Source organism: Dermacentor albipictus, chromosome 2 (assembly GCF_038994185.2).
Source record: "Dermacentor albipictus isolate Rhodes 1998 colony chromosome 2, USDA_Dalb.pri_finalv2, whole genome shotgun sequence".
NCBI lineage: Eukaryota > Metazoa > Arthropoda > Arachnida > Ixodida > Ixodidae > Dermacentor > Dermacentor albipictus.
This window is the reverse complement of record NC_091822.1, coordinates 178,810,942-178,883,030: the sequence shown is the minus strand read 5'-3', so window position 1 is coordinate 178,883,030 and position 72,089 is coordinate 178,810,942. Positions and strand designations below refer to the sequence as shown.

At 46.9% G+C, this 72,089-nt stretch overlaps 1 protein-coding gene across 1 annotated transcript; it reads left to right on the top strand.

Annotated features, from left to right (window-relative positions):
* Positions 1–16,195: 16,195 nt before the first annotated feature.
* LOC139056340 (uncharacterized) lies at positions 16,196–58,325 on the top strand. The gene is made up of 5 exons (XM_070534499.1): positions 16,196–16,265; positions 35,277–35,371; positions 35,826–36,007; positions 48,425–48,474; positions 57,169–58,325. The coding sequence occupies exons 2-5, from the start codon at positions 35,279–35,281 to the stop codon at positions 57,330–57,332; spliced, it is 489 nt and encodes a 162-aa protein (XP_070390600.1). The 5' UTR covers positions 16,196–16,265; positions 35,277–35,278; the 3' UTR covers positions 57,333–58,325.
* Positions 58,326–72,089: the final 13,764 nt, after the last annotated feature.

Below are 72,089 nucleotides of genomic sequence, written 5' to 3'. Positions count from 1 at the left end.
CAAAACATTAGGTGGAGCGATGAAATTAGGAAATTCGTGGGCGCTAGTTGGAATCGGTTGGCGCACTACAGGGGTAATTGGAAATCGCAGGAAGAGGCCTTCGTCCTGCAGTGGACATAAAACAGGCTGATCTTGATGATGATGATGATGATGATGATGATGATGATGATGATGGAGGTGGTGGGCCCCCCCCGAAAAAAAATCCTGGGTACGTGCCTGCATCTAGTAACAACAGCATTATGTTATGATACCATTTTACATGCCATCACAAGCCATGTCATGTGATGGCTTTCATGACATGCGCTGTATGTCTTGCCATGCATGAAATGACGCACATTACATGTCATGAAATCTATCGTTCATATCGTGATATATATGTGATGTCATCCATGTCAGGTCATTGCATGCATTTCATTCATATCCTGATATCTATTGTGTTTAACAACCACGACAGCATCATGTCTTTCATAACATGAATACAGTTGAGGAGAAATAGACAGGGATAGACAGATGCAAAACGCCCGAAGTTCGCAAGAGACGCTTCGCATTAAAAAGCTAACTCGCAGAAGCCCTACGACACTTTGATGCGTAGCAGCCGGTCGCCAAATGGCACACGACACCCGTTTGATGTCGATGATAGTGCGGGCAAGAGGCTGATGCCGGTGCTGCTGCATGCACCGGCGTCTGCAAGATTGAGATTCCGGCTGTCACGACAGTTTTTAGTGGCTAGAAGCTTGTATCGTGCTGGGAAACTTGATTTGAACAGGTAAGAGTTGAACTTGTATAAATATGCTGTAAATAATTTTTCACTTATACGCTCTATGGACTCAAGAGGGCGTACGACAAGTCCTTATGATTTCAGAGAACGAACGCGTGCACCCCTGACTCAAAGCTCCTTCCGACTATGCCTCCTTTGATGCACTCGTGTGACAGCGCGAGTAAACCCCTTAAGTAGAGCGTCTTTGACTCAAATGACTTTGAAAATGCCGTTGTGACAGTGGTATAAGTTGTTTTGTGTGGCAAAAAATTTAGTATGAGTAACCTGTAATACAGTTGCTCGTCAAGAGTATTGTGTTATCTGTTTCGTAAGTGATTTTTCGACGCTTGACTTTAAATAGTTGTTCGTCCTCGGCAGCCTGATCAAACTGAAAAAATTACACCTCCGATTTTAACTCAGCGTAATCCGAGTCTCGTCATGTCTCTCTCTTTCTTACTCTCTATCTCGTGTTTGACCAGGGCCATTTCCGCAGTAGCGAGTTGCAAGCAGTCGAGTGCTTTAGCACAGGCGTATGCTTAGGTAACGGATTTCTAAAAAGAATGCGGACCCTACTGTGTGGCATCTGGACTCCACGTGTTGTGTTGCGAGAATAGGGCAGCGGTGGTTTGAATCGCCCTGTCTCTCGGGCGCTTTTGTTAGCCGTGAAACACAGACCCTTCAAATCGCAATCAAGCCTGATGCGGATACATTTTTTGAGGTCGCGATCAAGAATAATAGCTGCTGCACGGTCCAACAATTTGTATCGAGTTGTTTGAGCTCACTCAGCATTACGGTGCTGGCAGCCAGCCTACGATCGCTGTCTACTGGATCCCGGATTCAGAAGACAGTAGATAAGTGTCCATGTAAAAAGCACCCAATGCAGATTAGACTCAGCATTGCAGCAAGATGCCCGAGTCACAGGGGTACAAAGTAACCGTGGGTTTAAACACCCCAGGGACGTCACAGTCGGTTGTTGAGTCGCGCGAAGCGAGGGTAAAGCCGTCCCTTTTTATACTTGGGAGGCAGCTTCGCGCGCGAGTTTCATCACACCTGTTCTTTTTAGTCTTTAACGATTCCTTTGCCTATTTCTTCGTTTTTCTTTTTGACGTGCAATGATATCGTATCACATAAAGCCACTCGCTGCACCAACGCGAAGCTGCCAGTCCTGCCGACACCCAGCGGGAGCCCCCAGCGGAGGCTACGAGCCCCGGTGTCCCGTTCGACATTCGAACCAACTTTTATGCAAAAGCCCACATGACTAACTGCGTGTCACGTATGGTAATTTCGTATGCGAGAACGTTGCACTGGCATGCAAAAGCAAACAAGCGCCACTGTGCTAACAGCAGTCGTGACGCTTGTCTTTTTTTCGCACTCCATCATCATCATCATAGCAGCAGCAGCAGCGGCAACCTATTTTATGTCCACTGCAGCACGATGACCTCTCCCCGCGATCTGCAATTATCCCTGTCCTGAGCCAACCGGCTCCAACCAGCACCCACAAATTTCCTAATTTCGTCGCACCACCGAGTCTTGTGTCGTCCTCTACTGCGCTTCTCTCCTCTTGGTACAAATTCTGCCACCTTAATGGTACAACGGTTATCTACTCTACACATTACATGATCTGCCCAGCGCCATTTTTTCTGCCTCTGCCCCATATGTTGGCAACGATAAAGTGCACTAATTGTATACCTTCCTTTTGAATGATAACGGTAAGCTTCCCGTAACGAGCTCACGATGTCTGCCGTATGCGATCCACACCTTTTTATTCGGTGAATGTCCTTCTGATGGTCAGAGTCCCTTTAGTTAGTTGACCTAGGTAAACCTACTCCTTCACAGATTTAAGAGGCTGACTGGCGATCCTGAATTATTGTTCCTTTGCCCGGTTATTCATCATTATCTTTGTCTTCTGCATATTAATCTTCAGCCCCACTCTTACACTCTGTCTGTTAAAGTCCTCAATAATTTTTTGTAACTCGTCTGCAGTGTAGCTGAATAGAACAGTGTCATCGGCAAACCGAAGGTTGCTGAGGTATTCGCCGTCGATCCTTACAACTAAACCGCACTTCGGCTCCGCTGCACTTCGGCCCTTCTTGTTTTCGAGGCTCTTTTGAACTGAACGCGGGCTAGTGTGGACAGATGTGCGGGAGAGGCAGTTTCCCAGCCTGTGCCCCTGTGCACAACACGTCTTCGCAACCGCGCTACCTGACGACTGGTTCATTTGCTCCCGGGAGCCGTGCTGCTCAGCAGCATCTGTAGCGCCATCTAGCCCCTGATTGGCAAGTGCATAGAATAGCTCTCTGCCTGCACCATTCGAGCCTTCCTTCCTTGCGTGAAGATTCCACCGCGCCAAGCCACCCTCGCATGCTTTCCCTCGCACCTACAGCATGCGGCAAGCAGCAGCGATCTTGTCGCACGTCGACTTTATTATGCAAACGACACGGCGGCAGTGGGGACAGAATTTCGCTTGGAGTGTCGGTAATAACAAAAAAGTCGCAGTTTTGCCTGAAAAACGAAACATCGATTGTGATAGCAAGTTAGTAGATAGCTATAAAAACTAAGGATAGTAGTCTTACCGGTCGTATAAACTTGTAAACATTCGCTTACTAACCACATAAACAAGCACGGTGTCACGCATGCGCAGTTAAACATGAACACATCTCTCTCCATGGCTGCGGAAACGCGCTGTCGAAACGGCGAAGTGAGGACTCGCGGCAGAATTGGCCTTCGCGAACCTCTCGTTTCAACGCGAATGAAACGTCGAAACCACAGCGCACACGATGCTACTGGCACTACCTGCACTCCGCAACGATCGAAGACCGCTTTGAAGATCGCGCCCGCGCGGGCGCGCAATTTGGCACGTCGCAGATCGCTTTCAAGATAGGGCGCCAGCATGGCCGCACCGTAAGCCGCAGCCGTCGGAGAAGAACGACCCCTCTCCCCTGCTTCACCCTCGTGCCTCCCGCGCAACAACAGAGGGAGCGCTTGCCAGCTGCCCCTTTGTACGCCTTCACTCGCACGCACAGCACACGGCGCGCGGGGACGACATTATCGCCCTAGGACTTTATATGGAAGTTAACGGCGACAACGACCGCAGTTGTGTGCCTGGAGTGTCCGCTTAATTGCTTGAGCAATTGCTCGAGTACAAGTAGACGTACAACGGGTGGGGGTCCATTAGCATGCCATGGCCGAAGCTGCTCGCAGTATTACGTCACATTTACTGACCACCGGGCCAGGTACACCTTTGGGTATGGCATACATAGTACTTGCAGTTAGTTCCCAAAGTATTCTCCTGCCATAGTAATCCACATGCGTGAAGGAAGACAGGTATCTAAAAGTATGTGGGATTTGTCTGTTCTCCATATTGTCTACCATGTCGCCGTTCCTCCTCTGTAATATAGCCGCAATGTAGACTAGCAAGTATCGAACGCCATAAAAGCTACCCACGTACTCAAAGACCTCGCACAAAACTCCTGACACTTACTTCTATTCAAGAGTTACAGGGCCTCGCAAGAGCTCTGTAATCTAAGGCATCACCTCCGTTTCCGTAAACACAGCACAAATTCACTTTAATTATGGATACACAAATTATACAATGGAATGTCAGAGGTCTTCTGAGAAACCTTGATGATGTCCAAGAACTCATCTACCAACACAATCCAAAAGTGCTGTGTTTACAGGAAACGCATTAAAATCAAAACACACAAACTTTCTCCGACAGTATATATCTTTTCGCAAAGATCGCGATGATGGTGTCGCAACATCGGGCGGCGTTGCCATTATCATCCATAAAAGCATTGCGTGTCAACCTTTACAGCTACAATGCCTCTTGAAGCAGTGGCGGTTCGAGCTGTTCTTCTAAACAAACTTATCACTATTAGCTCCCTTTACATCCCCCCACATCACAAATTAACGAAACATGAATTTCAATCATTTATAGATCAACTGCCAGAACCTTATGTTGTCCTGGGTGATTTCAATGCACACAGCAGCTTGTGGGGTGACTCTCGTATCGATGCGCGAGGTCGTCTCGTTGAACAATTCCTTTTTTCGTTGGGTGCGTGTCTGCTGAATAAGAAGGAACCCACTTATTACTATCTCGCAAACAGAACCTTTTCTTCAATTTATCTTAGCCTAGTTTCCCCGTCATTACTGTCTGAACTCGAATGGCAAGTTAACAACAATCCTTACGGAAGCGACCACTTCCCAATACTGCTTAGAACACCTGAAGAAAAGGAATATCCACCACAGGCTCCTCGGTGGAAAATTGACACTGCCGACTGGGAAAAATTTCGAACTCTATCTTGTATTTCGTGGGATGACATGTCCTCGCTAGAAATTGACGCTGCTGTCGAATATTTTACAGCCTTCATAATAGATGCCGCATTTAAATGTGTATCACAAGTAAATGGTCTGTCCTGCAAACGGCGTGTCCCGTGGTGGAACGACGATTGTAGGATCGCACGTAAAAATCAAAACAAAGCGTGGGGGATGCTACGCGCCTCCTCCACTGCGGAGAATCTTATTAACTTTAAAAAAGTAAAATCACAAGGCAGGCGAACCCGCCGACAGGCCAGAAGAGGAAGCTGGCAAAAGTTTTTATCGGGCATCAACTCTTATACAGAGGAATCGAAAGTCTGGAACAGGGTTAACAGGATAAGAGGACGACAAACTTATTCACTCCCCCTGGTAAACCCACAAGGCGATACCCTGCTTGAACAAGCAGACTCACTTGGGGAGCACTTTGAGAGTGTATCAAGCTCCAACCATTATTCGCAATCATTCCTGAAATATAAACAAATAGAAGAATGCAACCCACTCATCAATAAATGCCGACAGAATGAACCCTATAATTGCCCATTTAGTGCTGCCGAGTTGAAAGCGGCCTTGAGCGCATGCAAGAGTTCCGCACCAGGATCTGATAGAATCATGTATGAAATGCTCAAAAACTTACACAATGACACGCAACTTACACTACTTACACTTTTTAATACTATCTGGGACGCAGGGTACCTCCCGACCGCATGGAAAGAAGCCATTGTGGTCCCTGTTTTGAAACAAGGGAAAGACCCTTCTTCAGTGGCAAGTTTTTCTCTTTATGTCAATTGGAATGTAGTCTATACCCGTTTGCTCTGATCCAAACCGCTCTCTTTCTGCCTCTTAAAGTTATGCCTAGTATTCTTCGTTCCACAGCTCTTTGCGCAGTCCTAAACTTGCTCTCAAGTTTCTCTGTCAGTTTCCAAGCCTCTGCCCCATATGTTGGCAGCGATAAAGTGCACTAATTGTATACCTTCCTTTTGGATGATAACGGTAACCTTCCCGTAACGAGCTCACGATGTCTGCCGTATGCAATCCAACCCATATTTATTCGGTGAATGTTCTTCTGATGGTCAGAGTCCCTTTAGTTAGTTGACGTAGGTAAACCTACTCCTTCACAGATTTAAGAGGCTGACTGGCGATCCTGAATTATTGTTCCTTTGCCCGGTTATTCATCATTATCTTTGTCTTCTGCATATTAATCTTCAGCCCCACTCTTACACTCTGTCTGTTAAAGTCCTCAATAATTTTTTGTAACTCGTCTGCAGTGTAGCTGAATAGAACAGTGTCATCGGCAAACCGAAGGTTGCTGAGGTATTCGCCGTCGATCCTTACAACTAAACCGCACTTCGGCTCCACTGCACTTCGGCCCTTCTTGTTTTCGAGGCTCTTTTGAACTGAACGCGGGCTAGTGTGAACAGATGTGCGGGAGAGGCAGTTTCCCAGCCTGTGCCTCTGTGCACAACACGTCTTCGCAACCGCGCTACCTGACGACTGGTTCATTTGCTCCCGGGAACCGTGCTGCTCAGCAGCATCTGTAGCGCCATCTAGCCCCTGATTGGCAAGTGCATAGAATAGCTCTCTGCGTGCACCATTCGAGCCTTCCTTCCTTGCGTGAAGATTCCACCGCGCCAAGCCACCCTCGCATGCTTTCCCTCGCACCTACAGCATGCGGCAAGCAGCAGCGATCTTGTCGCACGTCGACTTTATGCAAACGACACGGCGGCAGTGAGGACAGAATTTCGCTTGGAGTGTCGGTAATAACAAAAAAGTCGCAGTTTTGCCTGAAAAACGAAACATCGATTGTGATAACAAGTTAGCAGATAGCTATAAAAACTAAGGATAGTAGTCTTACCGGTCGTATAAACTTGTAAACATTCGCTTACTAACTACATAAACAAGCACGGTGTCACGCATGCGCAGTTAAACATGAACACATCTCTCTCCATGGCTGCGGAAACTCGCTGTCGAAACGGCGAAGTGAGGACTCGCGGCAGAATTGGCCTTCGCGAACCTCTCGTTTCAACGCGAATGAAACGTCGAAACCACAGCGCACACGATGCTACTGGCACTACCTGCACTCCGCAACGATCGAAGACCGCTTTGAAGATCGCGCCCGCGCGGGCGCGCAATTTGGCACGTCGCAGATCGCTTTCAAGATAGGGCGCCAGCATGGCCGCGCCGTAAGCCGCAGCCGTCGGAGAAGAACGACCCCTCTCCCCTGCTTCACCCTCGTGCCTCCCGCGCAACAAAAGAGGGAGCGCTTGCCAGCTGCCCCTTGTACGCCTTCACTCGCACGCACAGCACACGGCGCGCGGGGACGACATTATCGCCCTAGGACTTTATATGGAAGTTAACGGCGACAACGACCGCAGTTGTGTGCCTGGAGTGTCCGCTTAATTGCTTGAGCAATTGCTCGAGTACAAGTAGACGTAGAACGGGTGGGCGTCCATTAGCATGCCATGGCCGAAGCTGCTCGCAGTATTACGTCACATTTACTGACCACCGGGCCAGGTACACCTTTGGGTATGGCATACATAGTACTTGCAGTTAGTTCCCAAAGTATTCTCCTGCCATAGTAATCCACATGCGTGAAGGAAGACAGGTATCTAAAAGTATGTGGGATTTGTCTGTTCTCCATATTGTCTACCATGTTGCCGTTCCTCCTCTGTAATATAGCCGCAATGTAGACTAGCAAGTATCGAACGCCATAAAAGCTACCCACGTACTCAAAGACCTCGCACGAAACTCCTGACACTTACTTCTATTCAAGAGTTGTGCGGCTGCCAAGGACATCCTTAACGAATGTTACGTAATAAATTATAGGCTTTTAATTGCCAAAACCACGATCGCAGGTGGCACGCTGTAGTGGGGAACTCCGGAATAATTTGTACCACTTGGGGTTCTTTAACGTCCACGTAAACCTAAGTACACGGGTGTTTTCGCATTTCACACCGGTCTAAGTACGGCTCCCGTGGCTCGTATTCGATCCCGCGACATAGCGCTTAGCAGCCGAACCCCATAACAACTAAGCAAATACGGCGAGTAAGGAATGTTGGCAGTTCGAGGAAGGTGACAGTCGGCGCGTAAAACAATTTGTTCCCATCCTCATTCTGCGAGAATCGGTACAAGTCGTCGAAGAATGACACCGTAGAGTGCACTGCACTTAATGTGATCGCGTCCGCGTCCAAAATTTCAGACCCCAATCACCCTGTAACGACTGACGACCAGGCATGTCACTTATACGTGCAGTCTCCTGACAGCTGCCGGTCGCTGACGTCGTCCACAGGACCTACGTGACCTCTCTTCAACACTTGCCGACATTCTCGATTTATTTCGCACCACCGCGTTTCAGATGAACTGCTTGCACGGCCAATTTATTTTTGGCAGAATTTGGCCACCTTGTCAACGTGATAGTTTTTTGATATTCAGGTCATCTTTTATATTTAATATTGTCTTGAGGTTTCAAGCGGTTTCACCTTTCCGCAAATGCCCGCATTTTTATCGGCCTCTGTTTATATTTATGGAGATTTTTAATAGACGTAGATGTAGATGAGAGAGAGTAGATGTGCAAACGCACACGCAAGAAATGTCCCAGTACATTTCCCAGTATTCACTCAATGAATATATAGAACGTCTGCACTGCCAAGTTGTAGTGATGTGAAAAAGAAAACTGTTCCAAACGAGTGAGTCACGAATTTAACTCATTTTAATGCGGGCTTGCGCTGGAAAAGAAAACAAAGCCCAACGATGGCTGCTCGCAGAGTAGTGGTTCCTCTGAATCTGATCTATGGATCAAGGCATCGGTTCATCAGATTGGAATGCTCGTACATTGCAGCGCAATCTCTGGTCCCCAAGTTTGATGGAGAATGTACGCGAGTATTCACTTCACGCGCGCAATCTGATAAGAAAAACATCTTTCGCAAATGAATTCGTGACAACATACTGGATATCAGAAACACATGCGGGCGCACCTTGAGCTAACCGATAACTTTGGAACAGCGGTTAGACGCTAAAGAAAACTCGCCCCCCCCCCCTTCCGCCCGCACGCACGCACACACACACAAAAATAGAGTACAGTTGCTTTGAATATCAGCTGAAACACAGTGCTCATGTTAAAAAGGGCCCGCAAGACTGCAAAGCGGCGCCAACATGCAAAAATTACCCGCCGTGGTTGCTCAGTGGCTATGGTGTTGGGCTGCTGAGCACGAGGTCCCGAGGTCACGGCGGCAACATTTCGATGGGGACGAAATGCGAAAACGCCCGTGGTGCTTGGATTTAAGCGTTGAAGAACCCCAGGTGGTCGAAATTTCCGGAGTCCTCCACTACGGCGTGCCTCATAATGAGAAAGTGGTTCTGGCACGTGAAACTCCGTAATTTGAATTAATTAATGCCAAAAATTCAAAAGCTCAACACTTTTCAATTACTGGTATTAATCAAACCAGCATTTCGTAGTTCAATGTAGCGCTGTAGTCCAGGGGCCAGTTGCACCACGGGTACTGTTTCGTAGCTCATATTTCACGTGACTGTACATATGTCAGCATTAATTGTCGCAAAATCAGTGTTTTCTTTTTATATCTTAACATTAGACAGCCAAAATATATTGACACGTGTACTTGTCTTTATCGGGCGACAAGTTTTGCCACCTAACAAATGTTATCGCATAGCGCGGTACGCGCCTGCATGTATCGGAAGTTTCTGGAAAGTTATCGATGCTTCTATCCGCTGTCTGTTGTCGCCGAACCTTATGTTATCTGATTTCATCACCTGACGCGAATGGTTTAGAACTTTGTGGAAGGCACGCGGGCCCGAACGATTAGTCTGGAACATTCGATGACTGCTCTATAAAAGCCGACGCGCTTGACCCGCAGATCAAATTTTCGATGATCGCCGACTGTGTTCGCCGCTATCGTTGTGCGTTAAGTGTAGCCTGTTTTGTGGGCACAGGTTTGCCCAATAAAAGCTAGTTTTGTCTTTCACAGTACTGCTACTTGTTCTTTGACGTCACGACCACGTGACAATATGTAGCAAAACCCTCATTATAATATTTCAGTACTTTTTGTTCAAACGTACATGTCCGTGCTGATCCATATGTTAGAAAGTACTGAAAATTTATCCAATGCTTTATCCCAAGCAGCTGTTTTTATTCCTGATGATGCCAGGAAACCGAGCCTGATGTCAGCAACGCTCAGAAATCTAATCGGGAGCACGCACAATGTTCTCGCACACCTTGTGTGATGTACCGTAGCGCTGAGGTGCTTCTTGTGTAGTGTTCACTAGTCCGTTGTTAAGACAGAAGTGCACGGTTGGGCACTTGTGCTCAAGCTCATGAACTTGATTTGCGCCAAGAAAACCTGTCCAAGCTTTTATACTTGCTTCATAAGAACCCTACAGCAGCATCAATAGGCTGACTGCCATTATTTGGACCAAACAGAACCATTAAACCAATGCAAATATTGGCGACATAATTCTATCATACGAGTGTTCAAATTTGTAGCCTCTGAATGGGAAGTAAGTGGAGAATTTGTGTGCGTAATTAACAAAGCTACGTTAATTAACTTTTCGGTAATGAATCTTAGGTGGGTAAAGAAAATTAGCACTTTGGAGTCGGTCCTCGAGATTATCTAGCCGAGCAAAGAAATTTTGATTAAACATGCTTCTGTAAGTGATTCTCCAAGTGAACACTCATGGAAAGCGTAACTGACGCAGAAAGAGAGCGTCTGTAAATTCACAGAAAGAACAGCGCTTCAAGGCGGGACGCAAAGTAGGAACCCCGCACACACTGCGCTAACAACTTGAAGCGCTGTTCTTTCTGTGATTATGAACCAACTACCCAATCTGCCCATCCTTACAAACCTGTAAAGTCAACCTGACCGCACCAAGCCTTTTGTGATGCTATCAATGGATGACCCCGTGAGCATGTACCTTGTAGCCAGTCCTCTTTCGTTTATGCGCGCTGTTTTTCAAAGGCAAGCAGTTTATTGTTTTAGAGTAAATATAGCAGCGAACGTGTGCCGCCGAAAGCTTGATTGGTCGCAGAAAGGATGCATGACGCAATGATGGTGGAGATTTATTGCGTCGCTGGCGTCAAGACAATGCGCTGCCGCCGAGGGAAGGAAGATGATTAAAGTGAACAGCTTGGTAGCTGCTCACGGAGCCGTGCCGATGGTGACGGTGCCATCGTGACGAAATCTGGGGCGGCAATATTGACGGCTGAGGCGTTCTTGTCTTAATTTTTTTTTCACAGCGAATCCGTTAAGAGGAAGGTTTAGCTCATGTGCTAATATCTAAATACATGTAAAAGGAGAATTCGTTTTTCTCGGCAACCACAGCACGAAACTGGACGAGATTTGTTGCATTTAAAAGAAAAACTTTGAAATGTTTTGAAAACGAAACTATCAAGTTTACAACTCGATAACTCAACAATAATGAACGATATCGCAATTCTGTGAATTGCAACTCATAGTACACTTAAAGCTGACAAAAATGATCTCTTATTTATGAATCTAAAACAATGTAGAAATTTGTAAATACAGCTTTTCCGAAACCCTTGTACACAACGTAACAATTTCACGTGATATATAAGTTGACATATCGCATTTGTCCGCTTTTAACCCTTTGAGGGTCAATGACGTAAATATACGACGCCGCGAATGAACTCCAAAGCGTCCGATGCCGTATATTTACGGCGCCATCTGTACACTTAAAAAGCGCGCCAATTTCCTGACTTTTTATTTTTCTATCATGTGCTGCCACTATGTGGGAATACAGGGAGTTTTTTTCGCGCGCCTCCCTCTCGCACTTTTTGTTGCATGGTTTCTTTTAGCGCTAGTTTGCTCCCGCCCGTCTACATTGTACCGTTGGCGCATTGGCGCCCACGCGGGCTGGCGGCGGCTTGGGTTTTGTTGCGCGGGCGCTTTCGGCTTGTTGAGCTTGCGAAACTGATGGCGATGTCGTTACTAATCGCTCAAAGGGCGACCGCTTGTTTCTCGTTCGTTTAGTGCTCACAGGGGTGCGCATAGGAAGGATGCCGCCGTGCATCACTCTATCAGAAAAGTTTACAGCCTTTGGAGTGCCCCTACTGCCACACAACTATAATCGTCATCTGCCTTGATGCGTTTCCTTTCTTGAAAACGCCGTGACCACTACTTTCCTATCGGGAATGCTATCATGCTGATAACGCGCTTGCCGTTCGTTACTGGAAAGTAGCGGGCTCGCAACGTTAGAAGAAAGGAGGAAACGCATCAAGACATACGACGATTATTGTTGTGTGGCAGAAGGGGCACTCCAAAGGGTGTACACATTTCTTAGAGTGAGGCATTTCCGTTGTTTTTTTTTTGAAACTCGCGAAACCTAACTGCCTCTGGGTGGCGATAAGATGAAGGTTAGTGGAAGTTTGTCACATGTTTTGCTTTCTTGACGGGCATACAATCACACAGTTTTTTTTAGTGCACGCACCTACACAGTTCGATTACGCCATGGATGTACATATTAGCGTAAGAGCAGGAACCTTTGGGTCTTGCGAAATGTTCTAGTATGCGCATTTTCAAAGCCTTGAAGTGTAACAATGGATACAATTTTCAATACTTAAAGGTTTGTTTCCTTTTATTGCTGGTATTCATGAATGAATAGTACATATACACCAACGCACAATATTTTTTTCTCACTTTACGGTCACCCTAGAAAATTTACGGTCAATTTTTTCGAAATAAGTCCCTAAGAAGACCGTCCGTGCCCATTGCCTCACCGCGCTGGCAGCCAGCGGCGGAGCGAACTAGGGGACAAACGCATGCAACACGCGCTAAAAAAACTGGCTGTGGCTTAGCTAAGGTTAAGCCCAGGATGCGAAGCATACTAGCCTTTATTTTAACGCGACAGCGTTAAGGAGCTCGTGTCGCAGAAAAGCCGGTGTCGTCGGCGTCGGCTCAGGTGTACAGCGCTTGCTCAGGCGCACATTTCGTTGTCGCGCCGAACGCTGCGTTGCTCGACGCTCACCGCGTCCGATGCGGGGCGCGTAGTCGCTGCGCCGTAGCAAAGCCACCTAGAAACAGTCTCTGTAGCACGCCGCAACCTTCGCTTCTCATTCCATACGAGCAGCTCTGTCTCCAGGAGGCATCTGACCTCGTGAGTGTCTAGCAGAGGCAAGCGCAGCTGCTTATATACCGCCGCGACGCCGCGAGTTGGAGCCCCGTTTCTCCTTTGTCGTGACGTCACGGTGTCACATGGTCAGCCTTGAAGACGACGCCCCGAGCGACGGCGCGAGTTGGAGCCCCGTTTCTCCTCTGTCGTGACGTCACGGTGTCACGTGGTATTGAAGGCGACACCGCCGCGCCTAACGAGCTGGGTTGAGCTCTAGTAATATGCTTCGCATAAAAACCTTCCCCGTAGTGCCTAGGCAGAGTCATATGTTCAAGGAGCTGGTACTGGGTCAGTCGTTGTCACCGGCGGCCTTTCAGCCACTTGCGTTAAACCGCGGTTGCTAAGGCGCTCTGCCTTCTAGATTTTCAATATTTGCGGCCCGGGCTCCATTATGGTCGTTACTGCTCCCACAGAAACATCTCTGCTGTTATTTATAAGGTACATCACCGTAACGCGCGAGAAAGCTACGATCCGCCACGACTTTGCCCGCTGCTTCACCTTCTTTACCGCGCCGGCAGCCAGCGTCTGACCGTAAACAAACTCGACTCCACTCCGCAATGATGGCATGCCGGCACGTCTAGGGACACACGCCTAGAACACGCGATAAGAAACCTCCCCCGTAGTGCAAGGCAGGGTCACATATTCAAGGAGGAAAAGCCCCCAGATTTTCTGTCTCTTGCCCACTCTTACTCGCGCCTGCATGCAAATGACTGGCGATTCCTGAAATGAACGTCTCGTGTGGTCCTTGGCTTCCGCGGCGCGCGTTTTGCGCCGCCTCCTTCGAGAGATGGCGCCACGCTTTGCGACTATGCCGGCAGCGTCCGGCGCGTCGCCGATAGTTGTGGTGGTCGTGAAATGGTTGTGGGTAATCGTCGTAATTACTCCAACTAATCTGCTTTGCCGGTAGCCATTCCGTGCTTACATCTGCTCTCGGAGACAGAAGAGCCCGCATATTTTTTTATATCCGACAGTGCATTTGGAACAACCCTGAAGGCAATACATAGACGCGCCCTCCATAGGTAGGTCCGTTTTCTTTTTTTTTTCTACCCTGTTTTTTCAAAGCACAGATATTTAACGAAGGGGGGAAATAAATGCCGGAAGCATCAGCTCGCAAGCCAAGAGCGCGGCTAGCAGACGACGAATGAGACTCTACAGTGACGTGTTCGCACGCCGAAAAGACAGTCTCACCATGCGTGTACTGCGCATGTGCAATGCTTCCAGCGATTGCCGTTACGCAGCGTTGACTGTGCCCGTGGTCTAAACGGTTTAAAGACCTTACGGCGGACACGCCCGTCACATACTCGCTTGATCAGCCGAGCTCAGTGCATCGGTGTACCAACTAACCAGTCCGCTCTCGTGAACGGCAGTGCTTGCGGCAGATACGGTCAGTGAAGGCATTTTATATTCTTATTCCTGACGCCGTCTTACAGTGCTCTCTTTAAGAAGTGTTGCTGTTTGTGTTGTAGTACGTGTATTGTGGCCGTGCTAGAGGTGTTTTACGTCTCGAGGTAGCGCGCTGCTTATGTTGTAGCCGCCGTGGTTGTTAGTGGCTGTGGTGTCACGGGATGGAATCCCGGCCACGGCTGCACGTGGACGCAATAGCGAACGGCCTGACCTAAACGTCCAGCGATTCTAGGCCGACACCACTCCAATTTCGGGCTGCCCAATTTCGTGTAGTTCAGTTATGGCCATGGCGATATAATATCAACGACTTTTCACTTCGTATGGTGCGCACTCAAGCGAGGTTATGGCACGAAAAGCAAGAACTCCCTATCAGTCTGCCGAACAGCTGTTTCCAAAGACCGGCCGCTTATATTCACTCTTCCACGTGTAATGCGACGCTACTCATTTGCGCAAATCTGTCTGGCAGCAATTTGCTGCGATTTCATGTGAGCACTACATGGTTTATACCGTACTTGAAGCGAGCGACCAATGGTGGTCCTATACCTGCAGATCGAAAAAAAAACGCAGGAAGTTACGCTCTGTCGGAGGTTACTTCCAGAATATTTACGATTTTTTCAAATGTTTTTGAGAATGGGTAAAGATAAAAAAAAAAGCGAGCACCCGTGCAGAAATGAGCAAACATTCTGCGGCAGGCACGGTGCTAGGGTGGCCGTCTCTTGAAGAAACTGGTGTGACATCTGCAGAGACTTCAGCCCCTGCCGAAGCGCCGCTTGCGAATAATGTGCAGGCTATTGGCGTCGCACAGTATGATAGGGCCACTGAAATTTTGGGCAGCTGTCGCAGTGAGTTGGTAGAAAAAAATGGTGTACTGTCGGCGTTGTGTGACTCCGCCGTTATGGAGTGCGTGGTCGCAAGTCCCTGTCTACCGGGGGCCGAACTCTGGTTGGGTTGACATATTAATGCCTGTATGTTTTTGAATTTAGGTGCGCTATAAAAGAACATGTGGGCGCAGTTGTCAGCTTACCTCTGCATCCCATATGCTCCGTTTGGGCGTTCAACCAGGTTTTTTTACTTGAACGACTTGCAGTTAAAGCGGCAAATGGCAACTTCATTCGAAACAGAGGCCTCTTCCTCATATGCAATTCATTCAAAAGTCTACACTTATGCATTTGAAGGAGAAAAAATTTTTATGCTCGAGATGTTGGAAATACAAAGGATTGTGCTGGAACGAATTGTACGTCATCGTCAGCCTGGTTACGCCCACTGCAGGGCAAGGGCCTATCCCATACTTCTCCCACTACCCCGGTCATGTGCTAATTGTGGCCATGTTATCCCTGCAAACTTCTTACCCTTATCCGCCCACCTTTCTGGCGCCCCGTGCTACGATTCCCTTCCCTTGGAATCCAGTCGGTAACCCTTAATGACCATCGGTTATCTTCCCTCCTCATTACAGGTCCTGCACATGCCCATTTCTTCTTGATTTCAACTAAGATGTCATTACCTCGCGTTTGTTCCCTCATCCAATCTGCTCTTCTCTTATCCCTTAACGTTACTCCCATCATTCGTTTTTCCATAGCTCGTTGCGTCGTCCTCCATTCAAGTAGAACCCTTTTCGTAAGCCTCCTGGTTTCTGCCCCGTACGTGAGTACTGGTAAGACACAGCTGTTATACACTTTTCTCTTGAGGAATAGTGGCAACCTGCTGTTCACGGTCTGAGAGTGCCTGCCAAACGCACCCCAGCTCATTCTTATTCTGATTATTTCAGTCTCATGATCCCGATCCGCGGTGACTACCTATAATAAGTAGATTATTTCTCTTACCACGTCCAGTGCATCGCTGCCTACCGTGAACTGCTGGTCTCTTCTGAGCCTATTAAACATTTTAGTTTTCTGATTAAATTTTAGACTCGCCCTTCTGATTCGCCTGTCCAGGTCAGTGAGCATGCATTGCCATTGGTCCCTTGAGTTACAAAGCAAGGCAATATCAGCGAATCGCAATTTACTAAGGTATTCTTATACCCAATTCTTCCCAATCCAGGTCTCTGAATACCTCCTGTAAACACGCTGTGAATAGCATTGCAGAGATCGTACCTTCCTGTCTAACACCCTTCTTTATTGGGATTTTGTTGCTTTCTTTGTGGAGGACTACGGTGGCTGTGGAGCCACTATACATATCTTTGAGTATTTTAACACACCGCTCATCTACACCCCGTGTCCGTAATGGCGCCATGATAGCTGAGGTTTCGACTGAATCACTTTCTCGTAATCAATGAAAGCTATATGTAAGGGTTGGTTATATTCCTCACATTTCTCTCACTTGACTGACAGTCTGAGTGCGGTCTATTCTTGTGTAGCCTTTACGAAATCCTGCCTGGTTCTTTGGTTGACAGAAGTCTAAGGTGCTCCTGATTCTATTTGCGCTTACCTTAGTAAATACTTTGTAGGCAACGGACAGTAAGGTGATCGGTCTATAATTTTTAAAGTCTTTGGCGTTCCCCTTTCTTATGAATTAGGATTATGTTAGCGTTCTTAAAATTCCGGTACGCTCGAGGTCATGAGGCATTGCGTATACAGGGTCGCCAATTTTTCTAGAACAATATGCCCTCCATGCTTCAAAAAATCTGCCGTTACCCTATCCTTGTACGTCAGACCTGCCCAATTCGTCAGTAGACTATTCGGTATTGTGACCATTCTGACTCTGGGAACTATACGTAATGTTATGGCTTTGTTGGTAGCATAGTTGGTCACATTTGTCTAGCGCGCTTAATCGATGCACTGCGGTGCAAAGAAAGGAGTTTCTGGCCGGTTTGGGACATGTTTGCACCTAGACGGAGCCCCAAAGTGCTCTCGAGCAATGGAGTGTTAACCAAGCACCTTGGCAATAGCACTGCTGCTGCTTTGCTCGTGTTTTGCTTGCAGTCATGCGCTCCAGAGAAATGGGTTGATATGCCGCCTATTAAACACCAGGTGGTAGCTTGTGGCTCGTCCTTTGGTGCACCTCGCCAATGACGCGGACGCGTGGCCTACTTGCAGTCGTGTGGTTTTTGATAGGAAACAGGATAGCGCATGACTCTTAATCGATGCGCGGCCTAACCACGACACGTTCCGCTGCGCATGTGCACCGTTCTGAACGCGGAAGCCCTGCCTATACTCGCGGACAACATTCTGTGGCAATGAAGGGACAGCTACTCGCGCGTGCAAGCTGCGCCTGTTTTACCGCACCATTTGCTGTGCTTTTGGTTTCTCGCAATAGAGGCTGAATCGCCGCTGCTTCCGCGTGGACCGTTTCGCGTTCGTTCTGACGCAGGAGAAAGTAGCAAAAGTGGTCCTTTGACACTTGGCGGTGTGCTTTGTTTTAAAAGGTGCTTCTCCCTTCCCCAGCTTAACCTAAAACGGGGATGAAAATGTCAAGCGCACGGACTAGAGCATGGTTTGCCTTCGTGCTTATCTACATCGACAAAAAGTGGTGCGCGAGTAGATACGTATATGTACTGTGGTGAGCAAAAACAAGACCACTGCTAGCGCTAGCCGAATTGCAACATTGCGCCGCCCAGCGACTTGGCGCTTGGCCTGGAGTCAAGACCCGCTCGTGTTCATCCAAAAGTATAGTGCACAGTGGTATATCTGCTGGTGGTGCCCGACGCGCCCCGCTATTATGGGCGAGTTTTGCGTGAGTCATCGCTTCACAACGAGCACGGCTCAGCGTATCTCGGCCATATTACGTCGCAGCTAGCGCCATTGGTGACGGTGCGCCAACTGGACGTTACCAGCGTTACTTTACGTGGTGCCGCTACTGTGAAATCTTGTCGAGCAGTGCACGTGTCCGGCGGGGAGACGCCTTACGCGACAGTGACAGCTGTAGGGGAGGAAATCGTGAAATGAAAGGAACGTTTAGGCAAGCGAGAACGCGCCTGCGTGATTTCTCGACGTTAGGTGACGCCGGCGCCCATGTTCTAGTTGATGGGATGGTACAATTCGGGACACGCTCGCCATCAAAGTGTAAGCACTCATGGTAGCGATGCTGCCACAGCGCATGCGCCCTGCAATGTTCGCTTGTGGAGGCACGGTAGCGTCAGCTGCATCTCGCGGGGTTAACCTTATCGGTGGAAAAAAAAATCTTCAATATTGCGTGATTTGTTGTGAGGTGGCAAGCCCTCTGCTACGCCAAATCGTGTGCTCTGTGTATATATGATTGTGTATATAGAACAAATGAAGCGAAAGGAAGAATACCTTATGCACATGAGACGAGTATAAACTCGCGAGACTCATGTGAAGCGTCCATCATTTGACTTCCTGATGCTCCTTTGGAATTTTCTGATGTCTTTCTGTTGAACACTTTTTTTGCAAGCATGAGATGTCTTCCTAATGTGCACTCCAGAACAGTTTCCTTGTGGCTGTCTCATGCCTTCCTAACGAACTTCTAATTAGCCAGCACGTATGGTAACATATTCTGATGTATCTCGATGTCAGTCGGATCTTATTTACAGATGTTGCATGTGCCTGACCGTCTCTGGTGGATTCCGGTGTGCTCGGGGTCATGAGGTTCATACGTATATATATATATAATGAACGAAAAGATAGGGGATTAACCGAGGTGCCCGATTTTAATTAATCGTATCATAAGAAGCAAACAAACATACACATAAGAGAAATTACTTGCACCTACTAATTGTGTTAAATATGTTACAAACAATGGAATTGAACATCGCTGAAAAAAACTTGCCGCAGGTGGGGAAGGGTCCTGCGTCTCAGCATTACGCGTGCGATGCTCTGCACATTCAGCTACCGCGGCGCCGTCTTCCCATCCACTTTCTTGGCAATTTCTGTGTTAGCCAGGACCACCTCTCGCAAACCTCGGCGGCGGATGTATGCCTTTTTCGCTACGTCCACCACTTTCCACGACAGCCTCACACAAAGGGACTCACTCGATGGCACGAACATCGTTGGTCCACATTTGGCTGGCTCGCCACGCATACCGCGAATTTTCAGAAAGACCAGATGTGTTCTGGCACTCATGCGCTCGCGAACGATGTCGCATTTCATTGCAGAAAACACAAAAGCACATCCTTGCAGCTAGCACAACCGACCGACTCGTTCTAAACAAAGCAACACGTTGAGATAACCCTGTCGTCCGTGCCTTCTGTTCATCGTGCCAACACCAAAGGTTGCTCCAAAAACCCACATGTCTCTGCAGCGTACATATTTCGTATGTGGTGTGTGCCAGAAATGTGCGCGGCCTACGATGTGCTTGCAATCATGTACTACAGTGCATTCCAGGAAATAGACGCTGCCGCTTGCGCGCAGTTTGTCATGATCATGTCAGTCTACGCAATTGTCGGTTGCCACTTAAAGATAAGTAACACAGCCAAGAAACCAAACTACGCAGAACCGGGCATATGGTGTAGTTCTGCAGCGATTACCAAAAATAACAGGGCAGCATGAACTCGTTGCTTTAAACAAATACAAGAAGCGTCAGTGTTTTTTGCCTAGCCCGGATAAATCCGACTCGTTTCCAGCGCATGCATCACCTTCGTTATTTAAGCAATACATTCATGGTTGGGGACTGCGCAAGGGACTAAAAACAGTAGTCTGCACTCACGCTGTGTTATATCGTTTTCCTTTTCGTCTCTTGGACTGCCCCCATCCGTGCATCTAAACCACTCCCACCAAGGGCCAAGGATTCGGTTCCCACCCAAGGTTGCGGGTTCGACTGTCCTAATTCACCATCTCAAATACCTTAATTAACATCGTCTTCATTCCCAACAACGGTCGTGGGATCGACTCCCACCCAAGGTCCTGGGTTCGAGTGCCTTAACTGTATCTTAACTGCGCCTTAATATCGCCTCCATTAACACCAAAGGTCGTAGATTCGACTGCCTCCAAATGTCATTGGTGCAGGTGCTTTAAGTACACCTTAACATCACCTTCATTAACAAAGGTCTTGAGTTCGACTCCCACCCAACGTCCTTAGTTTGAGTGTCTTAATTAACCATATATTTAACTGCACCTCATTTAACATCGCCTTCATTAACACCAAAGGTCAAGGTTCGACTTCCACCAGTGGTCGTTCGTTCTAGTGCAGTTACTGACTGTATCTTAATTAGCTGTGCCTAAATACCAAAGTTTATAATTCGTAGCCTTAACACTATAGGTAATGGGTTCGACTCCCATGAAAGATCGAGTTTTTCTAACCTTTTTGTACATTAGGAAACACGAAGACTGTCCACTCTTCTCATCAGAAGTCTTAAGGTGCATTGCCATTTAAGTCGCTGAAGCACTTGTGATGTCACACAATAGACGATGCATTTCTAATGAAGGTCTGATGTTACATTAGCGATACATAACGTTCTCATCAGAAATTCACTCTTCATTTTCATAAAGGATATTCGCCACAGCTTTACGTCAAAGTACCAGTTGAATACACCCATCAAGAATACACCCATCTGTAGACAAGGACTGTCATTTTCCCTTGTCATCTGCTTGGCGTTGCTCTCGCGGTGTCGAACGCGGCTCCAAGAGCAGTGCACGGTCGCACAGATGGCGGAACATTATTTGCACCGTCCCTGCCGGCTTTCTAAGCAGACCTTTTGCAGAGTATGCTACAAAATGGAGCACACTCAAGTGCAAGCGTACCATGATCGTTCTACTGAGAGGAAGGAATTCCGCGCTGCGGTTCAGTGCTACCAGCCTGCAGGTTTGTTCAAAATGAAGTATTACTCTGAACGGCCTAAATCTGCTGCTGACACTTTCCACAAAGTTGCTCTCGCAATTAGTGTTGACCGGTGGAAGGCCTACGTCAGCTTTCCCGTGACCCCCGCTGTCAAAGCCAATGCCAAGGAGATATTTGCACAGTGAGATCGACTTCCCCGTTGTATTGCCAGCGTGGATAGCTCGCAGATCGACATTCAGCAGTCAAAATGGTTGAACACTGGCTGGTCCAGCGCTTTGTTTGTTCGGCTGATAAACTAGTCAGGACAGGAAGTTTTGTGAAGATCTTACTTTGGTGCTCTTTTACAGCACTTGTTATGCGGACCCTGTACCGTCGTTGAACTTCTCTAAAAAGGGTTCTTGTCAACTAGCAGAAGAGGAAAAGAGCTCAACAGGGGGAAATGGGTTAGAGGGACCCCTTGCCCCCTGTGATAATGCTATCTTGTACGCGAATCTTATACCGTTAATACACAGTGCTTTTTCGGCGACCGGGCCAGATATGAATCAATTTTATAGACGATTGATTTCCCCTTGCGTGATATAAATACATGTTATGCTGGTGGTTTGCGGCCAAGGAATAGTGCCCAGCGATTGACAGGCGATACTAGGAGCACGTGGCTGCCAGCACTTCTTGCGCCAGCAAGAAGTGCCGGCAGCTACGTCAAACGTCACTCATCCAACCAATCGTCAAAACGATTGCAAAGCGCACACCTCAAGTGGTGGGCCTTGGGCCTTGCGCCCAATATACGGAGCTTTGGATTGGCGGTTCCGCACATCCCATCCCAGCTACCACTATGGGAAAACCAGGGACAATGCGTACTCCTGAGGAAGAAGCTGGCTACCGGGAACGTCGGAGAGAGTTCGCTCGTGAACGGACTCATCGTCCTTGGTCCGACCCCGAGCTGTGCGCAAGAGGTGTCCACTTTAAACGGCAGCGCCGGGAGTTCCAATAGTGAAACATTTACAATATAGACTGCTTGGGAAGTTTCATTAGCATGGTGTAACACTTGGTGGAACTAACAGCTTCGCCGTTCGACCATCTTCACGGAGTGGGATGGGTGGTGGTTTTTTCCTCTAGCTCGGGACTGCCGCTCTTTGCTCTTCAATTTCATGGCACAGCGCGTACTGTCAGCACAATGCTCTTCAATTTTACTTCTAATCTTGAGACTTGTCCGAAATGGGCATTCATGGCAATATGCTAAACCTGACAGCAAGCTATTTGTCTAGTCGAGCCTTCCGGGTAAAAGTCGGCAACGTACTGTCACGTCCACTTATACAGGAAACTGGTGTACCTCAGGGAAGCCTGCTCAGCTCCGTCTACTTGGGCGTCTACTTATTCCGTCTACTTGGGGGACATTCACATAGGTTTCAAAACCTGTAACCTCGCAGTGCGAGATAGGTACAGCATGGCTTGAACGAAGTATCAAAGTGCGCAAAGAAAATGGATTCAAAATCAATCCTCACAACTTGTTCTTTTTAGATGGGCCTGGTTCCAGATCCTTGCTTAGAATTGTGTGAACAGATACCCGTCAACAAAGAGCACAAATTTCTAGGTATTACGCTTGACTATGGGCTCACTTTAATTCCACACATTAAATCTCTTAAAGAAAAAGTCTAAAAACAACATTGAAACTTCTATCCCAGACTACATGGGGTAGTGACAGGAGTGTTTAACGAATCTTTACAAGAGCCTACTTCGGTCACGATTGGACTATGGTGCCGTAGTATATAACTCTGCCGCCCAGAGCGCGCCAAAGATGCTAGATCCTGTCCACGATCTAAGTATCCGCTTAGCCACTGGCGCTTTCAGAACAAGCCTGATGGAAAACTTGTACGCCGAATCAAATGAATGTTCGCTTCACTTAACGAGAACATACATCAACCTCACATTTTCTCAGAATACACTCCAATCATGAGAATCCATGTTTTAATACCGTTACCAATATGACACGTGCTACACTTTTTCGCAATCAGCCTCTGTAAGACGGCCTTTCTCGCTGCGTGTCAGGGAGCTTAGCGATGCAATACATGTCCCACTCTTCGAGCAACGCTTAATGCATCCAACCAAGCTGTTACCCCCTTGGGAGTGGCACGTGGTAGAATTGGATGTATCCATTCTAATAGTTACAGAGCACGCTCCAGAGGTGGAAATCTGAATGCGTTTCCTAAAAATTCAGTATAAGCATTCGTGCACATTGTTCTACACAAACGCTTCTAAGTCGCATGCTGGGGTGTCCTACGCAGCCGTCCGTCCATCCTTCTCGGAATCCGATGTACTGCATCTGCAGGCAAGTATCTTCTCGGTCGAAGCCTATGCCAGATTGTCGGCTCTGATGTATATAAGGGAATCAGAACGCCAAAACAGTTATATATACGGACGGTCTAAGCACAGTGAAGGCTTTGATGTCGCTCTCTAAGCACGAAAATCCTCTCCTTACTGAACTCTATTACTACCTGTGAAGCTTATCTAATCAGTATATGCATGCCCAGCATGGATATCGGCATGCTGGGTGCCTGGCCATAAGGGCATTGAGGGCACGTCAATTCCTTAGCATTCTGGTAATCCTACCGCTGCTGTCGCTGTCACAGATCTAAGGCCTTTCTTACGAAAGAAACTTCGAAACCACTGGCAATGCATTTGGGACGCATAAACAAATAAGCTGCACTTGATAAAGCCAGTTACGTTTTTGGCGCTCCGCAACAAAATCACAGCTAACAGACGTCCTAGTCTGTCGTCTGGGAATAGGACACACATTTGGCACTCATAATTTTCTACTTAGTATTAATGAACCTCCAACCTGTGATAGACGTGGTAAGAGGCTGACCGTCCTTCGCGTCCTCCTGGAGTGTCGGGAGGCCGAAACTAAAGCATTTTCCTCTTGCATGCCGCTATTTTGTCCCTCTTGACCCGGCTACGTTTTTTGGCGAGGACCCGCTCTTTACCTCTAGAGCAGTCCTCGGTTTTTTTCATGTTATCCTACATGTTGCAAGTCCATTACATTCGTAGCGCATGGTCTATGCACAGGATGCCGTTGGGATAACGTTTTTACATAACACATGCCTCCAGGCCCTTGTGTTGGAAGAGCTCTAACAAGGCAGTAGTGCTTTAGATAATTTAAGCATCTGCCATATTTTGTACATTGCATCATTCTTTCGCAATGGATTTTAATGCTCATAATACACGTCATTTGTCGTCGACATGGTCTTCTTACACGTAGATTTTACGCACTTTCGAGCGACTATTGTGACGGGGCTCTAAAGGAGCCATGAACATCAACTTTATAGAACTCATAACTACACTGCGAACTCGTCATCACGGACATGGCGCTCTTTGGGCATACCTGGCCCTTGCGCCAATAATCACCACATATTCGTTAATTCATTCGGGTAATGATTTCAATTAAGCAAGCTAAGCCAATGTGAGCGACAGTAGCTTAGAAGTACCAACAGGTTACTCCGGGCGAGAATACGTTTGAGAATACTGCGATGCGACTAAGCTGCATGTGAGGAGCTAAAATCATTTTTATTTCGTCCAGTAACTTATGGCCATGATCTTGCGTTAAGCTCACAAGCCACAATAAAGTGCAAAAGGAAATTCTAATAGCTACCTTTCAAACGTTATGACGTCCTAAGTATAGCCTGCCTTGCCACGCATAATCCTCATAGTGCCCTATTTTATACCCCTGTAACACGGGCAAACTGAAGCGCACTTTGAGCGAGTGCACTGTAGTCATTCGTAGGCTGCCACACGGGCACACTTGCACTTACTGCAGAGCGCACTCGTCGGTGAGGGTGTTCGGCCAACACATTTCGCGGCGGCAATATATGTAGCCTCGTTAGCAATGCGTAAAAAATAAGTAAATCTTAGAAGCAGAGTCGGGGGTAATTCTAATATTCTTTTAATTTACTAGCTTTACAAGGTAATGAAATGTGTTGGACTACGACTAAACATTTCGGCAGCCATTTCACTCTGTGAAGGTGGATGACAATCGAACCTGTATAGATCGCATATCTACATGTAGCACACAGAGGCACACAAACATTTTGGCATTGTTGGTTATTCTGTGCAAGTTCTTATAGCTTTGTGGTGGAGGGTTAAGTCCAAATACGACCGCCTCGTGGTCGTTTGCACCTTTGGATCGGTGTAGCACTGTAGCCCGAACCGTTAGAGCATAGGCGAGGGCAGCCAATTGCCATCAGGCCGCGTCCACGTCGGTCACCAACGACGAGGGCTCGAATTTGATCGCTGGTTCGGCGGCGCGACGTAGACGCTTGCGCGCCAGGTCGCGGGGATGCTCTCGCCTGGCGCGTCGGCGGCGCGACTCCGAGGGTTGCATTTTCGCTGCTGCTGTGGGCGTCATTTGTCGCAGGTTCGCTGTTACTCGGTAGCACGAAGCACTCCCGACCGTTTTATGTATCCGGAACGTCAGGGCAGCCACCGGTTACAGTATCGCACATATCGGCCCACGAAGAAGTATTTTAATGATTGGAAAATGTAGGGAGGTCGGCCGGATAATGGAGAATCTGGCCTGCTACTCTACGTAAGGGAAGGGGAAGAGGGGAAGAAAAAGGGTCACAATGGGGGATGATAATGGGAGGAACGAGGTGAAAGACGCATTACACAACTGCTATCATAGAGTCCAGGCCCGTGTCACCTAGGAAACGTGAAAGTGCACGCATTGTCTCTGTCGTCGGCCCACGAAAGAGGCTAGAAGCGATGGCGAAAAGTGGCTGTAATTTTCTAAGAACTACTGCTGCGCTCACTGTACGCCTGTGTTCAGACGTCGTTTCCTCGTTTCCCATTCGTTAAACTAAAGAGGGTATCCCCGCAGGGCTGTCTGCGTCGGCAGGCTTCTGGTGTGTTGCGACATCACGTACCTGAGGACAAGAGGGTTAGACCCTGCCGCGTCTAGCCGTGCGCGGCTTACCGTGTCCAGGGAAGGACTCCTGGGGGTGGAGTTGATGTAGAGTACTTGGTCCTTTAACGCCTCTCGGCGAAGGCAACACACCACTTTATTCTCGGCTTCGCCTACACATGTCCGGACTGACTCGACCCGGGGAAATTCGTAGTTGCCGTTTCCTGCTCTTTTCTCCGATATTCGCCTTGCATTTCTTCTTTCCTGTCTTCTACTCACTTCTATTTACTTCGGATCTTCCAGGCAGCAAAGGGTAATGTTGTGTGAGTAGCCAACCTAGGTTACACCATATTATATTGTGGTGTCTGTGTATTGCTTGTCACGCCGCCTTGTTGAGGTCAGCGGTGGGCGACTGGAACAGCTGCTGCAATCGGAATATTTTTATGGCTTCGAGCTTATTCCACTGCGGCCTGACAACCCTCCTTTGAGAAGTGGGCGCACCGATGAATGTTTAAACGTTTTCGTCAACAGTAAAGACATCCTCCAGTTTTCAGGTGATCCATACTGAAACCCCCCCATAAGGATGTGAAAATGCCACCTCCTTTTGTTGTCACGAAGTGCTTCACCGACACTATGGGCCCTGGATACACAATTACACCAGCGGCCAGTGGCGAGCTTCTCCTTGATGTTCCTGACAAACTGTAACATGACAAACTGAGAATCGCGTTTTATATGGCGACACCCCAATTTGAGTGACCTCTCATCGTTCCCTCAAATCGGATGTCTCCTTTTCCTGTCCTCCTTCCAATCTTCGTCTTTCTCTCCCATTTTTCGATCTTTCCTGTCTCCTCTTTACTTCTTATTACTTCCGAATATCCTGGTGGAAAGGGGTAACCTGGTGTGCTATGATCTACCTTGATTGTAACATATGCGGTTATGGCAATGTACAGTTGGCAGCGCTTGCTCCACAACAAACTCCGCCATGTCCTCTCGGTGGTGGGTGCCTAGCATTGATACCGCAGAAACAAGATTTCATGGGGCCCTCGAAACCATTCTTACCTGATCGTCCTCTGAGAAGGGGGCGCACCGATGCAACATTTGAATTCTTTCTGAAGAACCGACACATTCCCCAAGTATCATGTGTTTCACTGTGAACACACTGACAAAAAAGTGACAAACATTTGACACTTCTTGGTGTCCAAATGCCACACGCAGGTCATTGGAAGTGGCTACCAAGATAGCACGTGGGGACCTTCTTATTGAGGTGAAAGACAAACCCCAGTACGAGAAACTCATAAACCTGGTGGGATTGGGCGATAAAACCATATATGTTAGTCCACACAGAACAATGAACACCGTCAAGGGCGTGGTCTCGGACGACGACCTCATTGATCTGACTGATGAACTCCTGAATGGATGCTCCTGCCCCCACGGTGGGAGCAGCTGAGGCTACCCTACCCTTATCGAAATCCGTCGCACCGGTGACTTCTACTAGCGCTCACATCACCCATCACAGCGCAGATGCGAAGGAGGATCCATGACCCTCGGGGCAGGTGAGGCCAGCCTTCGTCCCTCGAGGCGAAGGCAACACGACGTACACGCCCCTCGTTCGAGCGAGTGTCCAGCGCTTCGCAAGAAGCTATGGACACTGCCCCAAGCAAGGTGGTGCAGCAACCACCTAAGGGGCGGCGAAACTCTTCGGAGCGCTCCAGAAAAGACAAAACCAAAATTACAGGGCCGCAAACGGCTCTGTAGGCTAAACATTCTTTTTCTTATGCAGCGCGCCAAATTGACTTCATTATGGACACGCTAATTATGCAGTGGAACGTCAGAGGTCTCCTCAGAAACCTTGATGATCAAGAACTTCTCTACGAACTCACTACAAAAGTGCTGTGTGTACAGGAAACCGATCTTAAATCTGAACACACTTTCTTCTTCATTATGTTCTTTTTCGTACAGATCGTGATGATGCCATCGCATCATCTGGTGGTGTAGCCATTATACTCGACAAAAGTATGGCGTATCAACATCTACAAACGCCCCTAGAGGCGTTGGCCGTTCGGGCCGTACTTCTAAACAAGCTTCTTAACCTCTGCTCTCTGTACATACCCCCGCATTATAAGCTCCATAAACATTAATTCCAAACATTAATAGATCAATTACCCCAACCCTATTTGGTTCTAGGAGATTTAAATGCACACAGCAACCTATGGTGTGACTCTCACTGCGAAGTGCGAGGTCGGCTGATTGAACAGTTTGAACATGTCTTTTGAATAGCAAGGCACCTACATATTATAACACTGCAGATAAAACGTATTCCTCTATAGTCCTCGGTATTGAATCTCTCACCCTTTTACCGGATCTTAAATCGAATATTACAAATCCACTCAGGAGCGACCATTTCCCGATAGTTGTGTCTACACCGAAGATGAATGAATGTCCTCCAGTTTCCTCGGTGGAAAACCGTTTCAGCCGACTGGGGACAGTTCCAAAAAATCGCTGTCATATTGTGGGCTGACATTTCTGCTCTAAGCCTGAAGGCTGCGGTTGAATACTTCACCCTTTTTTGATTGCTGCCGCGACCCAATGTATCCAAGAGACAAAGGGATCATCTAACAAGCGCCGTGTTCCGTGGTGGAACGAGGAATGTCGTAACGCGCGTAAAAAGCAGAGCAAAGAATGGGGGTTGCTCCGCGAATCTCCGACTGCAGAAAACCTGGTTCATTTCAAGCATGTCAAATCTCGGGGAAGGAGAACGCGCCGACAAGCTAGTAGTTGGCAAAAAATATATATCAGGAATTCACTTACACGGATGAAACAAAGGTGTGGACTAGAGTGCCCAGGATAAAAGGTCGACAACCTTACTCGCTACCCTTATTAAATGCACAGGAAAATAGTATGGAAGACGAGGCGAACTTTCTAGGTGCACATTTTGAACTCATATCCAGTTCGTCGCACTACTGACACATTCCCAAAACAAAAACACGAATAGAACGGCAGCCATTAGCACGAAAAAGTGCAAAATGTGAGGTATACAATAGACCATTTCGCATACCAGAGCTTCAACCAGTACTAAACGGCTGCAACAAATCTGCCCCAGGCTGACCGCACAATATATGAATGTTAAACACAAACTCTTTTTCTTTGCAATGACATAGGGTATTCCGGCCAGATTCCCTCTGTCTTGAAAGAGGCCATTATAATTCCCATTCTGAAACAGGGTAAAGACCCTCCCTTGGCAAATAGTTATAGGCCGATAGCGCTGACAAGCTGCCTATGCAAGCTCATTGAAAAGGTGGTGAATAAACGCTTACCCATACCAACGCTTAGACCCATACCAATGCGGTTTCAGGGAAGGTAGGTCGACGACAGACCAGCTTGTCCGCATAGGAATTTACATCCTTGAAGCCTTTATCCATAAACAGCATGTCTTATCTTTATTCCTTGATATGGAAAATGCATATGACACTACGTGGCGCTTTGGATTCCTTCGGGATCTTTCTGGAATGGGTATACGCGGCAACTTGCTGACCATTATTGAGAGCCACCTGTCTGACAGAACATTTCGCGTTAAAGTTGGCAATGTGCACTCTCGATCATTCTCACAGGAGACAGGTGTACCGCAGGGTGAAGTGCTGAGTTGTACACTCTTTATTGCGAAAATGAGCTCCTTGCATACCGTCATACCTCGCACTTTTTTACTCGGTTTATGTGGACGATGTACAGATAGCGTTTAGGTCGTGCAAAATTGGCGTCTGTGATAAACGGCTACAGCTTGGCCTAAAGAAACTCTCAAAGTGGTCAGAAGAAAACGGTTTTAAATTTAACCCTGAAAAAAAGCACATGTGTTCTCTTCTAAAACAAGAGAGGCAGATCACTGGAACCCGCCATTGACCTTAACGGAGAATGACTGTCGGTCAGCTTTGAACATAATGTTTTAGGTATTCTTTTGGACACAACCTAATTACATTCCCCACTTGAAATATCTTAAAGTGAAGTGTCGGAAGACTATGCACCTGCTGAAGCTTTCTCGAACAAACTGTGGCAGTGACAGGTGTTTGCTTAGCCTGTATAAGAGCCTTGTACGATCACGCCTCGACTATGGAGCCGTGGCGTACCAATCCGCATCGGACAGCGCTCTCAAAATTCTCGACCCAGTCCACAATCTAGGTATACGGCTGGCAGCAGGCGCATTTAGGGCAAGCCCTGTGGAAAGTCTGTATGTCGAAGCGAACGAATGGTCCTTGCACCTACGCAGAACATATTTAAACTTCTGCTACTCTTTAAAATGTCAATCGAGTAACGAACATCCGTGTTGCTCAACTGTACTTGCCTTCCGCAAGACTTCACCGTAACCGCCCAGCTGTTCGACCTCCTCTGTCTGTGCGCTTAGAACAACTGGCTAATGAAACCGGTACTCAACATCGAGAAACAGTCCTAATGACTCCCACTAACCTTGCACCACCTTGGGAATGGCAGACATATCCAGTGTGATATGTCTTCGTCGCAATAACAAAACGCGCGCATGAGGTGCACATACATTCACACTTTCGTGAACTCCAGGCAAAGTACTCCTGCGTGGAGGTTTCTATAGACGCTTCAGTTTACTTATGGTGCAACTTATGCAGCGCTCAGACCTTCATTTGTAACGTCCGGTGCATTACATCCAAACACCCGCATTTTCACAGCCGAGGCATACGCGATCATCTCTGCTGTGAAACACGTAAAACAAACGGGTGTAACAAAGACTGTCATATTCCGACTCACTAAGCGTTGTTAGTTTGATATCAAGTCTAGGAAAACACTCTATCCTTAATTAAGTCTACAACCTTCTATGTTCAGCACACATGTCGAACCAAATGATTGTTCTTTGTTGGGTGCCTGGCCATAGAGGCCTAGAGGGCAACGTAGCTGCTGACTTAATGGCTACATCCGTACCTTGTGATGCAAACGTTAATATACCTGTACCCTAAACAGACCTTAAGCAATTTTTATGGCATAAACTACGGAAATATTGGCAATGGGACACTCGGGTATCCGACGAACTACACCTAATCAAACCAAAGTTAGGGAACTGGATCTCTGAGAAAACAAGACACCAGGAAGTACTTCTCTGTAGGTTAAGCATTGGAAACACCTATAGCACTCACTCGCAAATTCTAACTGGAACTAACCCTCAGACCTGCACTAGGTGTGGAAGTAGACTTAGTCCATGTTCTCGTTCAGTGCCCATTATTAGAAGATGGGAGAAACTTCTTCCCTTCCTTATACCGTCATAAAGTGCCTTTGTACCCAGTCTTCTTTTTAGGCATTGACCCTCTATTTAATTTTAAATCGGTACTCAAGTTAGAAGAAACGAATACCATGAACATCATTTGCCCACGATATTTGTAGCACAGCCTCTGCTTAGAAGTAGTAGCTGCAATGAAATCGCTTACGGAGCACATGCCTCGCAGCCCTTGCGCTGAAGGGCTTCGCAGATGCACTGGTGCTGATATAAATTAACATGTTTTAATATCTAATCCTTCACAATGTACTTTTCCAACCGTAGGACTCGCTTTTCATTCACGAATATTTTAGGCCAATATACAGCCACTTGATTTCCACCATATTCAACGATATTCATTGCGATTCATCACCAAGTGTCATGGCGCGCTTTGGCCATTTCTCCCCAAGAAACAATATCCATCAATCCATCTCTCATCGTTCCCTAACAGCAGACGTGGTGTTTCGGAACACGACCTGCTAGAATAGTTTCTGAGGGGTGGAAGGAACATGGCGGATCTAAATTCACTGCATATTTATGACGACACGGTGAGGAAATTGCGAATAAACGCCCGATTCTCAGTTTGTACCGGCACGCTCCCCGGACACATCGAAACAGGCTATATCGGAATCAATGCCAGACAGTACATACCAAATATCCAACGCTGTTTTAAGCGCCAAAGATTCGGTCACTGCTCTCAGAGCTGTCCAGGCCGTACTACGTCTAGAAGGTGTGCGTTGAACGACCACCCCGCGAACTGAAATGACCCACTTCACTGTGCAAACTGATGAACAGCCTGCTTGCTATCGCTTGTGTCCTTCATGGCAGAAGAAAAAACAAATCGTAACCCTAAAAAAAATTATTCAAAGAAGCGTGAAAACTCCTCTCTATTTTAGAGGTGCCTACATTCTGTAGGCACCTGTTCATGTATAGGGGCCTCAATTCCTTGGCGTCTTTGTTTGTTCGCCTATCACGATATCAATAACAATCGGCCCCTCGGTTAACCCCCTTTTCATGCTTACATTCTTTGAAGTGGCATGGCTGGTGGCACTGCCAGATTCGTTCTCGGTGGGCGTTCGCACCACGCAGAGTGGACCGGCGGCACCGCCGCTCGCCGGATCATTGCCGGATCAGCTGGTGCTGTTACGCCACCCAGAAAGAGCCAGCAGTCCTCCGGGCTCGTAGGCTCTAGGACTTCAGGGCTTCTCTGCATGAAAATGGGCCCGAAACGACCGCTAGCGGGGCATCCAGCGCCTCAGAAGGCGGTGGACACATTGCCAAGTGCATCGGCGTCCCAGACGCCGAAAGGTCGGCGCAGCTCTCAGGAGTGCGCCAAAAAAGACGTATCCTGCATCACGGGGTCCGGAAAGGGTCCTGTGGGATAACGTCATTTTTCTCGTAAGTGCACAGCACAAATTATCATTAATATGGATAGACAAATATTACATTGGAACGTCAGAGGTCTTATCCACAACCTCGGTGATGACAAAGAACCCGTTCATAACTTTAATCCCCTGTTGCTGTGTTTGCAACAGACATATCTAAAACCCAGGTAGCTAGGCGTTCTGCCGCAGTTAGCGATTTTCGGCAACCACCGTGACGGGGCCCACACCTCGTCCACTGATGTTGTAATAAAGTGCGTCGTATGTCGGGCTCTAGGATTTCGAGCGCTTGTTGAGGCAGTTGGGGTTCGAGCCTTACTGCTTGGAAAAATATTTAGTTTCTTCTGTCTACATGTCCCCTAAGTATCGACCCCAATAAAAGGAACTTGAGGGCTCAATCGATGTCTTACCAGGTCATTACGTATTGGCTGCCATTTTAACGTACACAATTCTCGGTGCGATACAAAAGGCCGAATAGAAAAATGTTTTCTTCTGACACCAGCGTGCTAAATAGAAAACAGCCAACATTTTACAGCCTTGCACATAATACTCTTGTACAGGCTTACCTTACCTTAGTACCATATTTAGAATGGAATGTCAGAACGCTCATACTAATCATTTTTCTGTGCCTAATTCTAGGAAAGGACATGGTCCTCTCCCGCACTCCGAAGACGAAAATTTAAGGCGATGAAACATGTGCCTCGAAACACTATTAACCATTTTAATATAAACGATGGCGTTGCTTATTTTACCACTTTTATCATTGACGCCACATTAGAGTGCATCTAGCAAACGAATGAGGCTCCAAACAAAAGGCTCAAGTCGTCGAGAAATCAGCATTGCAGGAACGCGCGGAAAAAACAGAATAAAGCTTGGGGCATGCTACTCCCGTCTCCAACAACACAAAACCTCTAACTTAAAGCCGTCCTAAGGAAGACGACCATGGCGCTTTGCTAGAAGAGAAACCTAAGAAAAATACGCCTGCAGCATTAATACCTTCCCTCCAGGAGAAGTATAAAACCGGCAGAGAAAATTAATATGCCGTCAGCCTTACATTTTGCCTTAAGTCACTGACCAAGGCAAAGTTGAAGACCAGGCTAACGCCCTTATGCAACATGTCGAGCGTGTGTCTATCTCCGAACATTATTCGGAGTCAATCCCAAAACAAGAACAACTAATACAACAGTCCCCTGACCAGGAACTGTGATGAAAACGAATCCTACAATCGTTCATTTAGTGTTGCCGAGTTCAGGGCTTCCGTAAACGATTGTCGAAGCTCTACTCCCGGAGCCGATAGCATCATGTACGACATAAGCCATCTTCACTCTATCAAATGCCACTGCTGTCCCTATTCAACACGACGTGAATACATTTGCCGAATGACTACTCCTATAAATGCATCTTTTGAAAAGCAATAGACGGGTGGAAGAGCCTCTTGCACTGTACTTTTACCACACCGCCTCAGTTTCCGGTTAAATGACGGGATTGCTTCCACCTCTGTAAGATCAAAAGCAATCGTCCTTCCTCTATATTTTGGGATCTACCGCATCTTATATAATCGCATCACTGTCTTTAGTGATTGTTCTACCATACAGCAATGCCCCAAGTGGGGCTGCAGGTACCTCATATAATTAGATAAATACCAACCCACTGTTCCTCATCGAAGTCTCCATATTCTTGTGAACCATGCTCTGTCTTAATGGAAATAAACAGTGCAACGTTTACGCTGACCGTAGGACAGGAAGACAGGTACAAGCGCTGCCCTGTAGTGTCCTATAGTTTGCAAAAAAGTTCTGCTGTTTATTTCTGTCATGTATCTGTACCAACTCCCCCAAATGTGTGTTCCTGTGCTCTTTTTTTTTCAATGCCACATAAGTTTTAGGCTGTTGACGAATGTCACTAGGCACTACATTCGACAACTGTCAACCAAGCTTGTCGTCCCAACCGCCTTCAAATTTCTTTTTTACCTTACAGATCAAACATGTAACCACATTGGCACAGTCACTACTGCTGATCTGGTAAACGTAGCTCGCAGAGCACGAAGTTGCGAGTTCAATTTCTCGTGACCTAACTCGCGCTAACAGGAGCGGTATGAAAAAGCAGTCGCCCAAGAAATGACTGGTGCGCGTTGGCAAATTCCACGTGGTCAACGTTAATCCTAGTGATCCTTGTAGAAGGCTTATTCTCTAAATATTCACCTGGAGCACATGTCCATTTGAGCTGCTGCTGAAGTGCTGATTGGCTGGGTTGCGTAACCAGCTAGGAAAAAAACAGGCACCCTCAGCCAATTTCCACCTAGCCTAAGCGGACATTACACTAGGTGGACACTTATAGAAGAACCCCCCCCCCCCCCCCCCCGTTCCTTGTGTCCTGCACGGTGCCGTCTCGAATGTTTTGCTTTGCGACGTTGAAAACCCGGTTAATGAATTTACGACTGTATGTTCGACGCAGCCATGTCATCTGCTTGCTGCTTGAACCGTAAGCGCCGTCTGGAAGCTGCGCCTCAGCAGCGTCCGCTCAGGCCTTCAAGCTGCAGGCCTGTAAATGTAAGCCCCTACACTCTTCTGGAAGCATGAGCGATATTTCGAATGTCGTAATTGTATTGCTTCTGATTAGCTGTTACAATATCATTAAAATTTTGTTTCACAAGTACATTAAGGATACCTCTATTTTCGCAACTGCAGATACAGTCGTGGAGGGTAAAAAAACTTTCACCCAAAGTAAAAGTGAACGAGTCAGTCTAGAGAAGGTTCAGAATTCCGCAAACAAAACATTATATGTATGCACAACCTGCCGTGTAATTGTGACAGAAAGGGTTGCGTTACGCTCGCAAGTGAGTTTATTTTCCGCTATTAAAAGAGCTGAAGAATTTTGGCAAGCTAACAGAGCTTCAAATGTTTTAAGAACAGATCGGTTGCATGAAAGCTTCGGCAAATAGGCTTGCGTAGCTTATGTCCCTGAAGTTTTAGAAATCTGTAATAATCTGTTCTTTATGCGCAGTTCCAAGGCCACTTGTGTTCAGGCGGAGCGCGTCCAGATAGACACGCTGGCTGCAGGCCTGCTGCTTCGTCTTCCCAATGCCCCGAATGGAATGACAGCACCAAGGCGCCGGCTACCTTTGACGAGTTCTGCACAAAAGAGGCGCACAAAAGGGAACGTGCTTTTGCCAAGGCACCCAGGAAGTGAGTGGGAAAGTGGAAGGGATCGCCACGTTGTCATTGCGGATTTTTGCTACTTCACAAATTATTACTCTCATGTTATCCGAGGACTGCTCACGGACACAATCACTTTTGAAGTTGTTTCTTATTACCTGCAGGTATGCTGTGAAGGATGGGAACAATTAAATCCCGGTTAGATACCCAGGTTAGGTGCTGAAAGCAATATGTGCCTGTAAGTGGACAAAGTAGCTTTGTCCTAATAATTATGGTAAACTTCTTTAATTTATATCAGCCAGCAACGAAAGGGTAAAAGTGTTTGGTTAGCATGTTGACGCTGGATCGAATATTTTCATGCCATATCCTCATATGCAAGGTGCACTTCAAGGGGTTTTTTAATCGTTAGCATTAGGAGTAGAAGAAACTGTGCGAGTGAAGTGTGCGGAGCCCGTGGTGTGGTATAGGTAGATGTGTATGCCAGGGCTTCGAACAGCACTCGCGTGTGTGTGGTGCAACTGGCGGTGGTCTGCTCTGCACCCCACTGTCAGTTGCACTTCGCTCCTCGTAGGTGCAGGATGTGTCGAGTGCGCTCCAGACCAACCTTCCAAATTGGTGAACGTGTTCTAAAGCATGGATCAGGCACCTCCCAATGGGTGCGACGTAATGCTCGCGTCAATTTCTTTAGAATTGCCGTTACAATGCCACTGACATTTTCATCTGACATATTATTTAGATCGAATCTCTGCCCGGTTTCTCGAAAGCTCGCATCAAGCAGACAGTAAAGGCCACTTCGATACCGTTCGGCATGCATCGAGCTTTATATGCGTGAACGCTATACCTGATCGTTAACGAATGGAATACAATGAAAACGCATTTCCACTAAATTGCGGATTGCCACAGAATTAAGGTGTTCACCAATGTAAAAACCACGTGATGGAGTTCTGTTGCACCAGATAAAAGGACAAAAAGAACAAAAACACTGTTAAACGCAAATACCATAGTGCCCTTCCACTCTGTGAAGGATGACCAGCAAAGCTATGTATGTTGGCCCCTTAGTGGTGAACTGCACCTGCGCCGCGGGCAGGTGGTCATTGTACTATCTTCGGAATTGGCCCAAGTATGGGGTTTGCTTAACGTCTGCTTAATCTACACCGCGGGTCGGCCCGGCATTGCACTATCGTCTGTATCTGCCCACGTATGGGGTGTTTTTTTTTGCATACGACACGAAAATTTCCTTCGACGGTAGAGGTATACAGCTTCGCTGTGAAGGCTGATGTCGTTTGTATCACTGTCGCTGAACACGCTGAACCCACTGGCATCGATATTGGCTGGGCACGCATCTGCGTTGAACGCCGTGGGATGACCAGTCTTCATCTAGTAGTACTACATTCCAACTACTGCGAATACGCTGACTCGCAGTGACCGCGGCCTTCCGACTGGAAATACTCGCATTGCTTTCACCACATTTCCATTTTTTTACTAATTACCTCTAAATTTGAGTTCTTACAAATACGAAAGTTATTCCCGTGTGGGTGGAAAATCATTGTTCGTTTTTGTATTTCCTATTCTTCCATAGTCGGCATTCATGTTTTTGCAAAACTCTTGCTTATCCCCGAACGGACGAATAAGCAGCACGCTAGATTTCGGTGTTGAAGTCAGTGTCGACCCACGCTTGTCGGCTGTATCGTTGTCTGTCTCCTATGAGAACACCGCCTTTTACGAACACTGTCGCGCGCGGCATGCGTACAAAGAACTCGCACGATCGTTGGTATCGGCGTCTTCGCATTGGCGGCCATGATAGGTATAGCAGCCGGAGACTCCGAAGCCTCTGATTGGCGGACGCCGTCAATGTTTCGCCATGCGTCGCCGATCTTCTAGCATCAGTAGTCGGTAAAATCTTTGTGCGTCGCCATGTATCACCCTTTTCTCCACCTACGCTTATGACGCATTACACACATTGGCGCCTGCCGACGCATGCCCTTGTTTGCGCCTTCAGAGGTGCCCTATAAAATGAAAGCGACGTACGTGCATATACGTTACCCCGAGTCCAGACGTTTCGTTTGGTGGACCAGCCTTCGCCTATTTTGACTAAAGGCCAGTCAAAACGCTTGAATAGTAACGAAGTGTTTCCACGTACGTAATTGTCATTTGACCCTACAACAGTGGAGCCAGCCTTCTTCTTTGCCTCCTCTGTATATAAACAGTGGTTCACGTAACTTGAACCAAGGATTTCAAAGAAAAGTGGTTAGCCGCAACTGAATGAAACCAATGACAGTTTGCCGTCATGTGGTTGTTCTTAATCTTATATTTCGGGCTTTCTTTAAACGTCGGGAAAAAAATGGCCACGCGGCATGTACGTTCCCACAAAAAAAATTGGACCAGTCGTTTTCGAATGCCCTCTACAACGTAACGAAGCGCACCTGGCCCTAAAGTGAAGTTTCAAACATTTGCAGAATTGATTTTAGCATTTACTTGCGGTTAGTCACGTTTTAAAATTGTTTGTTCGAGTTGCGGTAATCACCCTGGATAATCATAACCATATAAAGCCAACAGATAATGACATCAAAGCATCGATAAAATTGGCTGTGGTTGATAATGAAATGCAGCAAACAAAAGGGGAAATGAAAGTGGACGAAAAGATAACTTGTCGCTCGTTCCAGCCGAACCCACAGCCTCCGCATTACACTTGCATTGCACTACCAATTGTGCTATGCAGATGGGAATCAATCCGCCAACGAACCTGTGTATGTATATTTACTGGATCTGAGAGCACGGAAGCCTGATGCCCAAACCGTTAAGCCATGAACGCGTGCCTCAACAGGGTCGGAGAAAAACACCATTAGAACTTTCCCTCGTACAAGCCAGCGCTTTGGGACACTTCGCACTACTGTCCAATCATAGGTGATATTAAAGAGCGATCATTTCCGGTGCTGCATCATTTTCCAGACATTTCGTGCATCTCTACATCGCACACGTCGAATGTAGACTACCACACTGTCGGTGTGGAGCGGGCGACTCGCGAGAAAAGCACGCTCTGGAATGCCTTAAAAGAAACTTTCTGGCAGATCCAGAAACGTTGTCGGCAAGAACCGCAGGCTGTGTTTATCATGAATAACGACACGCGTCGGCCATGGCGAATATGCTTCGGCAAACGATTCCGTGCGAAACTTTAAGCTGCCGGTTTACGCGGACCAACCGCCGAGTCGTGGCTATAGCGGTGGGTGCGCGCCTCTCCCCTCCAGCCCGGCAATGCACGGCCCATGGCCACCATTACTGTGTACGTTGCGTACTGGTCTCGCTGGGCGAATACCTTCGCATAACATTCAGATGTGCTGAGCGGTCGCGGGATGTTTGCTGCGCTGTGCACATGCCTCATCTAATTGCTAATATACCCTTCGGTATGTCGGCGTCCTTAGGCATTCAGCTCGAGGTACAAATGGCAATGCACTTCCCTTTACTTCACCTCACAAGTTCTCACTTGTAATTTTTGTTCGAAATTTCCACGGTAGTTCATTTCCATTCTTTGCATCCAATTCGCTGCCTGTTTCCCCCGCTTTGTGATTACTGCTGCTTGTTTATTTAGGCCTTCAATTGCCTGTACTTGGTTGATAACATTACTTACATTTTCCTTCATTTTGTGTCCACGCCTTTAGGTACAGATACTTCTGTGCTTTCGCCCCTCATTTGGACCCGTGTTGCCGAGGCTTTCTTGAAGCGCCTCTCATTAGGCCACACAGCATACTTTGGTTATACGCTGGGGGTTTTTACCTATCCTCAAGAGCGCGTTCTGCTGCAAAAATTTTCCAAATCGGCTCATAGTAGCAAGATAGAAATATTTCAGTGTCGCGAACCCATAATTTCAGGAGCCAGCTACACCAACACCCCCTCGAGAACTTAAGGCCTTGTGGCCATAACCTTTCCTCTTGAGCTACATCACGCACAAGAGGCCCACATATAAGTTCGGTGCAGTGTGCTACGAAGCTACGAGCGGCGCACCTGTGTTGAAAATGAGAGGCGGAAGAGCGAGGGAGCGACGACGGCGATAACAATTCGATTAGATGCTCCTGCTGTCCCTTGGATAGCTTCGGGGTTGCAAAAGTCCTGGCATGCGGCGCCATGCTTCCGAGCGCACATTTTCTGTACGTGAACCGCGGTCGTAGTCTGTGTTCGTGCTTCGATTCGGTTATGCGTCCGACAAGCCTTCATTGCCATGGAATGTGGATTACGTTCATGCCCGGATATGCCTAATAACTGCTGCGTGTCCAAGTGCTGGAGCAATTAGAAATCGGGGCCGAAAAATCATGCGTTCGTTTCCGCAAGATCAATGACAGAATATTGGGTGCCAATGCTAAGGCAAAGAAGAGAAAAGCTGGAGTTCGCAGAATAAGCCACCCGTTTCTTTGTAAGTATTTGCACGAATATTTTGTATCTCCATTGATACTCATGTGAGGTGTTGTAAATATGTGCACTGCTTTACTTTACGTAATGAGGCCTCGAAAGCGAAATTATTCATTTAGACCCTAATATAGACTGGAATAAATACATGTGTCCCCAATGTGAAAAATGGCACACCAGTGAAGTTGTCGTGAGATGTGTTATGGTGCAGTAATAAAATTTTGTGGAACTTTCGTCGTCGCATGAAAGCAAACTCTGACGCCGACGATAAATGAAGGAAAAAAAAGCTACTCTGAAGAAGAGCGCAGCACTGACGTTTCGACATAAGCCATGCTCCCTGTCATCATTTATCCGAAATTCGTTCTCAAACCTCTAAGACTGCACCATTTCATTTTTATGCACGGGTGTTTTAATAATTGGGTGCGTAAGTAGTTTTGCATAAATCTTGGAACACCCTGTGATTCCTGCAGGCCATCTGCTCAACTACGCCGAAAAGAGAATAAGTGGCCTCTGGCTAACATTGCCCGTAAGGGCTCGTTCCCTTCATTCAAACCGTATCCCCTAGCTCGCCGCCGGCTTCTTCTCCGTGACGTCACTCGCCGAGCGCTCAGGCCTTCTGTTGTGTACGTTGTGCTGGCTAGACTGGTAAGCCAGATACCCTCTCCACTTGCCCCGTCTAGCCTCCACAAGTGAAAGTTATTCCTCGTGTTCTCCCGCACTGGACCTAGAGGATCGCGTGACGCATACTTAACGGGCCCCGCCTTCTTTCTTTGTTTCTGTTTCCTGCTTTCCTTTTCTTTTTTCCTTTTTTTTCCTTTCCTTTCTTTTCTTTTTCTTTTCTTTCTTTCTTCTGGCTTCGTTGCTGCGTGGCGCACTTCCGCTGACGGCGTTCGCGCGCGAGCACTTCAGCAGTTTTAGATTAGGTGACGCAAGCGGCTTGCGTACGCAAGAACTAGGGGCCACGGTGCTGCGCATGCTCAGATCCCTACGTCTGGGTCTACGCAAGCTGCTTGCATTCCCTAACCTAAAGCTGTCTATTGTCTCGCTTCGTGCAGCGCACGATAATGCGCGCTGCCCCCGAGGACACTTCACTAGCGGAATAAGTCAGGGCTACACGGATACTGAGGATGACACAAGCGGATCACAAAGCACAATCCCCCGCTAGAACACGGTGGAAAACGAGTTTCGGTGTCTGCGCGCACCGATTGCACGACGTGCGGGCAAGGAGACGAAGTACACCTCTTTCGCTGTGTTGGGATGTAAAGCAAAAACACGCATTCCATTTGCGAGTTTTATTTCTGTAAGCTTTATCTCGTCTATTCAAGCAACATATTGCACAAATAGCCGATCTTGCCTTGAATATTTCTCGAAGTCGTGCCACCACGAGCAACGTCACAGTACAAACACGCGTACGCAGGCACACTACCACGTCATCCTCCGGCTTGGAACGCAGCGGCGGCGAGTAGCCGAGAAAACGGCATTCGGTTTGAAACTTCATATCTTTCCGGGGCGCGTAGCGATGTAATACTTTGCCGAAACGATCGTTATCGCGCATGTATGCGCTGCGCTTGTCAGCTCGAAATGGCCAGACTTGTGAGGGGCCCTTTAAAGACCAATTGTGCTCTGTGCTTCTGACTACGATACGAGGCCCAACCAATGTCCGTTTGCAATGCCTAATTTGTGGTTTTTACATGGGCTCCCAAAGACAACCAGCCCACCGACAGTTGGTGGATTCCAACCCAGACAATTTATCCGATTTTTCGCAAAAAATGGTATTTCTGAACGTCAGCGCTTCCCCCATTACTTCTTTGCAGATCCCATGTACTAAGTCATATATATTGTGGCCCCAAAGTGTCCTATGTTTCAGTATTACTGCATTCAGCTTCCCTTCATTTTCAGATTATCTTGGTTGGTGCTTCAGTAAGCCGTTTATGTGTACGCCTAGGTATTTATATTGCTTGACAATGAGTATGAATCGCTGTTGAATTGAGACCATGTAATTACTCTTCTCTTCAATAAAGATCAGAATTAACAGTTTCTCTGTGCTAAATTTCAAGCTTGGATTTGTACTTGTGTTGCCACACGTATTGGACGCAGTCTGTGAATTTCTTGCATTGTCCGCGAGAAGCATTATGTCGTCAGTGCGGGGAACTTCTGTTGCACAATTTGTCCATCACGCGCGTGTGATCAATTAAAGCCTAATTCGCTGTTTTCCAGTCTTCCTATGCTTTTAACATATAGCGTGAACAACAATGGAGACAGAGCACATCCTTGCTTCAGTTCTTCGTGAATTTTCTCTACTTCATTACCTTTTCGACCTACAACTTGCACTCGGTTGTTTATATATCTCTCCTAGCAGCTCCATGAAATCGTCCTCTATACCTTCGTGCTTAATATCCGATAACAATTCTCGGTCTATGTTGTCATCAGCTGCTTCAATATTTAGAAATGCCGTCGGGAAAGTTCTATTCTGATCATCTTTAATCTCTACGCACTGAGTTAGTACGAACATATCATGCTCTAAGCGTCTGCCTGGCCTGAACCAATTATATATTTCATCCAGTACCTAATTTCCTCCACTGAATTCGACAGCTCCAATTTTACGGCTTGCATTACCATTCTATATATTGACACGCTGACGAAGACTACGACGCTCTGGACTTTGCGCGTTGTCTACAATCTTGTCAGCTGGTACAATTGTTTTTTTATCCGGTAAATATACTTTTGACCTCTTTTCACCTTCTAACATTTTTGGTGGAAGTTGCGGCATCATTGTCAAGGATTTACGTAGCGGGCGCTCCTTGGTTGCACCTACAATGCCAGATCAAGGCGCGGATGCTTCGGGCACGTCGGCAACCACGCCCACCGTCATTCTAGCACAACCCCGCGACCCAGGAACCTCTTCTGGCACCGATGACACTGATGTTGAAGACTGGCTTCAATTATATGAGCGGTTGACCGCCAGCAACCACTGGGACCAGACCATCAGGCTCGCTAATCTTATATATTGCCTCGCGGGCACGGCGGGCGTCTTGTTTCAGACCCACGAGGAGGAACGCACTAGCTGGGACATTTGTAAACAGAAGCTCAAGGATTTGTTTGACAAGCCTGTTGGATGGCAGGGTGCCACCAAAAAAGACCTTCTTCGCCTGTCGAGACGTGCACTGAATCCCACCTCACGTACATCCAAGACGTGCTCGCTCTGTGCCGCAAGGTGGATGCGAAGATGTCCGAACCTAATACAGTCGCACATGTCATTAAGGGCATAGCAGATGATGCTTTCCACTTCCTCGTGTTCAAGAATTATTCCACTGTGCAAGCCATTCTTTGTGAACGCCGGCTGTTTGAGGAAGACAATAGTCGCCGCGTTGCCCACCCATTTCCCCCCCCCCTTCCAACACGGATGCTACGTCTACCTGCAACGACATCCGCAGTGCGCCCACGCCCGATTGCTCTGCCATCGTACCTATCATCCGACGCGAAATTGAAGCCGCATCTCCTGTCACTACCCGAACCCATGCCCCGAGAATTGCTAGGCCACCGTCTCATTGATCCAGTACGTCGTGCGCCAGGAATTTGCCAACGTTGGCTTGACAAACGTCTGCTCAATTAATCGGCCTGACTACACTCAGCCCAACACTGTCATACGCAACCGCAGCCTGAGTACTCCTGCGCGGTATGGCAACCCGGCCGAATGGCGCACTCCAGACGACACACCTATATGCTTCACTCGTGGCCGTATCAGCCATATTTCATGTCGCTGCCATTCCTTGTGGAATTCGACCCCCTGGCTCTACATCCCATCCCACTTCCTTCATGCTGCTCCTCGCTTCCCTCCGAAAACGCAGCCAGTAAATTCTGGCGACGCTTCTGTGCCTACCCCCTCTAGCTGCTCTCCTTCGCATCGTCGCCGCTTCTCCCAATCGCCCCCATCTCGTAAACCACTGTCCCCTAGCTCCTTCCGGAAAACTAACAGGTGCAGCACCTAGAGGTGATGCGGCCAAACCGACCAGACGCAAAAAATCCTCTTCTGACCTTGCCCACACATCGGAAACTTATCCGCGAACGTGGATGATATACCTGTTACAGTTCTTATTGACCCAGGCCGCGCACGTATGATGAATGCTCAGCTTCGGAATTGCCTCAAGAAAGTCCTCTGCTGCACCGTCGCCTGTCATCCGAGTCATCGACAGTGGTACACCAGCCCTTATTGGCATGTCTGGCTCTCGTGAGTGTCGCCGGACATCATACTTCTGTTCTATTTTATTGTTCTAGAGCACTTCCCTCGCGACCCAATCCTGGGTATTGACTTTGTCGACACATTCCGCTTTGAGAGGCTCTTCTGCTGGTGTTGTGCAACTCGCTCTACCTGCTGGTGTTGACCCTCCCGGGAGTGCTGCTGCACGGCTGTTTCACAGAGCATATCGCCTACCTCAACATGCCGTTACCTACATAAGTATTTCACCCGTTGCACCTGTAACAAACGGTGACTACATCGTATCCTCTAATGCAGATGTCCTGCTCTCGTATAACGTCGCTATTCCTCACACCGTCGATCACTACCGTTTTGGACATGTCGTGCCTGCAGCTTGTGAACTTTGGACTTTGTACACAAGCACCCCCCGCGCGGAATATCCCTGGCGCAAATCACGCTGGCTCGATGCTACCACATTTTGGGTTAACTTGTGACCGCTCCTGGTTTGCAACTCTTGCTTCGCCTCCTGTCCCTTCAGGCTTGAATACCCAAAAGAAAATTGTTGCTCCCAACCTTCCGCAACAAAGTGCTCAAGAACTACTTTGCCTCCTTGCCTTGTAATTGACCATGTTGGACCTTGGAGAGCACCCTCTAGGACAAACATCTGTCGTCAAACATCGAACACGGGTGATGCGAGTCAGATCCATCGGCGACCCTACTGCGTCTCGCATACCGAGCGATACATCATGCGACATGAAGTTGACAAGATACTTTCTCGTAACATCATTGAACCTTCTTGAAGCCCATGGGCACCCCAATGGTACTAGTAAAAAAGGACAACAGTTGGCGATTTTACGTGGATTGTGGAATAGGCAAGGATCAGATGTATGCGTTATAGGACACATCCGGCAATATCGTTACTAATATCGATGGGATAGTTCACGTGGCTGAGGAGTTCTATAGAGATTTGTACAGTACCAGTAGCACCCACGACGATAATGTGATAGAGAATAGTCTAGGGGAATTTGAAATCCCACAAAACGCCGGAAGGAGTAAAGAACGCCTTGGGAGCTATGCAAAGGGGGAAGACAATGGGGAAGGATCAGGTAACAGATTTGTTGAAGGATGGTGGGAACATTGTCCTAGAAAGTCGCACCACTAGCCCGCCTCCTAACCAGCAGGGAGCCGATGCTTCAGCCGCCAGGGGTCATGTGACACCTGACGAACACTCTTCAGCTTGGTCGAAAGAAGACGACGCTCTGCACTTTGCGCGCTGTCTACCATCTTGTCAGGTGCTACAATTGTAAATATCCTGTAAATGAACTTCTGACTACTGTTAACCCCGGAACATTTTCACGGACGTTACTGTAACTGGCCTGCACATGCTCGTCTTATCCTTATAAACTTTACCTTTGTGGATGTTCATTTCATTTTCACGCCATCTGCCGGAATTTTCTTGGTTCAAATCACTTGCTCTATGGCATTAGTCATCAATACCTTGCTTTTAGGACCGAGTTTTTTATTAGCCTCATTGGAATTTAATTGGGTCCTGCTGCCGTATTTTTTGGTACTTACGCAGGCTTCTCTGTTGTTGCTCGATCTGTGTGTCTGAACTACCCTTTCTTTCGTGCCAAAGTCATCCCTCACAGCGTCTGTAATGTACCCCAGCGCATCGTCAACTTCGTAGTTGTTACCGTCTTCAACTCTTATAGCCGTTTGCGAGATTTAGTTTGAGCTACGAGTGCTGTTATGTTGTTAAAGAATCTTTTTTTTGGCGCCTTTGTCCCTTTTGTAAATGTAATTCACCGAACGTTCCCTTGTGTATTTAACTTTCTGTTGCACAAGGTCACTCGCCGCACATTTTATTGGTATTTGTTCCAGCTAAGCAGCAACTCTTCTGCGTGTAATCCAAACTTTTCGCTTCTCCTTGATCCCTAGACGCCTGCTTACGCTCCTTTGAAACTAGCTTTATTTCCTTGTTCCATCACTTACGTGGTTTCCCCTTTGTGATTGAGCAGTTTTTATGCATGTCTGTCTTATCTCCTTCTGCGTAACGTCTACAACTTATATTCTGACTGCTGTAGGAAATGCCTCCATTTTCTTCTGTTCATACAGCGAAGCTGCTTACCTGACGAGCCTGTAAGGATGAGCCGTATGTGCGGTTTCGCAGGGAGGGGGTGACTATCTGGGCTGGGCAACGCCAGTACAGGGGCCAAAAAAGACAACGAACTATAGTACGGCGCCGAAGAACGGCCCCGTCATTTCACCGCACGCCGCACCTGCGCAGTAGGGGAGTGCACCCGCGCTGGCCGCCGTTGCTGCCACCTGCGTGTGCGGTCATCTGCCCTCAACGCAATGCTGGGGCAGTCGTGTGAAGAAAACACGGATGTGTGTGCCGCGGTAGCCGCCGTGCTGTTTGATAACCGGATTATGCATTGCAGAGGTAGATCACTGCAACAGCTGCAACGCCAAGATAAATGGAAACTAGCCGAAGAACAAGCAAAGTACGAGAGGCGCGAGTTGCAACCTCCTTCGAGTTTCACCGGTGCAAACTCCAGATTCAAGATGTTTCTGGCCGCGGAGTTTTGCCATAGTTGCTCGGTCTGCGATCGACAGCTTCGATGGCTAATGCGCCACTATATGAATACATCAGCCCGAAATTTCTGTGCTTGTTATTTACTGTTCATTTATTTTTAGGAATTCTGATGCTCTTGGTTCGTGCTTTGCGTTAGTACCTCTCGCAAGATTTGAAGTTAAACGTCTATGATCGCTACCACGCGAATTTTTCCATGTTAGTCTATTATCATTTGGTCTAGTTTTTAGGCCATTTCTGACGCTAAGGCGTAGTGTATACATGAATGCCTGTTTCCGCATTGCCACGTTACCTGTCCATGACTTCTTTCCCCTTCATCCCACAAATTTAACATTAGAGAACCATTGCAATCAGTATGTCCGTCAGTCAACTATATGTGCGTTCATATCTCCCATCGCTTATAATGCAATCAATCCCTTACCGGCCGTTGTTGCTTAATAGCTATAGCGTTCGGCTGCTACGGACGAGGTCACGGGCTTGAATCCCGGCTCCCCCGGCCGCATTTCGATGGGGGGCGACATGCGAAAACACCCTTGTGCGTCTCGACGTCTAACCGGGGTTGCTACATTTTCGCTAAAGTATATCCCGTGAACTTTGGGCGCATAACATACATAAGTGGACGTTGGGAGCATGACTTTTGCCAAAAGGCACAAAGGACCACCGCAAAGATTCCGGAGCCATGTATCAGCACGCGGAGCTCGAACTAACAATATGCAGACAGCTATAAGGGATGACGAGGGTAAGATGAAGAGCGCTGCGGTACACCAGACATGCGTAATGCTAGCTTCGGCACTAGAGAAAGCCTAGTTCAATGTTCTAATACTTTATAACAACAAGCGTCTTCAAGGTGCAGCTCGTAAACCTGCGTGCCGTTGTGCCACAGGAGTCTCAATGTAGAAATGTCTTGAAGAGTGAAGCCACTTATTAATTCATGTCACCAATTACGTGCAATGCACAAAATGCTGTCCTTCGCGTCAGGCACCCATAAATGAGGACCAGCAGAAAAGATCCGCCTTTGATGGCGCTACTCTCGTTGAATGAAAGCGCCATAGCTTAGCAGAGCACGATAGGCGAGCCCTCCTGCGTTCTCTATAACACGTAGCAGGCTTTCGTCGCGGATCGGTTTGCGCAAGCACTGGCTGTACTTGACGGATTTGATATCGCGACGAACCCTCTGCGTGCAGGCGTGATGTGCTGATACGGTGAATAACCTTTATCATCGTGTAGTTATATTTACATATGACGTGTGCTTCTTTTTCAGGACAGGACGGGGTGCGGATGCTCTGGTGAAGATGGACCCAAAGGGAGAAGGTGGCTATCACTACGTTTCAGTTACGATTATCCCTTCTACGTTGCACGAATGAGAAACACATACAAAGATGCATTTTTTTCAAGCCACAAATTTTTTTCCCATGACTCATGCAGAAAACATGCGGTCGACTTGTTGAATTAGAAATCATTAAGGCTATTCTTCAGCTGCGCGGAATCTTTATAAGTTGCTTGTGGGAGATAGCACAATTCGAACCATTGATACAAAAACCCTGTATAGCGGCTTTTACTTTACGAAAGAATAATCTCTCACAGAATTAACACAATTACGCTAATAATCATTTTGGTTTATTCCTTTACTTCACATATATACATCTGCGAGTTGCGGCTAGTGAGTCTGCACAGCTTATCGACTGGGCACAAATTCTCAGGATAAGCAAGTTTGAAAACACTAATTTTCAGACTGTCTGATGAAATGCGTTGACGTTACTTATTTTTGAACTTCAACGCACAAAAAACAGTATTCTGTCGAAAGTAAGTTTTACAGCAAGTTTTACAGCGCATATCTGGAAATCGGTGCCATCCTCAGAATTCGTTCTAAGTCTTGCACACCGCTAGAGTCAATACGTAGATTGAAATGTGCGGCAACGTGAATAATTAAGACTATTATGCGTAATTATGGTCATTTTTTTAGCATTTCAATTTCTCGACGTAATACCACCTCATCGATTAATTCTGATCAATGATTAATAGTGTTAGAGGCCACAGGGAATTCCCATAATTTTGCGCATCTAAAAAACGCCTTGTGTCTGCTACTAATAAAGCGAAACGGATCAACAGTTCTCAAGTAACTTTCCTAAAGTACTAAATAAATAACCACTTTTAATTTGATAGAATAATACCGGCGGGAATGAGCGCCATACTTTCCTTTTCAATTTCGCCCCGATATCGCCGAGCAGATACGTCAACATCAGGTCCGGTATTTTCAAGTACTCCAATTATGACCGATTCGCCACACACTTGAAAGTTGCTGTAATCCGTTGTTCACTTCCTCTTCGGCCTCGGTTCCACATAGACGGTACCTCCAGATTGATCCGCCTGGAAGACATCGTCGGTGCCCGTTTCCTGTCTTCTCTTCTCTTCTCACTTCGGAGTGTCCCAGTGGCAAGGGTTAACCTTGTGTGGCTAGCCTTTCTTGCTTATGCTGTACTTGGTTATAGCAGCCATTTACTGCTGGCGTTGGCAGGGCTTCCCTCGCAGTAACTTCTGTCACGTCCCGCTTTTGGACTCCATGGTGGGCGGTTGGCATCGCTGCTGCAAACACCATGCATACTTATGGCAAATGCTTTCCTTAAACTCCCTGATCGCCCTCAATGAGGGCGCACCGAAGATGTCTTCCCGTTTTTCGGACGCCAAAGCCTGAACTTCCCTCTATTCAACATTATTCACTCTGAAAAGCCATACAAACCAGTAAGATCCAGTTCACACAACGACTGAAACAAGGAAAGGTGAAGTTTTTGGTCCAGGTTATAAGGCGTGAAGGATGGCAAGCGGTGATGTCCTCTTAGAGTTCCGTGAGCAGAAGCAATATGAGAAACTGCCGAAACTAGTATCATTTGGGGGGCTACCCAGTAAGTTACCCCGCACCGTACTATGGACACCACCCGCGGCGTTGTCTCGGGCGTTGATTTCCTGGACCTGACTGAGGCAGAACTCTTCGAGAGCTTGAGTGAACAGAATGTCCGGCCCACACGCAGTGAGCCGGCGGTGACGCCATCAGCGACACCCCCCCCCCCCCCTCGGCGGCTACAGCTGGTGCTGCTCCGCCATCTCAGCAGAAGCGACCAACGACCTCCGGGCTAGTGGTCTCAAAAGGTCACGTCCAGCTTGTCGAGGCCTTCACAAGGAGCAGCGAGATTATCGTGATCGCTCCAGAAAAGAAAAACCTCGCGTGACGGTACCCGGAAAGGGCCCGTGAGCTAATCTGCGTCTCTAAAACAAACAGCACAAAATACCTTAATCATAATGGAAACACAAATACTACAGCGGAATGTCGGAGGACTTCTTCATAGCCTTGACGGCATTATAGAACTACTACCCAAACGCAATCCAATGTTGGTGTATGTTCAAGAGATACATCTTATACCTACGAACGCCAATTTTCTTCGTAATTACAGCATCTTCTGAAAAGAGCGACACGAGGAACGCCTCCGGTGGTGTAGGCATAGTCGCCGACAAGTCTGTAGCTTGCCGACACGTCGACGCTTCAGACGCTCCTTGAGGCACTGTTAGTTCGGGACATTCTTTTTGATAAATTAGTCACTGCATATTCAATTTATATGCCACCGAACCATCATCTCGAAAATGTATAACCTCATTGATCAGCTTCCCAAGCCTTACATACTCTTGGGAGGTCTTAACGCTCATAACACGATGTGGGGAGACTCGCGATGCGACGGGCTAGATCGACTCTTGGTAACTTTGCTTTTAACCTCCGGAGCGTGCCTCAGCAAAAGTACGAACATGCTTATTGTAATCCACATCATAATTCATACTCGTCAATAGACCTGCGATCCCCTTCGCTTCTATCTTTTTCTGATTTAGACTGATGTGCAATTAAAAATCGGGAATTCGGAAATTCTCAGTTCCAACTAGCGCTGAGCTTGGTAAACCAACCTGACTTCCATCCGGATGCCCCACGCTGGAAGCTAGCCAAAGCTGACTGTGAATGTTTTAAGGAATCCCCTTCTTGTCAGTAGATTTTATAGATAATTTTAGTATAGATCATGCCTTTTCATATTTTACCGCTTTTATCAGTGATGACGCTGAAAAGTTCATTACTCAAACAAGTGGCCCTTCATTCAAAAGACGGGTCCCTTGGTGGAAGGACGATTTCAGACAGGCATGAAGGAGACAAAATAAAGCATGGGGCAAACTACGTGAATATCCTACGGCGGAAATTCTAATAGAATTTCAACATGTTAAATAGGAGAGAAAGACGCGAGAACAGGCTGGCAGAAGTTTCTCTCAAGTATTAAGTCGAATACTCACGAGGGTAAACAGTGGCTATGGTGTTGGGCTGCTGAGCACGAGGTCGCGGGAATGAATCCCGGCCACGGCGGCCTCATTTTGATGTGGGGCGAAATGCGAAAACACCCGTGTGCCTAGATTTAGGTGCACGTTAAAGAACCCAAGATGGGCGAAATTTCCCGTGTCCTCCACAATGGCGTGCCTCATAATCAGAAAGTGGTTTTGGCACGTAAAACTCCATAATTCAATTCAAGAGGCTAAAGTATTGGACGGGCTAAGAATGCTAAAGGGACAAATTCATCCGTTGCCCCTAGTGAATGATGACGCGAACAGTGTGGAAGACCAAGCTGACGCTCATGGCAAACACTGAGCGTGTTTCCAGATCTAACCTGCATTTCGAGGCATTCTTAAAGCAAAAACAAGTAGCAGAACACAAGGCTATCGACCACACATGCAGAGAGAACGACTCCTATAACCTGCCTTTTAACATTGCCGAGTTGACAGCCTCTTTTCTGCATGTCGGTACTCTGCACCTGACAGGATTATGTACGACATGATTAAACACCTCTCCAGTGATACTCAAAGCTACTCTCACTTTTCAACGCTATACGAGTTGCCGGGTACCTTCCTACTGCATGGAAAGAAGCCCTTGTCGTTCAAATTCTGAAACAAGGCAAATACGCCACATTAGTTACAGGTTGCCGCGAAATCGCCCTCGCAAGCTGTATTTGCAAACATTTTGAAAAAAAATGAAAAACGATTAACGGTCACCCTTTTGGCACTTTCTTGAATCAAACAAAATCTTTCATCCATATCGGTGCAGTTTTAGAGAAGGACGGCCTACAACAAACCATCTCGTGCGCATCGAAGCAAACATTCGCGACGCCTTCGTGCATGAACAATCCTTATCCGTGTTTCTCGATGTGGAAAAGGCGTACGATACAACTTGAAGTTATAGAATCCTGCGTGACCTGTCGACGCAGGGCATCAGTGGCAACATGTTATTTATAGAAAGCTACCTACACAACCGTACATTCTGGGCGAAAATAAGCAATGCACTGCCGCGTGTATACTGGTGTGCCCCAGGGATCCGTACTCAGTTGCGCGCTCTTTGTCGTTAAGATGAAGACGCTTGGTACATTATTACAAGCAGCTATTTTTTGTTCCGTCTACATAGACAACATACAGATGGGTTTCAAATCCTGCAACCTTACTTTGTCAGACAAGTAAAACAGTGCTTGGACAAACTTCCTAAGGGGGCAGATGGAAAAAGGGTTCAAATTGAGCCCCAACAAAAGTTCTGTTTTCATCAGGAAGAAAGGACTCGCTGCAGATCCCACTGTCGAAATGTATTGGCAACAAATACCTGTGAACAACGAGCACAAGTTTTTAGGCGTAATACTTGACTCTAACCTTTCTTTCATTCCACACATAAGATCTCATTGAAATGCATAAAAAATGAATTTACTGAAAATTTTACGTCACACATTCTGGGGCAGCGACACGGAATGCTTAATGAATCTTCACGAGAGCCTAATTAGATCACAAGTGGAATATGGTGCCGTCGTAAATCAGTGCCGCCCCAAGCGCGCTGAAGATGCTAGATCCCGTCAACCTTCTAGGTACCCGCCTGACCATTTGCGCATTCGGAACAAGCCCTGCCGAAATCTTATACGTAAAATCAAACGAGTCGTCACTCCACTTGCAGAGAGCATATATGAGCTTCGCCTACTTTCTGAATGTGCACTGTAATCAGAATGTCCGTGTTCTATAACCGGTAACAATTTGACGTCTGCAACACTTTTTCGTAATATACCTTCTGAGACTACCTTTCTCTCTGCGCGTGAAAGAACTTGGCGAAGAAATGAGTGTCACACTTTTCGTACATCGCCGAATCTCTCTCGGGAAGCTGTTACCGCCCCGGGAGTGGGAAGTGATAGAACGCGATTCATCCTTTGTACAGGGCACAAAGTACGCTCCGGAGTCCGAATTTGCAATCCATTTTCATGAACTGTAATCGAAGTACTCTTGCTCAGAATTCTACACGGACGCGTTGTCACGGGCTGGTGTCTTGCGCTGCGGTTGGCCAGTCATTTTCCAAACCTGACCACCATGGAAATATGCGGTACTGTCTGTGGTAAAACACATAAAGAAATTAATTTTAGAGATTTTTTTTAGCATTTTCCTTTCGCTTACCGCTATTGTGTCCCTCTTCATCCGGCTATGTTCCTTGGTCAAGAACAGCTTTTCAAGAGCAAACAGTCCTCGCTATCCTGATGTTGTCCTACATGTTATAAGCCCAGTAGTTTCGTAGCGCTTCTTCTTTACAGATGATGCCGCTTTGATAGTCGTATGCGCTATAAAAAACAATACAATTCTTATTGTGCATAAATAAAAAAATACAAATAGCACGCCTGCAAAAGCCACAGAGCCTCCAGGCCCTTATGTTTGAAGGGCACTGGTGGGGTAGTAGTGCTCAAGCCAATGTTAGCATCTAACGTATTTCGTATATCACATTCTTTCGCAACACATTTGAATGCTCATACCACTCGTCATTAGTCATTGCCATAATGTTATTACACGCAGATTTTACGCAATTTAGCGACCATGGTTAGGCCCCTTTACAGCCACGTCACATCAACTTCATAGGACCTATCACACCACTTCGACCTCATTAAGACTAGCATGGTGCTCTTTCGCCATACCTGGCGCTTCCGCCACTAAAGACCACACATTCAGTCAACGAATTTGTTTTTTTTTTTCATTTAAAACAAAACGATCAAGCCTACTGATTATCTGAAGCAGATATTCTAGGCCGTGAATGACATTACAAAAGTTGAATTGCAAAAGTAAGCACTGTTTTGAACTATGCACTTTGGTTGCAAATATTGCTGGCAATTCTCTGAAGAGCACCTACAGACACTAAAGCGGGCAGGATAATGTATTATAGACTGTTCCGAACGGAACTACTAGCTTGGGAGTTCGGATTTCGCTAAACACTCGTAAGCTTTGCTACAGTATTAAGTCGTGAAATTGTATTAACTTCATGCGCTTTAGTTTCTTTGACAGGTACACTTTACAAAACTGAGATATCTGGTTTTGTGCAGAGTTGTAAATTTGTAAACATTCTGCATAATCTGCGACATTAATTTTCCGCAACATTTGTGGAAAGCATGCGTGGTTCTAAATCAAAACTCTGTATCCCCTGTTGCTGGATACCTAGATGTATGGTTGGCACGAAGAAATTCGAAAAGTACACGAACGAGCGTCATTATCAGCAGTTTATTTTACGCCAAAAAAAAACTGCACTTAGGAGTGCACGCTTGCGTATCTTATCGTACAAGATGCGCCTGACGCGGTGTCGAATCTCGGATTGGACTCCGACAGAGGAAACTCAGTGGCATACAAAGAGACGTACCACTGACTACACTTATCATCATGTTTCTTAATATCAAATGCTCAAGTGTTTCTCCTGCTCCTGCCTAGAATTCGTACACTACCGAATTGCAGCTCCCATCCACGAGTGTTAACATGCATCACCAATTGTGCGCAGTAAGTCTAATTCAAATTTTACGCATGCTCCCTCATTTTGACTCGCGCTGTTCCCAATCTGCCCAACATAGCACTTGCCACTGGACAATAGAACCTCATACACCACTGCTGTGCAACATTGCGTGAATGTCGTACAATGTCTCTTGTGGTTTCCTCCTTTTTACGTCATCATAGCAAATTGGAAAATGTATTCTTGAGCTTGGTAGGGACGGAGAACACAACAGGGACACCGCGTCTCCGAACGACTTTCTTGATGTTTTGGGTAATCTTGTACAGAGAGGGCACAACTTCAGACTTCATATTTTTCTTGTTGGGTCTCCGTGCAAGTCCAGCTAGTTCTACGTTTTACAAGCTTCTGTAGGAGCGTTTCAGTATGTGGGTCTCCGTGCAAGTCCAGCTAGTTCTACGTTTTACAAGCTTCTGTAGGAGCGTTTCAGTATGTCCTACTCATGGAAAATGAGCGAAGCAAGAATTCGAAAACTAAACGAAATCGAATGTCGCCAGGAGTTCTTGATGGCAGGATAAAGGCAGTTGCCAACAATCGCCTTTCGAGTCTTCCAACACGCAAATCAATAGAGCTGGTCCTTCTCTGTCGGCAGGTAATAGGCCCAACTGATTTGTTTGCTCAAAAACTGCAGCTTGATATACCTAATACAACTTAATATACTTAATATACATACTAAATATACTTAATAAACTTAATAAAACTGAATAGAGCCGGACGGCTGGAGTTCGTGTGTAAGGGGCATGTCTCGGCGATGTCTAACAGTTGAAATCTCCCCAACCATAAATATTTCTGTGAGATTGCGCTTCTTAAATATTAAAACATTATGCACCTATGAAAATTAAATACTCCTTGTTCAAATTCTTATCGAAATAACGGCCGAATCCCTCTAGTGATTGGGGACCTGTCGACGTCGCGTCCTTGTTGCCATTCTATGCCGATGCGTTTACGTGTATACTTATCAATTCTACGCTCCAAATAAACTTGATTAGGGAGAAATTGCTTGCAATTTCTTTGTAATGGCTGTAGCATGACATCTAAGAAACAACCTGCCGAACACAAGGCTGTGATAGGCAGTTGCTAGAAATTAACTATCTCTCAAATACCGCAAACTTCATTCAATTCAATCAAGCGATCGTGTAACTACGGAATTTCTGCGCTTTTATCTCCAAGCCAAAGCTTAAAGGGACACTAAAAGCAAATACTAAGTCGGCGTGAATTGTTCGAATACAGTCCCAGAAACATCGCAACGCTTTTTTCGTACCAAGAAAAGTTTACGAAGAAATTGCATCTGAAGGGTGCGATTACCTTTTTGGAAATTCAAATCTCCGGGCACCCAACAGGGGAGTCGTGACGTTGCATGTGCCGTCAACACACTTTGCTGCCTCCGGTGCGTAAATCGGCGCCCGACAGACGGCGGTACCGAGCCAAGACAGTGCGATGGATTCCCCGCGCCAGCTGCATGTCGGTCAAGTGGCGTAGACCGTTCGGGCATCCCGCTACATCACATGGAAATTGAATTCTCTGCCACTTGCAGTTTGTGCGAGTTTCGCGAGCCAGAAGACCACTGCAGCAATACGAGGTAACGAAACTACTGAAGCACGAAAGTGTCGACGCTGCGGAATCGAGCAAAAACGAAACCTTTCGACCACCCGCGTCGTTTTCAAGGGGCATTTCGATGAGTTGTTCTAAAAATGAAATAGAACAAGGCAGCTCCCAATTTAGTCATGTACCATACGAAGAATATTTCTGCAGTAAGTAATTGAGTGCTAGCCACAAAATTTAAACGAGTGCTTTCGTCTTCGGGCAAGTACTCACAATGTCCCGTGGGAGTCTCTCATGTCATTTACCTCAAAGTCTTGATTATTAAGGCTCTCGTCGAGATGATATTGGCACCTTAGATAGTCGGGATCACTGATCTATCACTTTAGCTTGACTTAGTATTTGTCTTTAGTCTCCTTTTAATAAATCGACTGCCGTTCGCAGTCGTGTACCGTGTTGGGTCGCCAGCTCTTTGTTGGAACGCTAACCTAGCAGTTTTGCGGACGGAATGAATGTGCAGTCACCCTGATCTTTTAACTCCGTCCTACATTAAGTTGCATGTACAAGCACTGTTACAATACATGCTCTTCTGTTCCTTTCTCCAATAGCGACCAAATCACGTACGCCCGACGGGTTGGCCCCCCTCAAGCTCCCGGACTTCTCTTTTCTCTTCAAGCCAGTCTGCTTCTCCCCTGTCTGTTCTGACCCCGACGGTCATTTTCAGTGTTATCCTCTAAAAAAAGGCTCGCAGGTTGTAGCAGCCACCTCATGACAAAACCCTTTTAATTGACATCCGTATTCTTACGTGTTTTTAAGTCATTTTAAGAGAAATGCGATTTTATACCCGACACCTACCCGATTTTACCTACGTTTTTACTTGCCCGATGCCTATACCTGATTTTACACATGATATTGACGACGCCTATTTAATTTCTTCGGGTTTTATTGTAATACGAGTCGTGAGGTGGTGGTAAATGCTACCTAGCGTGCAGCACTCCTGTTTGCGTCGCGTGCAGCACGCAATGACTCAAGTCGTGGGTGTGTGGCGGACGGGAACTTTTGACCATATTACAGCCGGTAGATAATCTCTTGATGCGCATGTTGCTCTACTCGTGGGTGCAGCGCGGCAAAGATGCATGTCATCGTCTCCTGGCGTTGTTTAAAGCTAATATAGCACGAAATCTTCCATAAAATACAATGACTTCATGAGGCTTCAGTATGTGTCTTCCTTTGGGGCCTTTGTGGTGTGATGCGAACTCTTTGCGGATGTCTAAGCCTCTGACAAACACTGTTGTGCTTGCGTTTTAAGTAGAGCTGAAGAATGCTACGTACATTATTATGGCATGTTTCAAGAATTGCTGTAGATATGCTGCGATCGTTTTCCTTCCAGAAGTCAGCCGTGCTAATTTTTCCACTCCTGGGTTCTTAGTGTTGCTCATACGCTACCTTGTGTAAACGCAAACAGAAACCGTAGCACTGATCAGAAAAATATCTGATGAATACTGCAGTGGTCAGCATTTTCTGCTTGTTAATTGCCTTACCGCCCGTGTGCTCTACTCTTGCGTGACAATATGAACGTGCTTATAACAGTCCAACTTCGGTTGTACATCTCATGTTTGACTGACATTCCCAATGTGTAACTCGAGAAGTAAGCGTGGCATTTGCGATCGGCTTGGATCCTTTGAGATTAGTGCTTACCATGTGTCGTATACTTGTAACCACCTATGCAATTGTTTTGAAATAAACGCAAGTGATTGCGAACGTGTCTGCTTTGTTCCTTTTCTTTTCCTTGAGAAAAGTCGCTTCCCAAAGGCAATGGGTCATTATAAACGGATTTCAGCTTCATCAAGTCATCAGCTTCATCAGCTGGAAGTTCTCATTTATTCAATAATTCCTTTGCAAAAAAGTATCGTAAATGTAGCTACCGATGGGCTAAGCAAATAAGTTGTTCATTATCACTCTCCGCGGTAGCCTAATGGCTTGGGTGGTGCTTTGCGGAGGTGGCGGGTTTTCTGTTTGACGCGGCAGCAGCCTTTTGATGCAGGCGAAATGCAAGAGCGCTCGTACACTTCGCTCGTGTACTTCGTGTACGTGGTCAAAATTCTACCAGGGTTCCGCACTACGGTGTACCTGGTGATTAGATGGTACTTTCGACGCGTGAAACCTAAGCACTGGTTTTCGTTATCATCGCAATGTGTGATATTTTAAGGTTAGTTTTAAGAGCCAAGGATATAAGCTGGTGCAGCGTCGATTAATACCGATATAACGCGGGCATGCCAATACTCCGCACATCGACCATTGAACTTTCACAGAGGAATTATTCCAAGGGAGATGGGTGAATGGCACATGCTCTCCCCTTCAGCTTAGCAGAAAGCGCCACATATCCTTGGCGCTTATGTTGCATCGAAAGAAAGCTTTATAAATCGCCGTCCGAGCACTCCGTACAGATGGTTAACCAGCGTAACTGAAACGTATGGCCCCGGTGTTTATCACTGCATTAATCCCAACGGTTCATTTAGCGATGGCTTGGTAGGCTACCGTATTCTCGGTGCGCCGTTGCCGATTCCACTCGGCTGCACGAGCCTGTTCTTATGCCCGGGCTGTTGCAACGTCACGGCGTAGACGAGCTCGTTCCCGGTTCTGCTGGCGGCGTTCCTGATCGAAAGCTGCCTGTTCCTCAGGAGTGGGTATGACGCGTGGCCTATCCATTTGGAGCCGGAGGGAAACTGCTGCGAGCGCAATCGGCTGCGACGGAGAGCAACGACGTCACTATGGCGCAGCCAGTCGCGCGACTCTTTTCGCTTATGCGCTGGAGTTTTCGGCGTACAGGTGACACACGGACGGACGAATCGGCTAGCCATATTTGCTTGATATACCCTCACGGCCGAAACAGTAGAGGGGGGTGTGAAACAATAAATACAAAGAATAAGATCGCTGAATGAAAGCAGCATGTGAAACATAAATCAATGCATGATTAACATGGCTTTTATAAAAGGAGGTACGAAAATTGGATGTAACATACAGGTTCGCTACTACCAAATAAACAATGAAACTAAATGAAACACGATTGAACATTAACATAACCATAGCAGGTACAAAAACAGGCTCTATAAATATTAGCCATGGGGTTTTTAAATTTCATGATTTAGAATTTTAGTGACATTTTCGGGAAAGTGATTCCACTCGTAAGGTGTGTGTAGGAGGAAGGAAAGCGAAAAGGAATTCCTTCTGAAAGAAGGTATGCCGACCTTATTAGCATGGTGTAATCTTCGGTATGTGCAGTGCAGTGACAGCAGTTCTTTGTGTAATTCTGGGTGAGGAAAGATTTTATCGAAAAAAGAGCTCGTTCGCGGTTCTGTTCGCTGCGTTACTGATCGAAATCTGCCTGCTCCTCAGGAGTGCGTATTACGTGTGCCCTACGCGTTTCGTATCCGGAGAGAGACATCTGCGAGCGTAATCCGCTGCGACGGAGAGCAACGACATCAGTACTGGCGTAGCCAATCTCGCGCCTCTTTTCATACATATGCATGGGGTTGCGGAAGAGGAGATTTAGGCGTACAGGCAGCAGACGGACGGGCGAATCGCCTAGCGATATACAGCTTCGATGTAAAAATGAACCTAACTGCGCCTTAGAATGAATTTACGCCTTATTTTATTCTGTAAAATGTGTTGTAATTGTTTTTTTTAGTTATGACCAAACAGCGCGCTTGCACAGCGTCTGTAGGTAGCAGTAGCCAAGTGTAAATGTGGTAAAAGCGAAGTAAGACGCAACAGTGACGGAGGAAAGAAATTCTGCCGATCGCACTCACCGTAGGAAACAACGTTGTGCGAAGCACACGGTCGATACAGGCAGCTAGCTATGCAGCATTGTTTGGAGCTCCGCAAAGCGTTACCAGGTTGACTAGCGTGTTTTTTGTCAATCCGGTGTGTTATGCGTGTGTGTGACGCGCGTACAGTGAAATATATTTGACCCGAGTGCGCGCGTTTCATGACGGCAGCAAGTCGAGGACGACGGTAAAAACGATGGCGTGGTTTCTACGAACGACCCAATAAATCTGAAAGAGGGGCATGGAGGGCGAGATGGGTAAGAAAATGCAGAATATAAATGTTCGCTAACGGCTGCCCGTGGTATCACTTGGAGGACTCAAATGGGTGTCTTGACGGCCATACTGAAGTTCAATCTGAAGTCTCTGTCCTTTTAAGCCATCCGAATGAGTGGCATGGTGCATGGCTGCCTCGTTCAGCCTTGGCCGAGCCGTGATGACGCTGCCACGGTGGAAGTTCCTGTTGCGTTTTCGTATTCGGACACTGTGCTCCAGGAACGAGCGTGCCTCTGTTTGATTAAGCGGCCTGTTAACGACGAGAAGGGCTGTCAAAGTCCGGTACGAGCTTTGGTAGGAAAGAGGGGGAGGCGCGATGTTGTGCGGCGCTCAGAAATCAATGCTCACGGGAAACTTGATTTTCAGACGCTGTTTTAAAAGATGCAACCATCTCCCGACACGTGTGCTGCTGAGGTGTCATGTGCAACATGTGATTGTTTTTTTAATGTGTACGTTTTTTTTTTCGTTGTGCTGGGAAGTGTGTCTGCATAAATGTGTTCTCTTTGCTATTGAATGATCACGCCAAGCTCGACTCTCAAACACCCTTGCCTTTGGTGTGCAACGATTAGTTGCCTATTCTCACTAATCTTGTGGTTTCATCTAGGTTACGTCGCTCTGTTCGCACCCTCTTCCGCTTTCGACAATCGACCGGTAACAATGATTGATTAAACTTTGTGTTTTGATCTTTTCACAAAGCGTTTTGTGGGCAGTGTATCAAAGAAAATATAGTTTGTTCAATTAATTACTATCCTTAGAATATGAATGTATCTAGATGCATCTTTCTATTTATATATCTCTAGTCTTGTAGGTAATTATGTCTGCCCGTCGTAAAAGGACCGTAGTGTGGTCTGCAGTATGTACTAAAGAGAGAGGGACAGAGGGAAATAACGTTCATTTGCACCCCAAATAGAGTACTGAGGAGTCAAGTCTTCCTGTTTTTTCAGCTTGCTTCTCACTTTTCATCTGGCTGATGCTTCTTGGAGCTCAGCGGCGTCTATGGCCATGCGGATGACTTCTTTTTGATCCTCTTCCTTCGAGCTGGTCATTAATGTTTCCCAGGATTGTCTGTGCCTATTTGGCTTATTTTTTTCTAGGACACGTCCATATGTACTAAGTAATTTTTTTGACGTGTGCCACCAAGCTCGAGCGCACATGGCATGAGGGAATGAGACGCAAGAATCAGATTACGAAACTGGAATAAAGATGCAACGACAATAGCAGTATCCCGAACACGATCTTATCTATACAATCATCGGTCCAAGTTAGTACACAACCTGGTCCACTGGTCATAATAAGTTCTTGTCATGGAAATGAGATGTGGTGCATGCACGGATGCATGTCACGAGTTTATCTAATTCTTGTCACGCTATGACATTCATTAGAATCATGCAGTGGCTTGACATAGACTTTGGCGTTCCTGCCAATCATTTTGTGAGATACATGGCATGAAATGTCAGTAATGTAACACATATGATTCTATCCATTATACTCATCTTAATTATTACATTCATGTCATGACATGATTGTCATTCATGTCGGTATCATTTTCTTGCAAGTTATATATCACGATATCCATAATATAAATGAAGTAACATGATATGCATTCATGTCGTGACATGATTGTCATGAAATTGACAAAATGACAGGAGGGGATGAAGTCGAGGTTATTTCTTTAATGTATGTATTAGGACATGTGTGGTGAGACATGCGTGCATTACATAAGAACGACCCGGAACGACGTGCTGATGCATGCATGGTCAGTAATGTCATGTCATGCAATTGATGCCATTCATGTCATGCCATTCCTGTTAGGTCATGCACGCCTGTCGTGTCATTCATATCCAGATATATACCAAAATATTCTATATATATCGAATAACGGCAGCATTATGTTATCATACCATTTGTAGTGACATACATGCCATCACAAGCCATGTCATGTCATGGCTTTCATGACATGCGCCAGTATGTCTTGTCATTCATGTAATGACGCACATTACATGTCATGAAATATTTCGTTCATATCGTGACATATGTGATGTCATCCATGTCAGGTCATGCATGCATTTCATTCATATCCTGATATATATTGAGTTTAATTACCACGACAGTATCATGTTTAACATACCACTGATACTTAGGATGCAAAAAGACATCAATAGACATATACAAAACGCCCGAAGTTCGCAAAGAACGCTTCGCATTAAAAAGCTAACACTCAGAAACATACGACACTTACATGCGTAGCAGCCGGTCCCGAAATCGCACACGACACCCATTTGACGTCGATGATGATGCGGGCGAGAGGCCGATGCCTGTGCTGCTGCATGCACCGGCGTGTGCAAGATTGAGATTCCGGCTGTCACGACAGCGTTTAGTGTCTAGAAGCTTCTATCGTAGTGGGAATCTTGTTTTCAACAGGTAAGAGTTGAACTTGTATAATTATACTGTAAATATTTTTTCACTTATACGCCCTTTGGGTCAAGAGGGCGTACGACATGTCCTTAAGAATTCAATGTACGAACGCGAACAGCCCTGACCCAAAGCTCCTTCCGACTATGCCTCCTTTGACGCACTCGCGTGACAGCGGGCATCAACCCTCGATGTAGAGCGTCTTTGACTCAAAGGGCTTTGAAAATGCCAGTGTGACAGTGTATAAGTTTTGTGTGCCGCTAAATTTGGTCTGAGTAACCTGTAATACATTTGCTCGCCCTCATTATTGTGTTATCTGTTTTGAAAGTGATTTTTCGAGGCTTGGCTTTAAATATTTGTACGTCCTCACCAGCCTGATAAAATCGAAAAAATTACACCTTTGATTTTAACTTGGCGTTGTCCGAGTCTCGCCTTGTTTCTCTCTCTCTCGGGTTTGACCAGTGCCATTTCTTCAGTAGCAAGTTGCAAGCAGTGGAGTGTTTAGCACAGGCGTATCCTTAGGTAGCCCATTTCTAAAACGAATGCGGACCATACTGTGTTGCATCTGGACTTCGCGGATTGTGTTGTGAGAGTAGGGCAGAGGTGGTTTGAATCGCTTTGTCTGTCGGGCGCTCTTTGATAGCGGTGAAACACGGACCCTTCAAATCGCAATCAAGCCTGATGCGGATCAGTTTTTTGAGGTCGCGATCAAGACTGGTAGCTGCTGCACGGTCCAACAATTCGTATCGGGTTGTTCAAGCTCACTCTGCATTACGGTGCCGGCAGCAGCCTACGATCGCTGTATACTGAATGCCCGGTTCCAGTAGACAGTAGATAAGTGCCCATGTAGAAGCACCCGATCGAGATTAGTCTCAACATCTCTACAAGCTGCCCGAGTTACAGGGGTACAAATTAACCGTGGGTTTAACTACTCAGGGTCGTCACAGTCGGTTGTCGAGTCACGCGAAGCTATGGTAAAGCCGCCTCTTTTTATAGTTGGGAGGCGGCTTTGCGCGCGAGTTTCTTCACGCCTGTTCTTTTTAGTCTTTAAAGATTCCTTTGCTTCTTTCTTCGCTTTCGTTTTTAACATGCAGTGATATCGTATCAAATAAATCCACTCGCTGAACCAGCGCCAAGCTGCCACTCCTAATGACACTCAGGGTGAGCCCCCAGCGGAGGCTAGGAGCCCCGATGTCCCGTTTCACATTCGAACCCACTTCCATGCGAGAACCCCCTTGATTAACTGCGTGTCATGGATGGGGATTTCATATGTGAGAACGTTAAACTGGGATGCGAAAGCAAACAAGCGCCACTGAGCTAACAGCAGTCATGACGCTTGTCTCTTTTTTTCGCACTCCATCATCATCATCATCAGCAGCAGCAGCAGCAACAGCCTATTTCATGTCCATTGCAGGACGAAGACCTCTATCGCGATCTCCAATTATCCCTGTCCCGCACCAAGAGACTCTAACCAGTACCCGCAAATTTCCTTATTTCGTCGCACCACTTAGTCTTCTGTCGTCCTCTACTGCCGTTCTTTTCTCTCGGTGCCCATTCTGCCACCTGAATGGTACATAGGTTATCTACTCTGTGCATTACATGATCTGCCCAGCACCATATGTTCTCTTTATGTCAATTGGAATGTAGTCTATACCCGTTTGCTCTGATCCAAACCGCTCTCTTTCTGCCTCTTAAAGTTATGCCTGGTATTCTTCGTTCCCCAGCTCTTTGCGCAGTCCTTAACTTACTCTCAAGTTTCTTTGTCAGTCTCCAAGTCTCTGCCCCTTACGTCAGCACCCATAAAATGCACTAATTCTATACCTTCCTTTTCAATGATAATGGTAAGCTTCCCGTAAGGAGCTGACGAAGTCTGCCATTTGCGATCCAACCCATTTTATTCTTCGGTGAATTTCCTTCTCATGGTCAGGGTTCCCTGTAATTAGTTGACCTAGGCAAACGTATTCCTTCAGACTCAAGAGGCTCACTGGCGATCCTGCATTCTTGTTCCCTTGCCCTGTTATTCATCATTATCTTTGTCGTCTGCATTTGAATCTTCATCCCCAATCTTACACTCTATCTGTTAGAGTTCTCAATCATTTGTTCTAACTCGTCTGCAGTGTTGCTAAATAGAATAATGTCATCGGCAAACCGAAGATGTTGCTGAGGTATTCGCCGTCGCCCTTACTCCTAAAGCGCACTACCTACCCCCAAATAAGTAAAATTTCACGGACGGGTGTCGGGCCTTCTTGTTTTCAAGGCTCTTCTGGCACTCAACGCGAGCTAGTGTGGACAGATGTGCGGGAGAGGCAGTTTCCCAGCCTGTACCACTGTGCACAACACGTCTTCGCAACCGCGCTACCTGACGACTGGTTGATTTGCTACCGTGAGCGGTGCTGCTCAGCAGCATCCGTAGCTCCATCTAGCCCCTGATTGGCAAATGCATAGAGTAACTCTGTGCATGCAGCATTCCAGCCTTCCTTCCTTGCGCGAAGATTCCACCGCACCAAGCCACCCTCGCATGCTTTCCATCGCACCTACAGCATGCGGCAAGCAGCCACGATCTCGTCGCACTTCGACTTTATGTAAACGACACGGTGGCAGTGAGGACAGAATTTCGCTTGGAGTGTCGATAATAAAAAAAGTCGCAGTTCCGCCTGAAAACGAAACATCGATTGCGACAGCAAGTTAGTATATAGCTATAAAAGTTAAGGATAGTAGTCTTATCGGTCATATAAACTTGTCAACAAGCACGGTGTCACGCGTGCACAGGTAAACATGAACACATCTCTCTCCATGGCTGCGGAAACTCGCTGTCGAAACGGCGAAGTGAGGAATCGCGGCAGCAGCAGCGATCGAACTGGCCTTTGCGCACCTCTCGCTTTAACGCGAAGGAAACGTCGAAACCACAGCGCGCACGATGCTACTCGCACTACGCGAACTCTGCAAAGAAAGAAGACCGCTTTGACGAGGAGGCCCGCGCCGGCGCGCACTTTGGCACGTCGCAGATCGCTTTCAAGATAGGGCGCCAGCATGGCCGCACCGTAAGCCGCAGCCGTCGGAGAAGAACGCCCCCTCTCCCCTGCTTCACCCTCGTGCCTCGCGCGCAACAGATGACGGAGGGCTTGCCGGCTGACCCTCGCACGCTTTCTCTGGCACGTACAGCTCACGGCGCGCGGCGACGACTTTATCGACCTAGGACTTTATACGGAACTTCACGGCGATGCCAACGGCAGTAATGCGCCTGGAGTGTCCGCTTAATTGCTAGAACAATTGATAGCGTAAGTACACGTAGAAGGGGTGGGACAGGCGTCTCTGTGTCGCGGTCGCCCTATGCCATGCCGCCGCCAAGTGCCATTTAATTAACTGCTGCCCCTTCCACCGGATAGCGTGGAGTTCCCAATTTACTGTAAGGTCGGCGATATATCGAATGGTAACGTAAACCATAGAACTGTCAAACTGATGGAGAAGAATGATAGTCTCCGGGAACTACATAATGGGTTCATACCAGGCAGACGCTTAGTGCATATTTTTTGTACGAACTCAGTGCATAGAGTTTACAATAGATCAGAATAGACCATTATTGAGAGAATTTCTACACATTAAGGTAGCCTACGACATTGTTATGGATATTCTCAAGCACTGATGTATGCATGGTGATTTTGTGGAGCTGCTGAGAGTTATGTAGGGACAACAGATTGCAATTTTTATGGGAAGGCCAGAAATGCAATGAAGTGGTGGAAATTGTCCAAGGGCTTAAAGCAGGGTCTCCTCTGTCTGTTATTTTTCCCTCTTTATAATAACCTAACAGAAAGACGACTGGAAAACAACGAATTAGGGTTTGGTTTATTTTACATTCGCCTTTGACAATGGATGCAACAGAAGGTCATTGGACGGATGTATCCGGACGACATGGTGATATTAGCAGACAATAGAGGAGATAGAGACACTTGCAAATAAGTGTGGCAACGCAGCAACATATCTAGGCCTTAAGTTTGGCGCAGAGAAATTGGCAATTATGATCTTTAAGGACGAGATAAATCATGACGTGGTGCCACTTCAACAGCGTCATGCCAATAGTCAAGCTATGTAATTAGCTAGACCTATGCATAAATGAAGGAAATACCCAGACACCACTAAAATAATCTGAAAATAAAGTGGAAGCGGAATGAAGCAACAATAAAACATCGAGCATATTGGTGGTACAATAAATAGGAGGTGGTGCGTGTCATCTGGAAAAGAAATAATGTTTCCAGCGCTAACGTTCCCAAATTCTATTATGTGCTTAAAATCGAATATCTTGTAGGGGATTTGGAAGTTAACGAAAGATCGCTAGGCCGGTTGGCTTCGGGAGCGTGCGGTAAGATCGCAAATGAGGCTGTGCACGGTGACGTTGGTTGGACCTCTTTTGAAGTTGAAGTGCAGAGCATTAGATTTGAAGTTAGACTTATGAACATGGATGTCAATAAATGGGAAGCTAAATTGTTTAGGTGTCTGTGCCTGAAAAGCTTCGACGCAGAATTGAGGAAGAGGTCCAGAAAGTTGGTAAACAAGTATAGCGTAATTGAAAACATAGACAATCAGCAGGCATCAGAAAAATATTATAGAGGGAAATGGAGACAGCAAATTGGACGCGAGGTTTGGGAACAAAACAGACATGGAGATTTACGATGGGAAGAAAAACATTTGAAGATAAATTTTACGATAACACAAAGGGCAGTGCCTTGCTACTTGAGGCCTGAGCTGGTTGCGTAAAAAGAAAAACACAAAGGAGCAAATATTGGCAACAAGACGACGCGTGTGTCTTCTGCAGCGAAAATCCGGAAACCACTCATCGCATCCTAATGGAATGAGAAAGTCTTACCCCAGTGAGAACCGTAGGTAATGGAAACCTTCAAGAAGCCCTTCGACGTAAAGTGGCAGGAAGCATGAACAGTTCAGCAGTCTAGGTAAGGAAGATATATACCTGTAGAGTATTCGTGGAAAAAAAACGCGGAAGAGATTGATACAGTCATCAGTAGCGGTAGAAGGCAAAAAGAGAAGGTTTAATGAAGACAAACAGATGAAGGAGATGTTTACAAAAATAATAGAATCAAAATGTAGAAAATGCCAGATACCCTCAAGTAGGCTGGGTAACTATTTGGCGACGCTCCGTTTCAGAGCTGATGAAAAAAAAAACAAATAATCAATACTGTCTTTCTTTATGCTTCCAAAGGGAGCAAAGTTGCACCGACGTTTTTCCTTCGCCGCTCACGCCAATACTTGTCGAGCGCCATCACATGGTCTAAAATGATGTCAAATGCTCCGCTGCGCTGTAGAGAAGCCAACTTAAGGCACATTCACACCGAAAGCGGAGCGTCTAAGCGGACAAGCGCATTTTCAAAGCGGCAAGGCGGCGAGCGCCCGCGCCTGTTCAGACCGGCCGCGTTGCCTCGCTGGCCGCGCAGCCGGGAAGGAGGGGCATCTCGAAATTTCTTTAGCAATTTCACGAACGTGCCGCCATCTCACGGCACTTTGGGTTTGTACGTGCGCTTTCGATATTTTTTTTGTCGTTGGTAGGCGCGCTCCCGTCCGCTATCTACTTCTGCAAAATGATGAGCTCAGACGAAGAGATCGCTGACATTTTAACGCGATAGCGTTAAGGAGCTCGTGTCGCAGAAAAGCCGGTGTCGTCGGCGTCGGTGTCGGCGTTGGCATTTGCGGCGTTGACCGTGAGCGATAAATCACGGCAGGCGCTTCATAAATAAAAAGCAACTTCCAAGATTGGCCCGGTGGGAATCGAACCAGGGTCTCCGGAGTGTGAGACGCTACCACTCAGCCACGAGTTCGACGCTTCCAAGCGGTGCAAACGCGCCTCTAGTGAATGCGGTGTTGCCTTCAAAACGAGCCGTGGAAAGTTATACTGCGGTGTATATCGGTAATTATGAACATGTAACGTACAAAGTCGCAATTACACGAGTTGCGAAGTGCGTTTCCGCTGCATTTCTTCTGCGCTTTCCGCACACGCAGAGCCATCTTGCGGCAAACACAGAAGACCCCCTCCTCTCAATGTACGGCGCTGCCCCGACAGGAGGCGCGCCGCGCGCGCACTGGGACCGCTGCCAGGCGCGTCGCGGTCCCGACTCCCTCTCCCCTGACGACGCTTCGCCGTGCTCCCGGTTGCAGAATCAAGCGCCGTTCCTTTCTTTAGATTACTATCTATCTCTGTGCCCGTGCGGATCACGACGTTTGGCTGGCGTAGATCGTTTCCCCTCCGAGACACCGAGTTCTTTGGTTCGTTCCGTTCGCTCAGGCGCACGTTTCGTTGCCGCGCCGAACGCTGCGTTGCTCGACGCTCACCGCGTGATAGGTGGGCGCTAAGTCCGATGCGGGGCGCATCGTAAGTGATCGCTGTGCCGTAGCGCATTGTCTTATACCCCTTGGCGGGTCGACGGGAACGCTGTCGCGTCCCACTCTTGAAGGCGAAGCTTAAGCGTCCTCCAATTTTCACTCGCCACTTGTCTAGTCGCTTTTCAAGCACAGAAGCGAAAAGCTCAGAGAAAGACAGCCCGCCAACGTCGCTGGTGGGTTCGGCCAGTCTTGCAGAGCGAGATAGAATGGGCCATGCGTTGCTGCCCCACCTTCTTTCGCGCGACTTGGAGTACTACAGAGAGTGAGTATCCGTTATGTTTCTGGCACGGGCTTTGGGAGTGAAATATACGTTGTGCAACACACGTTCTTTCTTCTGCTGCTATTTGAGGATGCCTCCACGGTGTTTCGACACTTTATTAGAACTCCTCAAGCCAAGGATTCAGAAAAGTGACACGAACTACCGAAAGGCGATTCCACCGGAGCATCGGCTAGCGCTGGATGTGAGGTAAGGCTTCAGCGGTAATAATTTATGGATTTTTGGTACTTCTGTTTTCTTAGCAAATGTGTCATTATACGGCAACTGAATGGCACCATGCGAGCACTATTTCATATTTTCTTTTTTAGCAGGGCAGCGTTAAGGAGCTCGTGTCGCAGAAAAGCCGGTGTTGTCGGTGTCGGCGGCGTTGACCGTGAGCGATAAATCCCGGCAGGCACTTCAACTTGCAAGATGCGCTGGGTGGGAATCGAACCAGGGTCTCCGGAGTGTGAGACGGAGACGCTACCACTCAGCCACGAGTTCGATGCTTCAAAGCGGTACAAAAGCGCCTCTAGTGAATGCGGTGTTGCCTTAGAAACGAGCCGTAGAAAGTTATACTGCGGTGTATATCGGTACTTATGAACATGTAACTTACAGAAGTCGCAGTTACACGAGTAGCGAAGTGCGTTTCCGCTAAATTTCTTCTGCGCTTTCGGCACACGCAGAGCCATCTTGCGGCAAACGCAGAAGACCCCCTCCTCTTGCAGCTTGCATGATTGTCCCCGAAGTGTGCAGGGCGATTTCGGAAGTGCTTGGGCTGGTTTACGTATCGTGGCCGTCAACTCCAGCTGAATGGCTAAAGGTAACCCCTTCATTGTGATCTATGCATGGTTAATGTATATAGGCTGTACGCTTACTGGACCCGCCGTGGTTGCTCAGCGGCTATGGTGTTGGGATGCTGAGCACGAGGTCGCGGGATCGAATCCCGGCCACGGCGGCCGCATTTCGATGGGGGCGAAATGCGCAAACACCCGTTTGCTTAGATTTAGGCGCACGTTTAAGAACCCCAGGTGGTCAAAATTTCCGGAGTCCTCCACTACGGCGTGCCTCATAATCAGAAAGTGGTTTTGGCACGTAAAACCCCAAATATTATATATTATTATATTAAGCTTACTACATTGCACAAGTAATTGTTACAATGCCTTATCAACAGGATACATAGGAAATTTATTTTAAAGGAAACTTATTTCTGCACTGCACGTCCACAGATGTTGCTTTGTCTGAATTTAATGCATTTTGTGTCGCTGACCACAGGTTGTGAGAGAGTTCGAGAAAAAGTGGGACATGCCACATTGCCTTGGTGCAATAGATGGCAAGCACGTGAATGTTGAGTGCCCGGCAAACTCAGGAAGCCGAGACCGAAATTACAAAAATACGTTCAGCAAATCACTGCTCGCTGTGAACGACGCAAACTACAGGTACACACATTCAATCATACCATCTCGCATAGTGGCAGTTCAGCAAAGTCTAATTTTCAGAAATATTTTGATTCTTTATTCTTCTTGTCATGCTTGTCTTTCTTCGAAGTTTTAAATGAACTGCATAACCGCCATGCAGTACTACCTGGTGTTATTTTGGTTACAAGTAGTTTCCCTCACATCTCGTATGTACCAGTAAGCAGGTATGCAAAGTTCCTTCCAGCTATTTTTCGCACTGCAGTATAGGAGGAGGGTTTGTTGAGACTGGAAGAAATATATCAATAGATGCATTGCACAAAAACATATGTACAGCTTATGTATAGCTTCCTTACTTTTTAAGGGCCAATTATTTTGTCGGAAGTGACTCAACAGGGTGTATTTCTTTTTCTATTGCAGATTTAAAATCTTGAGACTAATGTAGATGTTCGGAAAGAAATACTGTGAGAAAGGCTACAGTGACACAATAACAATTTGTGAAGGTATGCACCTGTTGTTTATAACAAATAATAAGAGAAAAATAATAAAGAAAATTATATTACGAGTGGAAAAGAGAGTGCGTTCAAACAAACGTGATTTACAGGATTAGTAAAGTGTCCGTACTAGCTGACTGGCACTATAATGACAGTTGTCATCATGGTACTGCGCAGGCCTCTCAGCTGGTGCTCATCGTATTTGTGTTTTTCGTCTTTGTTTATTTTGTGGCCTAAATTTTGCTCAAATTAAATAGCCACCAAGCAGCTCACACCAAGATTCTGCGCCTAAGTCACTCCTTGGTCGAATTCATAGCAAACTGGTTACTTCATCATCTCCAGGGCCGACATTGATCTACGGTACAGTTCAGTGTGTTGTATACTGATGAGTCACAGTGCTATCTCAATTTGGTTGTACTTGTTTGTTTGTTTACTTGTTTGTATTCCAGCTTCCTGTATGTTCAA

Bases quoted from the DNA above. Each gene is read 5' to 3' on its own strand.
- LOC139056340 (XM_070534499.1), top strand. From the start codon at position 35,279: ATGTCATCTGCTTGCTGCTTGAACCGTAAGCGCCGTCTGGAAGCTGCG. The intron at 35,372-35,825 runs GTAAGCCCCTAC...CTTTATGCGCAG, and splicing joins CAAGCTGCAGGCCTGTAAAT to TTCCAAGGCCACTTGTGTTC. The intron at 36,008-48,424 runs GTGAGTGGGAAA...CTTCTTTTTCAG, and splicing joins TTTGCCAAGGCACCCAGGAA to GACAGGACGGGGTGCGGATG.